The sequence below is a fragment of the Daucus carota genome, chromosome 8, assembly GCF_001625215.2.
Source record: "Daucus carota subsp. sativus chromosome 8, DH1 v3.0, whole genome shotgun sequence".
Taxonomy (NCBI): Eukaryota; Viridiplantae; Streptophyta; class Magnoliopsida; order Apiales; family Apiaceae; genus Daucus; species Daucus carota.
In genome coordinates, this window is record NC_030388.2 from 2340688 (window position 1) to 2412776 (window position 72089).

The 72089-nt window shown below is 33.4% G+C and overlaps 5 protein-coding genes across 9 annotated transcripts; 3 read left to right on the forward strand and 2 right to left on the reverse strand.

Annotated features, from left to right (window-relative positions):
* The first annotated feature begins 2487 nt into the window (after nt 1–2487).
* On the forward strand, nt 2488–6505 carry LOC108197826 (uncharacterized). Of its 3 annotated transcripts, XM_064082422.1 has the most exons (8): nt 2489–2678; nt 3674–3818; nt 3947–4002; nt 4236–4365; nt 4448–4554; nt 5972–6041; nt 6134–6228; nt 6351–6505. In XM_064082422.1, the coding sequence occupies exons 2-7, from the start codon at nt 3737–3739 to the stop codon at nt 6211–6213; spliced, it is 525 nt and encodes a 174-aa protein (XP_063938492.1). In that variant the 5' UTR covers nt 2489–2678; nt 3674–3736; the 3' UTR covers nt 6214–6228; nt 6351–6505. The 3 variants fall into 3 exon arrangements, with proteins under 3 accessions (XP_017221025.1, XP_063938492.1, XP_017221024.1); XM_017365536.2 differs by having other exon boundaries at nt 2488–2678; nt 3663–3818; nt 6134–6505; XM_017365535.2 differs by having other exon boundaries at nt 2491–2678; nt 6134–6505.
* A 5294-nt stretch (nt 6506–11799) lies between these two features.
* Nucleotides 11800–15436, forward strand: LOC108199673 (probable sulfate transporter 3.4). Its single transcript, XM_017367599.2, has 12 exons — nt 11800–12360; nt 12565–12613; nt 12785–12992; nt 13257–13428; nt 13554–13619; nt 13700–13813; nt 13886–14002; nt 14072–14198; nt 14276–14562; nt 14650–14840; nt 14954–15039; nt 15139–15436. The coding sequence occupies exons 1-12, from the start codon at nt 12010–12012 to the stop codon at nt 15351–15353; spliced, it is 1983 nt and encodes a 660-aa protein (XP_017223088.1). The 5' UTR covers nt 11800–12009; the 3' UTR covers nt 15354–15436.
* An 823-nt stretch (nt 15437–16259) lies between these two features.
* On the forward strand, nt 16260–19798 carry LOC108199674 (trihelix transcription factor ENAP1). Its single transcript, XM_017367600.2, has 3 exons — nt 16260–16423; nt 16539–17708; nt 19485–19798. The coding sequence occupies exon 2, from the start codon at nt 16559–16561 to the stop codon at nt 17702–17704; it is 1146 nt and encodes a 381-aa protein (XP_017223089.1). The 5' UTR covers nt 16260–16423; nt 16539–16558; the 3' UTR covers nt 17705–17708; nt 19485–19798.
* Nucleotides 19799–20301: 503 nt separating this feature from the next.
* LOC108199672 (ARF guanine-nucleotide exchange factor GNL2) lies at nt 20302–24454 on the reverse strand. Its single transcript, XM_017367598.2, has 2 exons — nt 23415–24454; nt 20302–23338 (listed from the first exon to the last, which is right to left on the reverse strand). The coding sequence occupies exons 1-2, from the start codon at nt 24452–24454 to the stop codon at nt 20302–20304; spliced, it is 4077 nt and encodes a 1358-aa protein (XP_017223087.2).
* Nucleotides 24455–31403: 6949 nt separating this feature from the next.
* On the reverse strand, nt 31404–39045 carry LOC108199416 (casein kinase 1-like protein HD16). 3 transcript variants are annotated; one of them, XM_017367220.2, is made up of 18 exons: nt 38656–39045; nt 37352–37812; nt 37002–37127; nt 36832–36905; nt 36642–36711; nt 36467–36522; nt 36312–36383; nt 36127–36221; nt 35905–35971; nt 34801–34930; nt 34365–34583; nt 34161–34291; nt 33844–34018; nt 33666–33756; nt 33353–33510; nt 33076–33264; nt 32359–32449; nt 31404–31939 (listed from the first exon to the last, which is right to left on the reverse strand). In XM_017367220.2, exons 2-17 carry the CDS (start codon nt 37736–37738, stop codon nt 32390–32392), a joined length of 2100 nt encoding a protein of 699 aa, XP_017222709.1. In that variant the 5' UTR covers nt 37739–37812; nt 38656–39045; the 3' UTR covers nt 31404–31939; nt 32359–32389. The 3 variants fall into 3 exon arrangements, with proteins under 3 accessions (XP_017222709.1, XP_017222708.1, XP_017222710.1); XM_017367219.2 differs by having other exon boundaries at nt 38839–39018; XM_017367221.2 differs by having other exon boundaries at nt 38702–39003.
* Nucleotides 39046–72089: the final 33044 nt, after the last annotated feature.

A 72089-nucleotide genomic window follows, 5' to 3' on the forward strand; every position in this document is an offset into this window, starting at 1 on the left:
TTTAATAATAGAATTCTACTTATCTTACACAAAACGCGTTGATCCGTGTATGCATCAGGTAGTATCTGTCAAAGTCCTTTTGCGACGATGCTTCGACAAGGGATGACGTTTCGAAGTCAAAAAGAGAATAACACCATTGGTCGTGAAATAGGTTTGCACTATTTCCAGCTTAATTTACAATATTTGCTCCATTGTGTATATTTGTTTATTCTATTATTGTTGAACGGGTTCTGAAGTTTGTTGTTTGAACGCTGCAGGTATCATAATCAGTATATGATTTTGTATTTAACGTGTTTGATAATTTGCTACAGAGAAAAGCTGAGAAATCCGTCCTCACGATTTCTATTGATTTCATGTTCAAGGAATTTGAGATTATTTTTGATTTCTAACGATTATTTTTGCATAATTTCCTTTCGTATTGATAGTGATTAGGTTGCACATATGTACTCTAATGCATTTATTGAGCCACTTTTTGTTATTGAGTTTTCCTTGCAGCTGCTGAATAGAGATGATTCGTCCATGCAACTATCGGATGCTCATCGTGTGAAGATTTATATTCACTTTTCCTCAACATCTGCTTATTGATCTAGACTTTTTGTTTACATCTTATCGTGTGTCATTGTTGTTTGACAAGAACCACCGAGAATGAATATGACGCAATTTCTATCCAGATACATGAATCTAACCTGCTATAACTCATATGTAAATACGGAAAAGTAGTCAAAATATTGATTTTCAATGATTTTGGCATTTATTTCTTTTGTATAATATGAAGATGTTTCCCTATTCACTATATTCAAGTTTCAAATCTAGACTTTTTGTTATAATTTCAAATTAATGGAGTCCTTTTTCACTCCACAATTTTAGCTCTTGATAAGGAAGTTTTTATATATTAGATTTTTAAATATTCGGATACATGGATCTCGACTGTTATAGCTCATATGCAAATAGGGAAGTCAGACTTTATTTGATTTCCACTGATTTTGACATTAATTACTAAAATATTTTTCTATTAAATTTTTGCAGTTTTCATGTTCATTATATTCAATTTTCAAATCAAGACTTTTTGTTATAATTTCAAATAAATATCTCACTCCATAATTTTAGCTCTTGATAAGGAAGGTTTTATATATTTTGACTTTTTAAATTTTTTGATACATGGGTCTAGCCTGCTATAACCCATATGTAAATAAGGAAAAACAGTCAAAATTTCTTTGATTTAACTGATTTTGGCTGTTATTATTACAATACTTTTTTGTATAATATATACTGGTTTCCATATTCAATACATTTAATTTCCAAATCAAGACTTTTTGTTATACTTCCTAATCAATGGAACACTTTTTAACACTACAATTTAGCTCTTGATAATGAAATATTTATATATTAATTTTTTTTTATATTTCCAGATACATGGATATAGACTGCTATAATTCATAGCAAAAAGGATTTAAAATTTAAATTTATTTAAAATATTTTCAAACGATAATTCAAAGCATTGATTCTAGCACAATCCCACAAATTATGCATTCGTTCTAGCTTTTGTTTTTAACTGTCTTAACTAATACGTAAGCATTGATTCGATAAGTGCTATAATTCAAAGCATTTGAAATTTAAATTTATTTAAAATATTTTCAAACGATAATCTATTAAAATGGTTGAAGAAACGAAGACCACATAAGGATACTAAACCACCTGGTTGTGAAATTGTTTCTTCAGGTACCTCCAGAGTCGGAGCTTACGGTCTAACTTGACTTGCTTAAAATAAGAATTGCAAGACTAATACAAATATGATGCATGAAGAAATGATGAGTGGTAATTCTGATGTTTTCGTATCATGGACGAAGTATTTTCATCCGGGCTATGTTGATTTAAAATGACATTTTATTTTATTAAATTTAATTTTTAATTTGGGATTATTTGATGGTTTGATTTTCTGTTCTTAATCATAAAAATTATTTCACAACGTCAAAAGAAAAACAACTACAATATCAGGACACCCGTGCGCGGGTAAGAAAATCTAGTAGAGGATAAATTTGCGAAGATATTTATAATGCACATAGTATCGTTTAATAGTGCGCATAGTATAGTTTGACGGAATTTTTGTGTTAGATTCAGTGGCCTGTAGACTTGTAGTTAAAAGTAAAAAGATTCCAATATTAGATTTTTTTCCTTTTCTTTTTTAAATAAAAATTAAAAACAAAATGCCTAACAAAATATAACCAAAATATTATATTACAAACTATCTTTGTTTTTGCTTGTTATAATACAGGTAGTATAATTGGTATAGACTATCAAATCAGTAAATCAATAAAATTCTTCGTTACCGGTCACCATAACAAACAACTGACAGAACTATTTTTGAGAAAGAGAAGCAAAGCAGGCCCTAAGCTGTGTGGGCTGAGGCCCGTCCATCTAAAACGAAATTTAATACACAAGCCGCAATAAAAATAAAATTGGGCCTCAAAGTCCAATATCCAATACGATGTATTTTATGCCAGGCCACCACAACGTAAGAGTCCAATTCGGATTCTATCGGGTTCAAGCCCAATATCTCTCCTCTCTCAACGGCGTAACCCTAGATCTCGCCGGATCGCCGATTCCGATCGTTTTTCGGGTTTTCAACGGCGACTCAGCTCGTTCTCGTGGTGGATCTTTTCGGATCGGCGATTCTCAAGGTTGTTTAAAAACCCTAGCCTTTTCAATTCAGTTCTTGTTCGTGTGAATTGTGATGAGTATATGCAGTTGTGTGTGTAATTTTTGTTGCAAATGGAGTTTTGTCTTTGATTTATGGGTAAAGTTTGGATCTTTAAGCTTTATATGTGAATCTTGATGGTGCATTATGAATTTGTGTTTGTTAATTGTTCTTGATTGTTTTGAATTTTCATTTATTTCTTGGAGTTAAAATTGATGAAAATTAATACATCTGGTCTTTGGGGCGTTGACTTTAAGCCCAATTTGTGTCTAAAGTCTGTTTTAACCTTTAGATACTGAGCCTACTGGGCTTTGTAATATTACATCATCTGTGTGTCAGTGCTCTGCTCAGTTGTGCAGCTTGTGCTATATTGGTGTTTCAGAACAAAGACTTAGGGCCGTTTGACTTAGTTTAAAAAAAGTGACTTATTAGTTAGAGTAAAGAAGAGGATTACAAGTGACAAATGAACTTGACTTATAAGTTATTAAAAGATTGGATAACTTTACTTATAAGTCAGTTGAGCATTTGGTAATTTAAATTCATAAACTTTTTAAAAAATTATTAAAATACAAGAAATTTTATTAATAAATAAAATTTATTACATATTACAAATTTAAAAACTTCATAATAAAATGCAAATCACTAAAAAAGGTCAAAAAAAGCTAGCAATTTTGACTTCCAGCTTTTGGCTTAAAAAACCCAAAAGAAGCAAATCTGCTTCTTTTGCCAAACAGTACGTAAAGAGTAGAACAACTTAAAGTGCTGAAAGAAGCTTAGAAGCACTTTAAAGAAGCTCCGCAAGACAGCCCCTTTTTAAGAGTATATAGGCATGAACCAAAGCCTGTAAATACTGTACTACAGATTATTCCTCTGTTTGCTTGTTATAGTATAGTATAGATAGTACAGATTACCAAATCTGTAAATCAATACTTGTAAAATTGGTTGTCACCACTCACCTCACCAGCAGTGTTTAAATAGGAAATAAATTGCTGCCGTTTGAAAAAATAACGGATATAGTACCAAAGCCAGAGAGAAAGAGAGATGCAGCAGAGGAAAACAGGGAATGGAAGGCCATCTGGCACCGACGGCTCTGATTTCTCTTACCGGATGGTCGTCGATTCTAGTATGCTTCTTTCAATATTCTCTTATTAATCTTTATTTTTTTTATTTCGCTCTTTATATATTGCATAATTAGGGTTCTTAATACATCAATGCTGTATTCTTATTCTATCATGCTTATTTTAATAATAGGATACACAAAGGTAGCGAAAGCAAAGTCTCGTCTCTCTTTCTTCATATTCTCTCAGGTAATCCTTTCCTAATTTGGTGAACTGTATTATAATTTCGATATTTTCGGGGTTCAATGTTATTGAGAAATTAGATAATTAACTATCTATTGATTAAAGAAACTGTTGTTGTTTGTAGAGTATAGTGTTCTGTCTCCTGTTTTAAGAATTTTTTTTTAGTACTATTTCTCGCTTGCATGCATTCGTGTTCTGTGCTTTCACTTGGCGTAATTACGTTTGTCATTGTATGTTAGGCTGTTGTTCAGTTGTTTGGAGCATTGCTAGTATTCTATTCATATTCGAAAGATGGGAGTACTGATCAGCTAGTTGTGTCAGTATCAGCCACTGCAATTTCTTTCTTTTCTTTGCTATTCGGGGAATTAGGTAATTCCTAAAGCTTAGATGACGTTTTCATGTTTGGTTAAAGTGTTTATGCTTAATGTTACTTTGGGTCTTTTTGGTCAAGGACGAAAGCGGAGTCGGGTAAACATGTTAAAGTTTTACATCGTGTCCTCGTCGCTGGGAATGTTGCTTTCAATTGGTAGTGTTCTCAAGAGCAATGTTTTACAAGAGGTATGATAATATATAGTCATGTTTACTGTTTGTTATTGACTTTTAGGGACTGGTGACTCCTATAGTCCTAATTAATTTTTGCCCATTGTTTCGTCATCTTTAGTCTTATGCATTGTAATATCCCTCTCAATCTTATTGAAAACGTCATATGAATGTACTAATTAGCATGATTAGTTATATTTCTAAGCGAGTGCAACCTATATGGTTTATTTACCACCAAACACATGCATGGACAGAGTGTTGGACAAGGTAATGGCCTTAAGTCATGGAGACATAATATCTTAAACTTAATTAGGTTCATCTTTTTCCATATTTATGAATTTGTATTACAGTATATAAACTTTGATACCATTTGGTTCAAAAATACGGTCAAAAGTTGCACATGAGGTCGCAATGCTGGTTCTTTTCAGGTTGCAACAGTTACATATATGGTTGCACCATATTTTTTTCTTAAAATTAATTTATAACTTGGTTATTTTGAAAAAAAGCCCTTATTATTTTCTTACACTTACTAGGCCAAAAAAAAAAAAAATCATTTCTATCACAAGTGTGCGATTATTCAATTGCCTCACTGCTCCTAATCGACTGTATCCCAAACAGAAGACCGCCTCACGATTCCTCCCTCCCAATTTATGGATTGATTATCAGGAGTATAATAGAAATGTTATGTATAGCCTCTAAAACATAATCGTAGCTGTCAAGGGACATCTTATGGATACAATGACCTTTATTGGAATACTGCTCCAACACTCCATATAAGAATCATTCTGGAGAATTAAGAAATGGAGGGCTCCCTTCCTATGATTTGAAGGTCTCATGAGGTGCAGAACAATGAAATGACTAATTAAGCCAGTCCACTTCTATAAATTCATTTTTATAATTAAGATAGTCATGGAGAAGCGCATTCGCTAATTAATCAGTAGTAATGTTCTTTGGCCTGGTATTCTGTGTGATTAAGTTCATTTCCAAGAAACAAGGGTATTGGATAAGTCCCATGATTCTTCTCCAGTTCTATTGTAGAAAACAGCATGTTCTCATTATATTTATTGACTTATGTGTGAAACTAAGATATCTTTTGTTGATTATATTTTGTTCCTCTGCAATCTTTGTTTATGCTACTATAAGCTGCAAGCCAATAAGTATTTGGGAACATTTGTAAAGGTTTTCTTTTGTATGCTATCTTGTATAGTAATTATGATTATACCATTTTGACCTAATCTACATGGAGATGGGAGTCCTACAAGTGCCCTTGGAACAATTTTAAGAAGCTCACTTGGGAGACAACACATCCGCCCCTGGCAAAAAAACCACCATATTATAAAACCATGATATTATTGATCAATGTCCTCCCTAAGATGCATGGCAAAAGAACATATATAAGATGTGATAGCTAATTTTTAGTCAATAATTTCAACAGATTGTCCAAGATTCCACTGTCTGGGAAGCAAAGAAATTTGAACTTATCAGTGTTGGTGATGTCTTAGTAGGTGAGTTCCAAATTTTCTTACAACAAATTACATTGTATAACAGAAGTCTTGAAAGTTTCTTGTCGATTAACGCCTTCACTCCAATTAATCAGGTTTGCTGGTACAGATATTGTCTATCAGCACAACGGCATCTTTAATCAGTAATATGTCTCCTCCTAAGAGAGCTTCTTAAGGATTGTCATAACCTTATTCACTTCAAATTTGTCACCAGGCTATACAAAACAGTTGCTTCTGTTCCGCTAATGTATAGCAAATGTATAAAGTAGGGGAGGGAGAAAGGAAAGTAGGTAAAGTGGTGTAATCGATTGATATTCAATGTATTACGGTGAGTATAGCAGAGAGAAAAGTAATGGATGTAGTTGATTTCTATATTATAAAATTTTATTATTTTTGATAAGTTTTGAAATGCAAATAATTGGAATGGTCGTTCAGAAAAAACAGTGTAAAGGAAATGGTTAGGACTCTGTTGGAGTTGTGTTTTGTGTCATATTCTTTATTATAATAGTTTAGGACATCGATGCTCTTAGTGGTAGGTGACCTCCACCAATAATTATTACAATGATTGGCTTCAAAATTATGTAAAAAAGAATAGTTTATACTTTTAATTGAGTTATTAAAATATTAAATAAAATAATTATATATGAAGAAATAATGATGCGATAATTATAATCGAAAAATGCGTTCAACTAAAATGATTTCCTTGAGAGAATTATGACCGGAATGTTATAATTTTTATACATTTTTTTTTAATTATATGCGAGTCCAGATAGTTTTTATCTCTGCCATCAAAGATACATCTTTCTTTCCACAAATTGCAAAACTTCAATATCGTTATCTATCGAGTATATAAAATAAAAGTAATAGCACATCAACAAAGTATTTAGCAGATACTGTAACCAATATGAAATTATTTATTCCATATCTTATCATTGAACACAGATGTATCATTGGAGGCCATTGCATGAGGCCTATAAAGTATTTAAACCTTTTCTAGATACAAAGTTTAGTTTCTTTTAATATAAATGTACAATTTTAGATTCTCTGTCATATTAGTATTACAGTACGCCGGCCCCGGCTAGAACCACACGAGTCCAGTTTTGTAAGAAAAATCGAAAATAATTTATAAGATAATTAATACTTCTTCCGTTCCGATTTATATTTGCATTTTTAAGAGTAAAATTTATTTCAGTTTAGTTGTTTACTCCAACTTTCAATATAAAATTATATTTTCAAAATTAATTTTACTACTTATATATGTTGTTTATACTCGAATCTCATAGATCATAGTTTCGCTTAGGAGAAAACCTCTATTAATAAGGACCGTTAAATTTTATTAATTTAACTTGTTTTCTAATTAATCAAAATTAAATATGTGTTCTTGTTATTTTTATTATGTTTTGATAAAAAATTATAATTTAAATATAAATCTCTTAAGAATGATTAGTTTATAGATTATTAATTTATCGAGATTTTTCTATATTTTAAACTCAAAGTTGGTCTTAACTTAAGAAAAATAAATTTATAAATTTTCATCTCATATTAATATTGATACACCAGAGTTGAAATATTTATATTAGTAATCAAATTTATTATTATCTTTATCTCCCTCTGACTTTCAAGATCCTTTGAATGATCAATAATAAGCACTCAATTAGTAGTGTTCATTCTTTTTGTAAATCAATTAAGGCCGAATAATTTTATAAATTCCATTCCCATTAACCATCTTTTAGGAAAGAAAAGTAACCAAGAGGGATTGGTGGAACATATATTTAACTTTTTTCTTGGCTAATTAACATATATTCAACCTCGATAATCTGCATCTAAATAATTAGAATGTCAGATGCATGAATTACATAAGTAATTAAAAAAGATTATAATCTAAACGCTGTACGGAACATGTGCGAGAAAACATGCATTTTCCATATCGTTTAGCGAGAAAGTTGTCAAGAAACCAGTTATTCTAAAACCTCAAGGTGTTAGAGAATGGCCCTTTCCAGGATCTTATATTCTAACATTCTCCCTCACTCGAGAGCCCATTTATGGGTCGAAGAGTGGATCACGAGCGCTCATCTTTGGAGCATTAATTTGCCCACGATAAATTGTGAGAATATTGGGGGTGGCAGGGATCGAACCCGAATCCTCTGCCGCCTGAGCTCTGATACCCATTCTCTAACAAAAGTCTTGATCACGGAATTTGTTTGATCTTCGAATTATAAACTTCATTCTCTCTGTAAGCAGTAAGTATCGAACACGGGGGCTCAGTAATGTGTCGGTGTTATAAAAAGCATCAACGAGATTTAATTAACAATTTTGTAAGATAAAATATAAGATAAAATATAAGATACTCTCACGTCTCTTTTAGTTGTTATATTTCTATTTTTATTGGTTTAATAAATTATTTTTAAAAAACTAAAAATTACATATTAAAGTAGATTAACATCAGTTGTTTTCGGCGACATATTTTTTTTTTCTAATTTTATCAATTAATAAAATTTTAATAAATTTCAGTTAAACTTTGTCAATTTGACTGGTTATACGTCGAATGTGACAACTAAACACAGAAAGAGGAAATAATAATTAATTGGTTGTTTTAGAAAATGTGGTTTCTTGTATATAACTTTAGGTGGTGAAAAATGAAATTTTAAATTAGCATTTATTTGATGGAAAGAAACGAGAAAAAAAATGCAGTAAGTTTTACTTTTTTCTATTCAGGCCTTTTCGTATTATATAAGAGATCGAAAAGATGTCTACAATTTTAGTCTTGACGTATATAATTTTTTTGTATTCGTCATTTAGCATTTATTTTGATGTAATGAAATAAGGAATGAATGAAGTAAATTTTTTTTGTATTTTTATTTTGTAACTTGAAACATATATAATTTTTCTTACGAGCATAGATTTTTTTTTATTTGCCATCTAGTATTTATCAAATTTACAAAATCATCTCGAATGATCCATATTTGTACGGATTTGTAATCTATAAATATAAAATCAGGTTAAAAAACAGACCCAAAAAGTCTTGTATCATATAAAATGTCCTCGTACTCTTTTTTACATAAAATAAAAACAGTTTTATTAACCAGAATATACAGTCTGGAACAAACTCCAACTGACGATACAATCAGGTTGGAAAACAAATAACATTTATATCCTGATCGTTTAACATATAGAATTTAAAAATTCTTAAAACTAAAAATGAAATCAAAGATATTTCACGATCTAAATCACACCAACATCACATAAAGCAGCAACATCACGATTAACCTTAACATATAGAATTTAAAAATTCTTAAAACTAAAAATGAAATCAAAGATATTTCACGATCTAATTCACACCAACATCACATAAAGCAGCAACATCACGATTAACCTTATCACATAAAAGTCGTTGTTATGTCTAGAAACTTTAATCTCATAAACTGAGATAGGAAGAGCGGCACCACATCAATCTACTTGCCGAATACCAGCTATAGACATACCGCAAGCGTAAATCCCTGACATATGAACAATCTTTGGTTGTGAAAGGTGAGCTCTTGCAATAATTACCATCGGTTGATATTTGACTCGAGCTTTTGAGATCCCAAAAATATCAATAAAATCATTCTCAATAGATCCAATATCGAATGAATCCAAACATAACTAAGAAAAAAACATAACAAAGCACTCCAAAAGGAGAGACAAAACAAACACACTCGAAAAGGGGAGACACACAAACACCCGAAAAATTGGGGTTTATTGAAAGAAAATAAGCGGAGATGAAAGAACAAAGGGGTTGAGCCTCTCCACCGGAGCAAAAATCAGCGAAAGCCCCTCAACTAGCTTGAAGAAGGACAAGACAAAGGATAAGAGGCGGCTTTACAAACCCTAATTTCAATTTTAAAATTTAAAATATATAGTGGGTGTTTGGCAACCCATTTTAAGCCGGACTTCTCGGCTTATAAGTTAGAAGCACTTATTCGTACCGTTTGTGTAAAAAGTCAAGAAGCACTTATAAAAAGCTAGGAATGCTAGCTTTTGTTTCAGGATTTCTACTTATTTCTCAAACACTTTAATCACTTATAAGTCTTATCTTGCTTCTAACTTCTACTCCACTTATTTATTTTAAGCAATAAGCACTTATTTTAAACTCATCCAAACGGCCCCATAGTAAAAAAATTTTAAAAAAAATTTAGATTTATTATTTAAAATACTAGAATTCACCAGTTTTCATTTAGTTATAGTAGCGTTGAAGAAAAGTGTATGGAACTTAACCAAAAAAATATTTGCTTTCTCGACACATATTTAGAGGTATCTATTTGATATTTTATACAACTTTAGTAATGAAAATGATATCTATAAAATATCAATAAAATAAGTGATATATGGTCTTCACTTCAGTTATCAATTTGATAGCTAACCATTTGTATAATGACCAGTGATATTGGCTCAGTTGACCAGAGCTGTTACATTTATATCATAAAAATGCTACTAACCGATATGTGCGTACGCGTGGGCGCGTGTTTACATATATAGGGTTCAGTTCTATGTAAATCACATTTTTATTAGGTTAAATCTCAAAATGCACATTGACTGAAGGTCTGGTATCAAATTACTCACTCTAGTTATGGGCATCACAAGTGTACCACTCTAGTAACGACTCTATCATTACTCATTACTACAGTGGTACACTTGAGATGTTGATAACAAGAATGAGTAATTTGATAGCGGATCTTTAGTTTAGTAAGCATTTTGAGATTTAACCCTCTTTTTATTAGAGACTTTGGAGACTATATATATATTACAAGTAAAACATTGCAAATTATATTATTATGTAAATTATCTTTAGCTTGTATGATCTTTGAGGTATCCAATAAATACTGTTCTCCATATAACTTTGACCTACACACATATCCTCCCTTGAATTTCATTCTCCCATATCATTATATGTACGTGCAACAACAAACTCATCTGCAAAATTAAAATTAAATTCTATGTAATAGTACATATACTTATCAAGAAAATAATTTCATTAACAAATTTATTTAGATATATCGGTGAATTCTACACCCATCACCCATAAATCATTTCCATAAATTTTCTTGCAAAAGTTTATCAAACAATCACGAGAAGTTCAAAATAATCAGTGGAGTGATATTATTAAAACACTCTGATGAATGAATAAAATGTTATGAACATGTGATCAACTTGATATCATGAGCTTGATATCATGAGAGTGAAATTTTGTAAACATGTGATCAACTTGATATCATTATCAATGAAAGATTTTAATGATAGTTTTATGATCGGCCTCTTCTTACATTTTGTTTAAGCACACAATCTTGAGTTCAATTTGCTCAAATCATTAAGAAAAACACATTCCAAATTATTTTCCTTTCCGTATTCATCTGCAACTTGGATTGACGTTCCTTCAATACATGAGATGACGGTATACAATGAATTGGTTATACCAAAATATAGGTTATTGGTGGAGAAAGTGGGGGCAAAATACTAATTAACTAATTGAAACAAGACATATCAGATGAGATTTTCATTTAGACCGAAAAAAGATTTGAACAATTTATTTGTTTGTTTTACTTATTCATTGTTAAATTTGTTTGCGACAATCAATAAAGACAAACGTATCATGTGAGATCTTCATTTGAACTAAAAACTTGGGTTTGAACATTTTATTTGTTTATCTGTTTGCAACAAAGTAATTGGATAGCCTAAATTGTAAGGTGCGAGCGCACTTAACCTGTGTTGTCTCGTGTTTTGAAAATTCGATTCTCACTCGGACCGAAATTATTATAAGAACATATATGCAGCCCCATCCATCTCCTTTTCACTGAAATTTTCTCTTTTAAGAGTTCCTTCCAAGTTCTAACAGCACTAAGCATCAGTAACTGATAAAAACCTCCATTTCTCTATGCATATTTCAACCTACAGATAAGTTTCTTCTCCACAAACACAAGAACTTCTGCAAAATAATATGGTAGCAGATTCAAAGACTGTCGAATCTTCACCCGCGATTTCAGACCTTACAAGTCCAGTTACAATATTGCCTAGTGATCATGCATTGTTACATCCAACTATTGAAATTCATAGAGTTGGCTTGCCTCTAAAAATAAGCAGCTTTCAGAAATTTAAGTACAAATTGTCTGAGATTTTTTTCTCAGATGATCCCTTCCACAGGTTTAAGAACCAGTCAGTTTTACGAAAATGGATTCTTGGTTTTCAGTATATGTTCCCTATTCTTCAGTGGCTGCCTTCTTATACTTTACAACACCTGAGATCTGATCTTATTGCTGGCCTCACTATCGCAAGCCTATCGATTCCACAGGTGATCAGTGTTTTTTAGTGCAATATTCTTTTTTTTTTCTTTTTTTTTTGCGAATAAAAAAGGGAAACGTGAGTTCACTAAGCTCAGCTATCTGCAACTTCTTTACGTGTTTTTGTGAAATATTTTACGGTTTATTATAATATTCATGAAATTAGCAAATTTCAGTTTATGGAGTCTGATCAGTCTAATTTACTTGTTTTGCAGGGAATTAGTTACGCGAAACTTGCATATCTGCCTCCAGTAATCGGATTGTGTAAGTGTAATATATTGTTCAGGTTCTGATTTCTATTATCTATCGAAAGTGTTCACAAGTCCTTAAAGTAATAATCACTTGTATACAACAAGGTTTTGGAGTTCATGAAATATCTGAGCATTTTTTTTCTTGTTTGAGTAGGCCTAATCTTAAAAAAACATACTTATGCAGATTCAAGTTTCGTGCCACCTCTGATATATACTGCACTGGGTAGTTCTCGGCATCTTGGAGTTGGTCCTGTGTCGATAGCATCATTAGTCATGGGATCAATGCTTAGTGAAACAGTTTCTCCGACAGATGAACCTCTTCTTTATCTCCGCCTTGCTCTCACTGCAACCTTCTTTTCTGGTTTGTTCCAGACTTGTTTAGGCCTTTTCAGGTGACTCCGTTTATCTTAACAGTTTCTATTAGATAAATGGTCCAATATGTCTAGATCATTTGTTGCAACGTACAAACTAGACGAGGATAGCTCTCATGTGAGAACAATTGTTCTGTACTTTTAATATGCGTTCATTCTGATACAAGACATGAAAATCCAAATGTTCTACCTGTACCCTTTTCGTTTTTTTTTTTACTTTAATATAAAGTAGATTATCATCAAAACAGTTTTAACTTATGTCATCTAGATCTGATCTTTCACCAGGTTAGGATTTATAATAGATTATCTATCAAAGGCCACACTGATTGGATTCATGGCTGGAGCGGCAGTCATTGTCTCCATGCAGCAGCTAAAAGGCTTACTTGGCATTGTTCATTTTGCTGGCAAAACACAGATCATTCCTGTCCTATCCTCTGTATTTCACGAGAGACGAGAAGTGAGCTGCAGAACAACAATCTCTTCATGTTTTGATCATATTTAAGTAACAATTAACAAGTACTTGTCGAAAATTAAACAAGTATGATATGATAAGTGTAGTGATTAATTTAAATGCATGTGCAGTGGAGTTGGCAGACCATTGTTATGGGCTTCAGTTTCTTACTTTTCTTACTAACAGCAAGGTTAACTGTAAGTTACTTGATGCTTTTATCTCTGAGTATATTTTTCACCGCGCCAATATTTCAAAATTTGAACCTATTTGTCATCAGGGCTTGAAGAAACCGAAGCTATTCTGGATTTCAGCAGCCGCGCCATTAACATCTGTCGTCCTTTCAACTCTTTCTGTGTTCATATTCAGAACAAGTGTTAGCGAAATATCACAAGTAAGAATTATAATTCATTATTAAACAGTTGTTTGTTTTACGCCCTGCTGATTAGTATGTACTTACCTGCAGATTGGTACTTTGCCACGGGGCCTTAATCCGTCTACAATAAATAAGCTATATTTCCATGGTCCTCATTTAGGCCTTGCCATCAAAACAGGCCTGATTACAGGAATTTTATCACTTACGGTTAGTATTCTGAATTCTCCGAATAGATTAACATGCATGCACTACTTAAAGAACCTTTTTGCTTCGTAGGAAGGAATTGCTGTTGGAAGAACATTTGCCACACTACAAAATTATCAGGTCGATGGCAACAAAGAAATGATAGCAATCGGGCTAATGAACATGGCTGGTTCCTGTTCTTCGTGTTATATCACCACCGGTACAAAAATGCAACCTAATAGGGTAATTTTACTTTGTTGAATGAATTAGCTTCATCTTGTGTATGAATAATGGCAGGATCATTCTCTCGGACTGCTGTAAATTACAATGCTGGAGCAAAAACAGCAATGTCAAATATAGTGATGTCCTCTGCAGTTCTTGTGGCTCTTCTCTACCTGATGCCACTGTTTTGTTACACTCCTAATGTCGTCTTAGCAGCCATTATCATAACAGCTGTTATAGGACTCATCGACTACAATGCTGCAATGCGGTTGTACAAAATTGACAAGCTTGATTTCTTGGCCTGTCTATGTTCCTTTTTCGGAGTTCTGTTTCTCTCAGTTCAGATGGGATTAACCATTGCAGTAATTACTTTTCCTATACACTATCGTTCTCTTCTACGATACCATTGCTGCAACAGATTAATTTGTTGATTCAACGGTTTATTACAGGTTGGTGTGTCAGTATTCAAAATTTTGCTACAAGTTACAAGGCCAAACACAAACATTATGGGGAATATCCCAGGAACTCAACTATACCAGTGCCTTTCTCATTACGAAAAGGCTCAGAGAGTTCCATCTTTCCTGATTTTAGGCATCGGATCTCCTATATACTTCGCTAATTCAACCTATCTACAAGAAAGGTACTTATTCTAATTACGCCTCTAATCATTTACATCTCTAATTTTCGTAGCATTCTCCGGTTGTACTAATCATGACTTGTATACATTCTGTTAATAATGCATCCGAATTGCAGAATACTAAGATGGGTAAGCGAGGAAGAAGAGAGGATTGAATCAAAGACCGCGACTACCTTGAGATGCATTATTTTGGACATGACAGGTTTTGATCAGATTATATAAATTAAATTAGCACTACATAAACTACTTATTATTCCTCTGATATAAAAATTGCATAACGATATTCTTGAATATATTTCAGCTGTCACAGCAATAGATACCAGTGGCATTGATGCTCTACGCGAACTAAAATATACGCTAAATAAAAGATCACTTCAGCTGGTTTTGGTCAATCCTGCCGGAGATGTGATTGAGAAGCTCGGCAAGTCGGAAGTTCTGGAGGAATTTAGCACCAGTGGACTGTATTTGACAGTAGGAGAAGCCATTGCTGATATATCCATAGCATGGAAACCTTGATATACTAATTTCGACATCTAGATTATTATACAGTGACTAATATTGTATTGGTGGCCGCCTAATCGCATATGTAATCAGAAGCTTTGCTATAAGATGGCTAAGCTTTCAATTTCCATGAATGATTGCTGATGAAAAAGAATAACTATTTTCTTAAATTTCTTGAGCCACTACAGAATATTTACAAATAAGGATGCATGAAAATCAAGATTAAGATCACAAGGATCTTAAAAGATCAGGGGCAAAAATGAACAATGATTGGAGCCTGTAGGCAACTAAATTACAGAATTTGCACACATTAAATGAAGTCTGGATTCACAGGACAATGCGATTATAAGGACCATGAACAACTCAATATTTCAACTCAGATCTTCTTGTAATGACTAATGAGGTTGCACTTGCACCGAAAGTTCAGGAAAGTGTGTTGATCTCTAGAACTTAAATTTAATACAAAGAATGATGTGAAACGGTTTATATTTTGGGGGAAATTATTAGCTACCATTTAATTTAATAATTTTTTATGTAACAAAGACATAAATATTATTAGTGTAATTTCTTCACCTTTTTTGTAAGAAACAAGTTTGTTTTTTTCATATCTTCAAAAATTAAAAAAAACTTATTTGTCTGTCAAGAAATTTCAACCTACCTGATTATCAATATATAGTAAATTTTATTATTTTCTTGAATTCGATATCATTATACATATTCCATAAAAAAATTTCTTGTCATTGATTGGATTTCTTTCTAAATCTTGATAAATCGTCATGAACAAAATATTTTGAATGATATAAATATACAAAACATATTCACACATTATTAAATTTATAAAAAACAATTTTTGAAAAAGATTTATACGTTTATATTATACACAAAATTACAGATAAAAGTTCTTAAATTTTGTTCAGCTTCATTTCCTTTCCCAGCAAAACCCAAGATGACACCTTTCACCGTAGCCCGTTTTGTTTAACCCTCTTTCTCTTTCCCCCTCAAAACCCTAATTTACCTTCAATTTCAAGCACCCCCTTTTCAATTCTTCATAGATTTCATCTTAATTCATGCAATTCACCTCAAAGGTACAATCTTTACACACATCTATTGCTCAATTTTACTTTTTATGGTTTAGTTTCTTGAATTATCTCCATTTTCTTGATTTTCTTGAATTTTACTGAATTCTTGATTTATATGTAGAGGGTTTGAATAGATTGAAGATGGGTGATTCAGATGATGATTACCCACAAAAGCACTACCCATCATCTTCATCTTATCCTAGCTCAATTAGATCGAGGCGCCCAATTCATAACCCTAATTTTCAGACTTATAGGGATGATGATGATGATGAGGACTTAGAGGATGATAGTAATATGTATCGAGATGAGGAAATTAGTCGTAAAGATCGAAACTTTATGAAACAAGAAGAGTATGATGAGGATGAAGATGATGAGGATGAGGATGGGGAAGATGGGGATGAGGATGATGATGATGAGGAGTATCGGGAAAATGGGTATGGTGGGAGGGGGTATGAGCAGAATGATGAATCAAAGAGACGGCAAAAGAAGAGGAAGTTGGAGAGTTTGGTTTCGAGGTATGAGTTCGCGCCGAGGACTAGTGGGAGTGTGCAAAAGATGAGGGAGGCGTCGGCGGAGTGGAGTGAAGATGAGAGTTTTGTGTTGTTGGAGGTCTGGGGTGAGAGGTTTATGCAGTTGGGGAGGAGGAGTTTGAGGTCTGAGGATTGGGTTGAGGTTGCAGAGAAAGTGTCGGAGTTGTGTAAGGTTGAGAGGAGTCATGTGCAATGTAGGAATAGGTTGGATACGTTGAAGAAGAAGTATAAGAAGGAGAGAGCGAAAATGGAGGAAATGGGTGGGTATTTTGGACAATGGGTTTTTTTCAAGAAGATGGATATGTTGCTTAGTGTATCGAGTAGGCAACAGTTGTCGGGTTTGGCTTGTGGGTTTGATTCGGGGGAATATGTTTTTATGAATCCGAAAGTTTATTTGAGCCAGTCGAATGCATTTGATGAGATGAGAGATAGTCCAGCGGAGTCAGATTCAGACGAGAATGAGTCGGATGAGGTGGAACCTCTGAGGAGAGGAGACGAGGATGGCACGTCATTTAAGTTGTTGGCGGATTCGATTCAGAAGTTTGGAGCAATCTATGAGAAGATTGAAGATAAAAAGAGACAGCAGATGATGGAATTAGAGAGAATGAGGATGGATTTTCAGCAAGACTTGGAGCTGAAGAAGAAGCAAATCGTTGAGCGTGCACAGGCGGAGATTGAAAAAATTAGAGAAGGGAATGATGACGATACTGACAGCAACACAGACACCGATGTATCTGCAGGGAATGTCAGCGGGTGACTAGGTAATCTCTAAATAATTAAGTGAAATTCTTTCTGTAACAAATAAATGAATTATGTTGTGTTAATGCTGTGAAATCATAACCCAGTGTGTTTTCTAGAGTAGCAGTAAGTGAGAAACTTTTAGCTTGTTTGTTTGATAAACTTAGACAAACCAACCTTTATGTCTTGCAAACGAAGTCTCGTATAATTTTATTTTTTTCGTTGGCTGAAAATTCTTGATATTCGAATTGACATAAATATTGTCTGGACTCCCGTAAAAATTATTAGTTTGTGTTCACTTGGATAGAATGGAACGGGGGGAGAATGAAATGAAATTTGTAGTCGAAAATTGGGGGTGATTGAAGAAAATGTTTATAATTTTCATTCATTTAGTCATTCCATTCCAGACTATTTGCACTAGAAGTCTAGCCCAGATTTTTTTAGAAAGAATGCTCATTCTACTTCGTCATCATGTTTTCCTACAATCTTCATTATAAAAATTTGGACTCGCACATATTTTGTCACTATTTTCTCGTACCTTCTTCTTTCTCCATAAAACTACTTTTTAATTTTTCTTTCCATTCCATCCAAGTGAACACAACCTTAGTTCTTCTGTGCAGTCACAAATCATATGTTGGGAGACCATTAGTATGATTCCACTATTATATAGCTACAGAATTATTGAGTTGTGCTGTAAATATATTAGGATGGGAGAGAATGCCCTTGATAACACAAAATAAAGCTTTGATTCATAAAACTGCATCCACACAAAAGCTGGCCCCTCCATGTAAAGCCGGCCAAACGGGCAGGTTTGGACCGCAAACCCGGAACCGGCACGGAGAAAAACCTGTCTTGAACCGCCCCGAAAACCGTCCGACCCGCTGCAAGAGCTGAGCCGAGCATGGGTTTGAGTTTGTAGAATTGGACCGGCACGGCCCGTCCAGGGTTGATGAACCTCCAGGCACGTGGCACAGCAAGGCCCGAAACACACAAATAAAACTAAGCATATCACACGTACAGCCAGTTCCCTGCTCTGTTTTTCCGGGTTTAACCCAGCATGGCCCGGTTTATTATGCGAGCTGTTTACGAGTTGACCTGAGACGTGCCCCCCGGACGAGCCCAGCACCCGGCACGCCTGTTTGGCACGAGAATAAATGTCGCGGCACGCGAGATTTGATTATCCTGTACATTCAGTGCGGATAACGTGGAAAACAATAACACAGCACGTGATGTCACTGGTTTACATGCTTCTTCTCTAAAATCAGCTGTGGGCCACTGAGATTTATTATATACTGGCAAGCAATGTGAGTGTGAGGGATAAACACATTTATATGATGTTTCTGATTTTAGATATTTGCTAAACACAAAATATACTACCGCTAGCATGGTATCATATTACCATGATGAGGTTGGGCACCTCTGTTTTGGCCCAACCTGTATTACCATGATGAGTTTGGGCACCTCTGTTTGGCCCCTGGCATCTTCAGCCTGTGACAGATACGAGACTAACAACTAAAATAATTTTTTTGTGAGAGAACATAGGCCGAGAGATTAGGACGTAGAATCAGCTTGACATCTATACCAAATTGCCATATCCCTTTGTGGAAGTAAGATGCAACTCACATCCAGTAATTCATTATGTCACTGCAATACCCGACTATCCTGTTACTTGTTTTGGAGGATGATACTTGGTGCAATTTTAGGTGCATGTTAAGATGTCAATAAAAATCATGCTTATGTTAATATACATGTGAAATTCAAGTTTCTACTTTATTTCTCATTTACATAATCTTTTGCAGGAGCTGTCTGAAGCTGATGTTGATATATATCATCCGGATAAATCAGGATTTGATGCTAGTAATGTATTTGAATCAGTTTGAAGACAACCAGCGTCATACTTCTGTTACAAGTACTGCATTATTATCCTTAATTTGGTGTTGTCACATGTACTATTGTTAAGATTTCTCTCTTGTTGACAAGTTCCAGTTTCTGTACTATTAAATAATCAACATAAGATTTTCACAAATAATTTTTTTTTCTTTTCAAGATAATCTTATTGTACTAGCAGAATGTATATGTGTCTGAGTTTAAATTATCCTTATTTCAATGTGCTTCTGATGTTCAGTCTTTTGCTTTCTGCTGATCCCGGAGTGGAATATAAGGCAGTATTCGACTTCTGCTGTACAGCTCTGAATCTACAATATCTACTATAATGTTACCAACCAAAATATAGCGCGACCAAGGTAACTAAATATTATGCCAGCGCAAAACTGGGAATGGAAGCGACAGCGAATCAAACCCTGTCCTGGCTTTGTGAATTGTGACCTAAACTATAATATATGTTGATATACATTAAGGGGTGTTTGGTTCATGGTTAATAAATCCGGTTGGTTTTGTGAATCGTGACCTAAACTATATATCTTGATATACATTAAGAGGGTGTTTGGTTCATGGTTATATATTCGGTTAAAGAGAATCGGATCCTAAAACCTGACATCCAATTGCCCCCAAATTACAAGTTTGTATATACTAGTTGGCTGGAAAAAATTTAAAGTTCCTGTCACTCCCAGTAACTATCTACTGCTACTATTCGGTCTCCTGGTACAACTTCATGCCTTAAACATCAGGGAACAATTCATCTTTTACAGATGGAGCAATCCATTGTATCTGAATATAAGTAATCTCCCACAGATCATCACCTTCTGTTGGCACTAATAAATTTTTCTCCTTCATTGCTACAATAATCTTTCTCAACAAATCGGGTACTATTTGCTGCAAATCTGGAACACCGTAGACTCCCAAGTCGGCTTTCATACAAGTGTCCATTCTTCTCAAGATTCCTAACCAGAAGGTCTTGAATCCAGGGCTCTCTGATATTGGCTTCAAGAACTGCAAGTAAACGTTTGTCAGGAGCTCCATCGAAAGCTTCAACGTGCCTTCCATGCTCCGTGTTTCCTTCTCTGCATTCTCCCTCCTTGAGTACTCCAGCATTTTTTCATGCAAGTCATCAACCATCGCGAAAAGCACAAGATTAAAGCAGTTTATGATGTTAGAGGGTGAGAAGTATAGTTCCTCGGCTAAGGTGAAGCTTCTCTGCAGAGAAGCAATTGCATGGTTTCGTATCCCTTCTCTTCGTGCTAAACTGGTCTTTCGAAGAGCCTCCCCAAGCCTCACAAACAAGTTGACAGTGAAGTTTGAAGAAGCCAAAGCTCTGGAGCTATCGTCTGCTGATGAAGTGCTGGTGCTACTTCCTGGATCTGAATATCCACTGGTGTACCATTGAACCAGATTCTTGACAGACTCTGCCATCGAGTCCATGATCTTCTTGTTGGTCTCAACTGGACTGTTTCTGAGGGCGACGAAACCAAAAGCACAATCAATGCAGTAAATGTAGTTAGTCCGGTAGATGTGAGTACCGTCTGACATCAGAAAGATGAGGGCCTCTACTGCCTGCTCATACGTTTCTTGGTGGCGCCCTGTGATTGATAACAGATGAAGCAATGATTTCCAGCCTAGTTGTGTTTGTATGTTCCCGGGGTGCTCAGTAAGAATTTTACTCATTTGTTTTGTTAGAGGCTCAAAACACGTGTCGAGTATTTCCTTTTCCAGTTTCCACATCAAGTTGATTGATGTAAAGACGAGCTCTTCGGATTGTTTCTCTGGTCTGTATGTTGCTAGGATTTTGCTACTAACCTTAATGAGTGCTATGATTCCCTTCTCTACGAATGGAATTGGAGAGAACATCGGAAACTGAGCTACTGTGAGAAGATAATCATGGTAATTAGGCCAGAATGTTGCAAACCTGTTAACATTAGCCAGTGTTGTAGTGAGGAGTAAATCCCAACAGAGTGCAACAGTTTCTTCTTCCTCCACAGGTGTACTAAACTTTTGGCCTTTGCCTGCAGCCGCGAATATGAGGGAACGCCCAAGATTCTGCATTGCATCGTTTGATAGACTTGAACTGTTATTGAAGATGTATCCAATTCGACATTGTTGGATGACTTTCTGATTCTGTTCGAATTCACTTAGGCCAAGGTGTAAGGATTCTTCAACGCTTTCCATTGAAAGGAAATGTGAGAATCTGCCTACCAGGCCTCGTTGCCCTGGTGATTCGGAATCTTCATCTGCTACAGAATCAGAAGACTCGATGACATTATCAGGATCAACGACATTTGGGGGAAGTAGTTTAAGCCTTTTAAGTTTTAAAAGACAGTCAACAATGTTCCTCCAGCCCCCTCTGATAGATTCCTTGAAACTGTTGGCTATCGCGAAAACTGCCAGGGTTGCCATTCTGGGTTTCATGTCATTGCTGAAGCCATATAAGGTTTCATCAGCAGATGCATATGGATTCAAAAGGGTGGTAAATTTGCATAAGGAAGCCAGGAGTTCATCAAGAGTATCTTCAAGGCCATGTTGAGAAATTCTGGCTATCGAAAACAGGCCTTCAGTACATTCATGCAACATTCCTTCATCTTCAGTATGTTCAAATATTGCTGAAAGAGTTGCAACTGAAGGGCCAGCTATAACAGCAAACATATCTCTTCCCAGATCGCGATCTGTATCACACACTTTGAAAGATTTCATCTTTTTTGACCGGTTTATAAGCTGGATCCAAATGTTTGGATTCATCTCAAGTGTCATGCCATTTTGTCCGAAAACTGTAATTTCTTTTGTTGCAATAGAGTGGAAAAGCTCAGATAAGTACTCTCTTGGAAGATCTTTTCCACCATTGATTGCTCTATTGTTCCTTATAAACTCATCTTCTGTCATCTTCTTTTTCACTTGAGGGTTATGTTGATCTGTGTTGAGCATAATGAGGGAGTAGGAAAGCACGAGAACAACCTCCCCATCCTGGAAAGTATCTGAAGTTTGATGATCATAGTACTGATTAGAAAAGGCCTCAATTATTCTGTGGATCTTTTGTGACTCTCCTGGCAATCGAAATGACTCTAAATAAGTCCTAAGAGCACTGTCAAGAGCCATACCAGTAAACTCGAAAGTCTCTGTAAAATCTTTTAGAACTTGAAGATGAAAGTCACTAGGGTCACCAAGATAATCTCCAATCATGGTTTTATCTAGCCCAGGAGTGAACCTAAAGAACATAGCAAATGCCTTAGCAACAGGAGGATCCGAAACCAAATGTGAAACTTTCAAATAATCCAAACCTTTCTTTTCATCGCGATTATAATGGTTACTTGCAATCGTTATCTTTCTCTTTTGTGCCTTTCTTTTTCTCACAAAGTCCACCCAACTCTCTGAGCCATTAGCAGGTCTCTCTTCCCAGAAAGGCCTATACTCGGAAACTTCAATAGGGTATTCTCCCAAAGGACTTGAACTGTCTTCCTTATCCACACTGTCAGCAATGTTCTGAAGAGTGATTATCAAGCCTTCAAAAGCCTGGACCTGTAAACTTGTGAGAGGACCGTTAGCTGGAAACGAGTGCATGCACAGCAACTTCCCCAAATCTTCAAAAATATTGCGAAACATTGGGTGAGTGTCATAATTTACATAGGCCTCAGTGATAAAAGTAGGCTGCCTACAAAAGTTTATGATTCCTTCAATGGCTACTTCTTGCACTTGGACTGGATTCCCCAGACTTGCTGCTCTCAACAACACGAATGAGAAGAACGCCTCTAGCTGAAGACGAACTGATCTGCATTGCACAAAGGAAGCTTTCAAGCACAACTGATATTACTTCTAATTCAGTAACCAATATACTCATCTCTTACCTGCGAAGGAAGTGATAGATATTGAGTACAATACTTGAAATCATGGACAGAATTAATGGAGTACATCGCGTTCCATAGTGAATCAAGTGATGGAAAAGATCATCCTGAACCATCCTCAAAAGTTTTGGATGATTCATAATACTGTCACCACTTAATTCAACAACTGAATTGATCAAAACAAGGGCGAAGAGCTGCACATCTTCGTCCAAAGACTGGCGAGGCATTGTACCTTGTCCTGTTTCATACTCCACATGATAAACTTGAACCACATTAAGCAATGAGCACAAGAAATGGAAGATATCAACTGCAGAGCGAATCCCATATCTGTTATCGTAGATTTCTTCATCATCTGATTCTGAATTCCCCCCATCTCTGACATCAAGATCAGGCAATCTTGCAAAAATGATCTGGACTAGTTCATGCATGGTGAACATTGCACTGCGTTGGAGCAAGTCCCCTCGATTTGCAGACTGCTGCACAACCTGAAAACACGTATTCACAATGGTACAAATCGCGTGATCAGTCAACAAAACTGAAGCAGGATGCCTAACAAGCTCTGTCAGAACATACAAAATTCTCATCATAACTGCATCTTCACAGGCACTGTCTGTTTTCTCCAGCCTGCAGCTGGTGATTGCTGTCACAGCCCCTGCCATCGCGTGTTTAGCCCCCGGGGTCTTCTCATCAAACACATTATTCCTGAAAATCTTGGTGATGGCAGCCAGAGCCACAGCTGTTGCAGGTGCTGGAACATCATCACTTTCGACGACATCAAGAAAGGGGGACAAATAAATAGAAGGGTCAATAGTCCCCCAAGCCTGCTGAGGACTAAAGATGAGTGTCCTCAAGGATTTCAATGATTGAAGAATAGAAGTATCATAGCAATCTTCCTGGGAGAAATAATGAGGATGTGATTCATTTTTTCGACGAATCGCAGCCAGAACAGCTCCTACTTCTGTGCTCAACATGCATGCACGTCCAATCTCTTTTCTTCTTGCACTACTCATTAGCTCATTCTTCTCATCCCCCTGCATCCCCATCACCTGCAGATCTCTGTATATTCTGATACAATCACTGGTTCCTGATTTTCGGGTTCTCGAAAAAGACTAATGTGTGTGCAGACTGTGACACAATCTCCACATTCTGATACAAACCTACTGGCATTGATCAGAAAATTTATGGAAAGTATACTGCTAAATTGTGCATGCAAGGAAAGAAGTGACAAAAAGGCCTAAATGTAAGGTGAACAAGATGATTAATATGAAAATTTTAATTAATTTGGATGGTTAAAAGTGAGTGTTTGATTTCTACCTCTCACCCCTCCTCATATCAGGGAGAGAAATAATACTACATCAGAAAATATTAAGAAATGCACACCTGCTTAAAGATTAAAGTGTTAATAAGAGTCACAAGCTGGGTAAAATTGCTGATGTCTCGGGGGAAAATTGAACCGGCACTAAATTTTAAGACTCCTACTAAATGCTATTAATAACCTTTAATGGCAATAGAAGTTTGAATTTCTTTTTCTAATTTTTACATAATAGTGATATAATATATATTTTTATTTTGAAGACTAGAGGGCCTTAATTTTGCCATTATATGCTTTGAAGTTTAATTTATATTAAATTCTATAATCAATTTTTCAAGGGGTTAATTATCTACTTGGTCATTGAAGTGGGCTTAATGTATCAAATTGGTCACTGAACTCAAAACGGTATCAAGTTGGTCACTGAAGTGGCCATAGATATCAAACAGGTACCTTGAAATATAAGTTCAAGCAGTAAAAATATTATATATAAAGTTTTACACATTATTTTTAAATGTTACCACAACCAACTAAAAGATTATGTGGGTGTTTGTTTGAGACTTATAAGTCCAGCTTCTGGATTATAAGTTATGAGCACTTATTCATACCGTTTGTGTAATAAGTCAAGAAGCACTTATAAAAAGCTAGGAATGCTAGCTTCTGTTTCAGGGCTTCTACTTATTTCCCAAACACTTTAATCACTTATAAGTCTTATCCTGCTTCTAACTTCTACTCCGCTTATTTATTTTAAGCAAGAAGCACTTATTTTAAGCTCACCCAAACGGCCCCTATGACTACTAGTATTTAAAATAATATATTTATATTTTATCAAGTTTATTTATTATTTATATTTTATTATATAGTTATTTTCTTTGTTTTAATTAAAAATAAATAATAAATAAACTTGATAAAATCTAAATATATTATCATAAATATTAGAACTCATAATCTTTTACTTGGTTTTGGTAACATTCAAAAATAATGTGTAAAACTTTATAAATAATATTTTTACTGTTTGAACTTATATTTCAAGGTACCTGTTTGACTTTTATGGCCACTTCAGTGACCAAGTTGATACCGTTTTGAGTTCAGTGACCAATTTGATACATTAAGCCCACTTCAGTGACCAACTAGATAATTAACCCTTAAGTTTCGATAAAGCATTCATATTATTTTAGAGCAAGTCTAGATATCTGATGATGAAAAACTTTTAGTTAAAAATGAGTTCGCACTTCGCATATCAAAAATAAAAAATATAGATAATATTTTAAAAAAACAACACTCCAGCCATACTTTTCTCTTTATTCAAAAGAAAAACCATACTTTTCTCTTATCCATAATTATAGTCAAGCTCATATGGATGATTATATTTGTCAAACCACTATAATTATGTAGCAAATACCATGTCATCCGATTATCATATTAAAACAATACATCCTATTCATAATAACTTAAAATAATAATAACATACTCCCTCCGTCCCTCCCATTTCTTATCGTTTGGGTTGGGCACGGAGGTTAAGAAATATGTATAAAGTAGGGGAAAAGAGAAAGAAAAGTGGGTGAAGTGGCGGGACCCATTGATTTTTAATGTATAAAAAGAAGATAGTGGAGTAAAAGTAGTGTGAAAAGGAAAGAAAAGTGAAGAAGTGGTGGGACCCATTGACTATTTTGGGTAAGTTTTGAAATGTAAAGAATTGGACGGGACATCCCAAAAAGGAAAGTGTAAAGAAATGGAAGGGACGGAGGGAGTACTATTTATAAAACACGGACAATCAATATAACCAATCTATACTATACTATTAAAGCCGAAACATTAAAAGTTTGGTCGGTCGGTACTTGGGCTAAAATACGGGCCTATCTATATAATTAATTATTCTTTTTAGTTTGGGCCAAATTACGGGCCTATCTATGTAACCAATTAATAATTCTTTTAAAACCGAAATAATAAAAGTTTAGTAGGTCAGAGCCAAAATACGGGCCTATTTATATAACCAATTATTATGGACCTATATATATATATATATATATATATATATATATATATATATATATATATATATATATACTATTAAAGCCGAAACATTAAAAGTTTGGTCGGTCGGTACTTGGGCCAAAATACAGGCCTATCTATATAATTAATTATTCTTTTTAATTTGGGCCAAATTACGGGCCTATCTATATAACCAATTAATAATTCTTTTAAAACCGAAACAATAAAAGTTTAGTAGGTCAGAGCCAAAATACGGGCCTATTTATATAACCAATTATTCTGGACCTATCTATATAACCAATTATTTTTTTTTAATTTGGGCTAAAGTACGAGCCTATCGATATAACCAACTAATCCTTTTAATTGAAATATATTACTTTTTTTTATATTTCTGACTAAAAAACTTAATCTTCTAAAATAACATTGAGAAACATGGTAATTACTTTTTTTAACTAAAATATATTATCTTTTCATAAATTTTCTAACTAAAAAATTAATCTTTTACAATTAATACGAACATGGGCGACATATTTATACGTAAAGATGTGGGCCAAAAGTCTAAACGTCAAATAATAAAAAATAGAGGGAGTATTATTATATTGGTCAGGCGGTCGGTACTTGCACCGAAGTACGGGCCTATCTATATATAAAACCAATTATTCTTTTTAAATAAAATAAATTATCTTTATATATTTATTAGCTAAAAGAACTCAATCTTCTAAAATAATATCGAGCAACATAGTAATTGTCTTTTTAATCAAAACGCGTTATCATTTTTAGATTTTCTAACTAAAAAACTGAGTTTTTACAATTAACACGGATGTCATATATATAAAAATATAATATCATTAATTATAATTATTAATAAATAACATGTGATATTATTAAACCAAAATACATTAATAACATTATTTTTAAATACTTTAATGATCTCACATTAAAAGAAATATTACAAATCTATCCTATACTATATATTATTACAATATTAATAAAGCCAAAATAAAAAGTTCACTTGGTCGGTCAGTTAGTAGAGTTGGTGAATGGGTTGGTATTCGACCCACGGAGCTCTCGAATTTATAACATGTTATAGTATATTTTTTATCATCTATTAAACCAAAACATTAAATTCAAATTAGTATGATGGGTTGGTATTTGGTTTCATGCGTCTCTTTAAACTACAATATGTTTTATACCATATTATTAATTATTAATAACGAAATATTAAGAAGGTTGATTGGTTAGTTTATATATGAGTTTATAGCCCTTCTTAAATTATAACATTTAAAAAAAAATATTTTAACATTCTCATTAAAATATATATGTTCGACCTAATTTTTAATTAGCCATTTGACGAACTTAACTATGAAGAATTTATCCAACTGCTAAATAAAATATTATTTAACCACATTATTCTATCATAATTTTATTTTTACAATAAAATTAGATAAATTTAAAATATATAAAATAAAATAACAAATATGTTAACCGCCCCGTGCATTGCACGGGTTATAAACTAGTATCATTAAAACAAAATATCTTATAAGTTAAACAAATTTCACATAATGTCTTAAGAACTCTAATTTAGACCACCGCTAGTCAATTAGATCGTGTCCTTAGGCATAATCATATCACATCTCAACTGGGCATCAACCGGGCATGTATATTTTTAGGCTTTCACTGTTTTTGGTTTGTATATTCATAAGAGTTAATTGCATATCGCATCCTCTAACTATCGTTCAAAAATGATATTGTACTTATACTATACTTTGAGAAACTCAACTCGCACCCCTTATTTTTACATTTCAAGAACGATACGCACCCCACTCCGTTAAATTCTGTTAACTCCCGTCTCAATTTACATGTCCTTTTTGCTGTTCGAGTAGTCAAATTGACTAATTTTTGACTAACTATTAGAAAATATTTATTTATTATTTTAGAAAATAGAAAGTTACATATTAAAATAGACTAAATTTACTTTTTGATGATATTTTTTTTTAAATTTTTGTTTAATTAAGCTATCCCCAAGTCAAAATGATTTTACATATCAAATTATGGATAGCTTAACAGAACAAAAATTTTAAAAAAAATATCATAAAAAAGTAAATCTAGTCTATTTTAATATGTAACTTTCTATTTCCCAAAATAATAAATAAATATTAAATATTTTCTAATAGTTGGTCAAAAATTAGTCAATTTGACTCCTTGAAAAGCAAAAGGGACATGTAAATTGAGACGGAGGGAGTATTTTAACGGAATTTAACGGAGGGGGTGCGTATCGTTCTTGAAATGTAAAGATAAGAAGTGCGAGTTGAATTTCTCAAAGTATAGGTACAATATCATTTTCGAACAATAGTTAGGGGGTGCGATATGCAATTACCTCTATTCATAATGATACCATGAGCGCTTTGGGACGTCCTTAAGATATGTTTGTCGGATACCGCTATACAATTACAAAATTTAAACTTATTACAAAATTAATATGATATAAATTTAAATTTATTACAAAATTAATATAATGTTATAAATTTATTTAAACCCAGTTCTACTAAGCCGTATTACATTAAATATTACAAATTTGATGGCCAATATGCGCACTTTTGGATATTGAATCTTGTTCTTTATGGGCAAGCAAAATTTCAATATCAGGGGTCATTTGTTAAATCTGAATCAAATTTCTGGATGAGTGAAAAATCTGAAAGAGTAAAATTTCTGGACGAATAATTTTCTTAATCATTTATTAAATCTGAATTAAATTTCTGGATGAGTAGTATATCTGAATGAAATTTCTGTATAAATAAATAATTATAACTAAAATATTTTGCAAATTTTCAAATAAAACAATAAACCATATTTACATAATATATTGTAAATAATAAAATTTAAAAATTTAGCAAAAAAAATAATAATAAAATTTAAAATACATAAAACCCAACATAAACATATAGCGAAAAGGAACTGCTAGAAAGTCAAGTATCATATCAGTGCTTTCCGAACCATCCGGATACGTTTTAAAGCCCACGTCGTCCAGCAAAAAACTAGTCTCGTCCAGATATTTACAGAACTTATACAAATGATATGAACCATAAGTGAGTCATGGTCAGCTATTTTAGTCTCATCCAGGGTTAACAGATGACCCCTTTATTTCTCCTGTCAAAAATTCGATCTTTGATTATAACATAGGTTTCTGCTAGTGAACCACCTCATTTATTTGAACTGTTTTAACCTTTTTTACACAAAATATCGCATATAAACATAATTACTTTTTATAATATAAAAATTAAGAATCTAAACTTTAATATAATATAAAAATTAAAATTTTATATTAAACTTAATTATTAATAAACAAATCAAAAAGTCAAACACTAAATATTCCTAGTTCAAATGAACAGGAGTATTATTTCAAATTACACTAATTGTAGCTGACAGTCGCCGATTTGCTGGTGAATGATCAACCCTACTTACGGGTGATCATCAAACCGCAAAACCCGCAAAAACAGCCCGCACCGCACCAAACCGCACCGCGATACGTGGTTTTTAATTTTTGTGGTGCGGTTGCGGTCTGAAATTTTGTCAAACCACAAGGTGCGGTGCGGGTTGCGGTGGTTTTAAGTTTACAAAATGTGATTAAAACCGCACCGCACCGCATTTAATATATTTTAATATATTATATAAAAAAATATTAAATATATATATATTATATTAGGTATCAATGTGGGCTTCAGATACTCTAGAATCTAAGGATGTTAAAGAATAATGTATGTTTTACCTATATGTGCTGTTAAAATCATTTTCTTAATATATTAAATTATATTTGCTTTATTTTAAAGCATTTAATGTGAATAATTAAGACATTTTATGCTGAACTTTATATTAAACATCTATACAAGTTTGCTTGCTTTCAATTCATTTCTTCAAGCCTTGGCTTTTAGACTAAGAGTTGTATAATTGAATAAGCTCCAGTAGTCTCTTGTTAATTTAAACACAACTCTCCTGTATTAAGTATAACATCCTCCATTCCAGTTCAGGATGGGTGCATCTGTTGTCTTGCTACAGTTTAAGTCTTTATCTCATTCACTTTTGAGTACATCTGTTCACTTTTATCATATCATATTTCCTACGAAAAATATTTGATGATTGACAAATGTTATAATTTAATTTTAACAAATTATTTGAATATATAAACCGCACCGCATTTTCATGGTGCGATTTATGTGGTTTTAACTCTTCGTGGTGCGGTTGTGGTTTGAGAAATTGGCAAAACCGCATACGCGGTTGGTTTGCGGTTTTAGCCAAAAACCGCACCGCCCGCACCACGATCACCCCTAACCCTAGTCACTAGTTTTTATAAAAATATATATTATAATCCCGGAAGTTAAAGGGTTGAACATTTGATCAATCAAAGTACTTATTTCGACACCAAACCAAGACAGAACCCAAGCCTGAGCTACAATCCGGCAGATTTTATATGCATTTCTACATATTTGAATCCTAAAAATAACAGTATCCTTAATTCTAAAATTAAAATATAAAATATCATAAAAGAGAAAGGGAAAGAAGAGGTAATATAAACGAATATAATAGTTAATCATCGGTTCATCTTCATCATCACAATCAACTTATTAAGTTGAACCTTTTATATTAAGCATATAAGAGTACTGTAAGGTAAGGCATTCAATATAAACACACAGAAAAGCAAAAGACAATAAAGGCATCATTACCGGAAACAACGGTTGTTATAATCCTCACACAATTCCACTCCACACCATAATCATGCTTATATACTTGTAAAATTGTAAGCAATTCTTCATGATATTGACAACAAATACAGATACTATATGCCAGTTACAACAACTGCATAGAGGTTAAATAAGTGACTCATTGGGGGCGAAACTAGTAGTCCAGTACATAACATTATTTAGGACAGACTCCTGGCACCAGTGGTAATAGTATGGTAATGACTCGGGAACACTTTCACTAAGGGGGTCAACAATTTGTATCACACGAAAAAACAGAAAAATAAGAGTGTCTCATCTTTCCTGTCCTTGCCAAAGCATATTTTTTTTATGATACCTCAGTGGTATAAGAATGCCGCTGAGATATCACTGAGCATGTAGCAAGCTCCTCTATTATGTTCTCTCCTGACAGAGACCAAGTGATGATGCAAAACTCCACCATCTACACTGTCATCGGAGCACAGCAGTGTTGAATTATTCAAAATAGTCATCACCTGCATAAAAAAATTTGAATGAATTCTGTTGTTTTCAAGGCAAAAAAGGGGAAAGAAATTATTTTAGTCATCCATACATGCCAGCACTTTAGCACTGCATCTCCAGATCCACAGAGATCAAGCAAGAGAAGTATGAAGGTATGCTAGGAATATACAGGTTAACATAAGGAGCGTGTTTGGCCAGCAAAAGGAATTCAATAGTGTCTGATTTCGAACAACAGGATAATAAAATATTCTGTATACATTAACATCAAATTATTGACAACCAATCCAAAACCATATGCACTTTGCCCTTTAATGATCCCTTAACCTCCATGCAACATATGACCTCTAAATATAAGCAATTAAGTAAAGATCTTCACTAGATGACAAATGATATCATATTAGCATTTCCTTGCAAAAACCTTAATGTGACATACCCCCAAGTTAAAGTTCCTTTGATCCGAGCCATCACGACACTGTTCGTCCATAACAAATGGTTGCAATATACAAATTTCTTGACCATTTATCCTGCCAAATAATCGAGGAACTGTTAGATTGTACTAAAATTTGTTGTTATATTAAATGAAGAGTATGGAAGCGTTCTTGTTAATGAACACATATAAACTAATAAACTAAATAATTATTATCTTAATTCAGTTCTGGACAAGAGTGCTTAAATAGTTATATGCCAAATTCAAACAACAAAAACTTATTAGCTTTTAGAAACTTATGTTTTCTGATTTTGTTATTAATATGCTTGCTTAAATATTTATATGACAATTTATAACGATAAGCAGCCAGTAACAACTTGACTTCTAACATTATAAAAAATTACAAATAGGTTGACTTCTTCCGGTAAGGTAAATACCTTCCTACAAAATGAACATCAATTAAATTAACAGGTCATGCAAGCAATCTCTCTAACTTCATAGAAGTTTAATATAGTTTTGTATAGTTAATTTAGTAAAACTAATTCTAAATGCAGAAAGAGAATAGTAAGTCACATATTTATAAAGTACCTTATTCTACCAGTAACAAGTGATGATTCAATATCAGCAGAAAATTTTGGTAAAAAAAACAAACCTCAACAGCAGACAAATTTGGCAATTATCATAGTTTTAAAAGGGTTCAAAAACAAAAAAAATGACAAGTACCTTAACATGGGTGCTGGGGAAAGCAGACGTTCGCAAAGTTTCTTGTGTTATATCTTGTAATTTTTTCTTTGATGAACTCAATATAAAGGCAGCTTGATCCGCAGTTGCAGCAGCTGAAGTTATTCGATATCCATTCTCCCATCTCCTATGAATTCCTTCACTTGGGTACAGAAAATCAAGTTCTACAACCTTCATTAGAGCAAACACAAACTATAAGCTCTTCAAATAGGCCACAACTACGAGGATGTGCCACTTAAAAACAAACAAAAATCAGTACCTGGTTAGAGAAACCTGCATCACGAGACATGACAATTCCCCATCTGCTACCTGCAGTGGTCATTGAGGTGACAGAAAAGCCTTCTTTCCACTTCTTGTTGATCCATTTAAAAGGAAATACATCACTGACTTTGTATGATTGTTGAGTATAGGATGTCCCTTCAGTGGCAATATTTAATTTCAGATAAGAAAAATTATATTGTCAACAAATGCATCTAAATTTATCAAATCCCACATACCATTACAGTGGCCTATATTTAAATATGAAAATATATCAACTACGAAGATGTAAAGCCACATTTAGTTTAACTTACCCTTCGACATTATTACTAAGGCACTTCCATTGGACGCACCAGCAAGTGAAGTGATGTAATAATTCTTGTCCCATTGTTCCATTATCCACTCCTGATTCAGAAGATAACCAGAGCTTTTAGGAAGCGAATCACTTGCATAGAAAAAAAAATCTTGCGGAAAACTAAAATTAGCTATTACCTTATGCAAGAAAACAGGTGAGATTTCATAAACCTGGGATGTGAACCCCGTCCCTGCATCCATAACAACCGCCCACAGATTCGAGGAAGAAGCTACAGAACTAATGTGCAATCCATCTTCCTTTGCTTTCTCTACATGCTGATATAGTCTTGAATCCGTCACGTTATAGTGGTATCTGCATTGTAGTACCTTAATCAGTTAACATGAGTATACATATATCATGTATGTATTAATCAGTTAACATGAGTATACATATATCTCGTTTGGGACACATAAGTTAAACTTCGTAACAAGGATTCATAATATTTTGTACTTGCCTCTGTTTCATTGGTGGCCTGGAACAATAGACTGAGATCCACTGAGTTGCTGGAGTACCTAGTCTGACTTTCTTTCTAGGATTTCCACTATCTTCCAACTCAAAAGGAGATCTTCCCCTCTTCTGACCGACCTATAAAAGAGCAGAAGCTATAACCATGGAAGGTAATAAATGCTAAAAAAGACCAAGAATATCAGGCACATACCTTCAAGGCACCATCTATTTTGATTGGTCTCAATGAGGCAGTGGAAACTATGCTGTTATCAAAAAGGGATATCAGCTTTGAGTAATTAGGTTCCTCGTCAAATTTCATATCAGTCACCATCTCAAGGAATTGCTGAAACGGGGGAGGGCATAGGCAACAGAGCATCTCTGGAGAAGTTCCCATCTTCTTCCTACATACAAGAAAACCTTTGTTTTCTCCCTGCAAATGAAATACACAATCAAATGAATGGTACACTTGTACTCCATGTTCAAATCATCAATTGCAAAGTTCTACAATTTGCTTTAACTTATGGTTGATGCATCCTTTCAGGGAAGGAGTCACAGAGGTATATTAATGATCATATAGAGAGAATCAAGTGATAGAACAAGTACAAAAACAAAACTTAACAAATGGAGGATTTCTTAGATGGACTCACCACAAAACCTTGCCATGGAAGCTTCCCTTTAAGGAGGAAAATCAAAGTATAAGCTAATGACTCGAGATCATCCCTTCTGCTTCCTGTCCGCCCCAAATGGGCATGTACACTTGCATAACGCACTGTTCCCCTGTCCGAAATAAGACCAGAAAAACAAATAAAACATACATAAACACCTATAATATAGCACCCAAACCAATACTGTGACCTAAATTGAGTAACTTTTTCCTACTTACGAGAGCAAGTCCCTTGGTGGTGCTAAAAACAAGAAACATACATAAACACCTATAATATAGCCCCCGAACAAGAATTCCACTCCAGACCGATGCTAAACATGTGGTATCAAAATGCTATACTTGGTACTTATACATAGAACCAAGTGTAGATGCAGCTACAATTGCCACATAAGCATGCAAGGGGAATAATGGATAGCATCTATATGAAAATTAAATTTAAGCAAGAGTGACAAATATAATTGAACATTTAAAAGTTAGATGGTTGAAATATAATCAAATTCAGATTCATTTGGTGTCGTCTTATAACTATGCAATGAACTACAATCTCTATTTGGCATCAAAAACCACTTTTTGATATCATAATATAGAAATACTATATGTATTTCTTTTTTCACACTGTTATTAACACGCTCTTACAAATACATCATGTAGAGCATAGCTTCATGTTTGTAAAATCTAAAGGAGTTATGCTTTTTGCAAAATAAAGAAAAAATATATCAATCTTGGTTTCTCCCTCCATAATGCTTCCTTTGCCCTTAAAATGGTCAACACGCAACGTACAAAAGTTTAAGGAAAACCTTTCTAGCATCATATTAATAACAAGATATCATACACTGGGTCAGTTCAACCACGAACTAACTACAGCCTCTGTAATCCTCACCACGTAAAATATTAAATTCAGTCACAATAATAATAATGTATGTCATCAACTTGTAAGTCATATAAAGGTGAAGAATATATAAATGTCAGAATCCAAATCCTAGAAAACTATGCTGTAGAAAGCTGAATATAAACAAAACATCTACATACTAATTTGATATTAAATAGCCTTCCATTACAGAAAATATCAATTAACAGCAAATATTACCTGAAAACATCAGGCTTTTGGTCATATTCAACATGACGACCAGAGGATGCATCCCTCCATTTTGAAGCTGAGATCAATCAATCATTGAATCAATTGCTCGTACAAGCAAAAAAATCTATCTTTAGTTTATTAAAACACAAGTTTAGCAAAGCATCCTTCACAAGGCAGACACAAATATTTGTATTTTATGAAATTCACCAATGAGAAGAAGATTAGAATTACCCAAACCAAGATCAACCAAGTACAATTTTTTCTCATTTGCTGTTCCAGGCTGACCAAGCAAGAAGTTTTCTGGCTTCACATCTCCGTGTACAAAGCTGTAAGGAAATTAAAAACTTATGTATGAGTAAACAGATGAGTTTAAATAAATCACCTATTACAAAGCAAGAACTCGTCGATAGTTATACCCTCTAGAATGAAGCTGTTCTAATATTGATATTGATTCCACCCCTATACAAGCAACCATCTCTTCCGACAGCCTGTAACAAAATCAAAGATTAAAAATGCAATGGGTTGCACAGTAACATGTAACATTTTGTAAAATGAAAGGTCATTTTCATACATCTGATTACTGGAGTTCCACACATCCCATAAACTTGGTCCTAGCATGTCCATGACCTGATTTAGTAGACCCGATATAGTTAGAAAAATGCAGTTGAACACTTAACATTTTACTATGAAAGAAATTATTGTTGCCATGGTGAAAGATACTTATATGGAAAATGATAAAAACTTACAAGTATATAATAATCTCCTTGACGACCTTTATAATGGACCAAGGGAAGTCCATAGCATCCATTTAAAGTGCTTTATAAAGAGGTGACCAGATCAGCAAAAGAGAATATAACAAATTGCAACCACCACATTAATAATTTGTGATGCAAAATAATAATTGAAAATTTGCCAAAAGAGCTAAACTTAACTTACTTGTAAACTTGCCATTCATAAGGAGGACCATAGCTACATCCCTTGCCATTTCGATGTTCAAGTTTCATAGCAACCTAAAACCACGCGGATGCAATATAGCATGTCAAAGAAGAAAGGGACAATATATGCACCACATTATGAAATATTGTAACTAACAGTGGTAACAGTACCTCAATTGCATCAGGACCAGTATTCCCAGAGCCACCAGTTACCCTTCTTCCAACAAAAACTTGTCCGAACCCACCCTTACCCAACTTCCGGTCTAGCTTGTACACTGGGGAATTTCCTAGCTGCACCTGTTAGTAACATAAATAAGAAACAAAATCAGTGACTTTCCGCCCTTTCTAAGAACTCACCATTAATGTCATCAGATAAATTAGTAACTTCTTCCCTGTCACGGATTCCCTCAAAGACAATTCATAATTTCATAGATTGTATGTTTTTCTGTTGTGATATAAATATATGAAGTTATGAACTTACTGGTACATACACAGAAAGAATTCTAAAAAAGAATTTATACCCTTTCAGGAAGTGGACTTGTACTTCCTTCTTCCTCAGCGGCAGCTAACTTATCTGCACTTTTTTCTGCCACTACATCGGGAATAGCAGCCAATTCCTTTGCTCTTGCATCTAAAACTGCACGACCCCGACCACCAACCCCAGTACCAAATATTTCAGCATTTTTCTCTTGGTTTGTCTGCCTACCCCTACCTCTACCAGCAGGTCTTGACATTGGACTGGGATTTGCTGGGTTCACAGGATTATTCAAAGGTGATTTTAAAACTGGAGCTTTCAAATTGTTGCCTCTTCTAGTGCCACGTCGAGGTGCGGGAGCTAAAACAGCAGGGTTCTCCTCAACATTTTTTCCCCTCTTTGATTGACGAACTCCACTTCTCAAATCTGGCATATTTTTTCCATGCAAGTGATTATCTTCTCCAAACTTTCTTCTCTGACCTCAAGGAGCCTCAAATACCTTAACCCCTGATGTTTCAATGAAAAAGCAGTCAATATCATCAAACATACAAAAAATGTACCTCAAGAAATACCAAAATGTCTGAATATTGCATAGTAATGACTACACATTGTTTTTTGAATATTCTGAAGTGGTCCCACTGGGCGACACTTCATTGGCACAATGATTAAAAAAATATTAATAGATCTCTTGTGCGTCACGAACACGCATTGCGCAAAAGAAGAATCTCTTAAAATCAACCAAAAATCAGTATCAAAAATTCGCTTCCAGAAACAACATATTACATCCAAAACAACTTATCCACACATTATACACAAACATCCCAAACACAAAAAAAAAAAAAAAAAAAAACACACCAAACATTTGAAACTCATTTGCAAGATCTCAAAACCAGCCCCCACAATCATCAATCGCAAAAACTACCCAAACATTTTCAACTACATTACAATAAAAAAAACAAGAAAACACAAAAACTTCACTACAAACACCAAATCAACGATACACAATCAATCAAAACACCCACCAATCCACAATCTCAGAAACCCGATCCTCGACACACCCAAATCATCCCAACCAATATTTTCCCCAAAAAGCTCATTCATTTCTCAACCTCACCATCAACACTACCACACAAATTCCACAATCATCACCTACACACACACAACTCTATCCATATTTACACCTGAATCTGTCAAACTACACACACAGTTTCGATAACCGAAACAATACGAAACAAAACAAACACCAATCGGATGATCAAACACCACAAAACATGCAATTAATACACCACAAAAACATGTATATAGTCACAGATTCAATTAAGAAACAACAAATATGTGCTCAATTCGTACATAGATAAAACCTCGAAAAGCGTGAAGAGAGAGATGCAAATCGAACCGTTATGCGTCGAAGCGTGAAGCCAGAGAGAGGGAGGAGGGGGAGATAGGGAGAGGGAGAGGGAGAGAGAGAGAGAGAGGGAGGGAGAGAGGGACAGGGAGAGGGATGGAGAGATGGGAGAGAGATGTGAATCGAACCTCTACGCGTCGAGAATCGGAGAGAGATGAGTCATCGGGAGAGAGGAGAGAATCGGAAATGTGTGTTTGTGTGTATGTATAGGTGTGTGTATAGGTTGGGGATTGTGGTGTTGTGTACGGGGAGACGGTGAGGGAGGATGAGAGAGTCTTTGATGAGAAAGAGATGAGTTTGTTGTGTGTCTTTGGGTTGGATTTATATCATCGTTTTGTGTAATGCTTGTGGCCTTTGCGTGGGTGTTGATGGAGTGTGGTCTTGTGTTTGGGCCTCATTCATGGGTTTTCTAAGAGAGGCCGAACATTAAGTGTTAGTTTTCAAGAAATTGTTTTGGTTCTAAAAATGGTCTCTCAATCATATGGATAATTCATTTACTATATATCCGGTATATGACAATCCATATTACTTCTTTTATCATTAACATATTATTCAAAAATACTGTTTAATTAAGATGGGCAATATCAATATGGTTCCAAAAACGTATCAATCATCTTTAGTGATCAGAATTTTAAACTCGGGTTTTATCGATTGATTTCAAATACAACGCACGATGATTTCAAATCCACAAAACTGATATTCAGGTATTGATAATCGTTCCCGTTTTCTTGATTGCCCTCATCATTATGCCTCTTTGTATATGTTTGATCTTGCCTCTATACGGTGAGATTTTGATGTTCAGTTGGATCATTATTCACAATTTTACCGCTTATCGTCAACACTGTTTCCATATACATGGATTTACTCTTGCAGTTACTTTCATGGAACCTCAAGAAGGGTTCTGAGGAAAAGATGCCAGCGAAACAAGTATGAATTCTGGGAGATTACTAACAATTTGATTTTGATATGTTTATTAATCATCTATGTTTAATCTCACATTGTACCCGACTTTCACCCATGTCTTACCCGGATATTTGACTACCAACATATATGCACATATGGTTAATTATCTTTGAACCCCTTTAATTGATAAGCAGAGTTATTGCGTTTTTTCATTATGAAAATCGCTATCATTCTGTGATCAAACTTAATGGAGCTGGTATGTTTTTTTTTTCAAATTTTTTTAATCGCATATTCATATCATACGCTTCACGATTTTGTATGAATAGTCATATGAAAATCGTACCAATATTCCGTCTATGATTAGAGTGTGTTGTGTTAATTTCTAATATACTGAAAATGTAGTATTATCTGATGTACAATTATTCTTTTAAATCCATTTACTATTACCTCTTTCTTATAGTTCCAAAATGTCGAGGTCTTGTTCTTAGGAATCAACAGTCAATGCATAGTATACAAATTATAAAGCAAACGGGTCCTGAAGAACGTGAGCATGGTATCTCTAATCTACTCTAATTAACATACAATTTAAAATCTGTTGCCCATTAATTTTTAGATGTTGGCTCTCTAAGTAAAAAGATTTGAGTGCATCACCCAATATGTAACTAATGAGAATAACCAAATTGCACAAGTTACTGATTATATATGTTTTAGGCAGTTTTATGTAGAACAGTGATATCATCATCATAATCATTATTAGGGTTACATTATGTTTCTTTAGACATCACCAAGATAGTCAGTGTATAGCATGAGAGTAAGCAGATCATCTAGAATTGTTCTCACTAAGATAAACAGCTAAAGTAATTACATAAGCTCAGCTATTAGTCACATCAAACATGTTTATACTTGTTTGTTAATGCAGAGTTTTACCTAAATACTTTAGCTAACAAAACATGTTGCGTATTTGTCAAGAGAGTCTTTTTTTTTCTTTACTAACTTTCGATGAAGCAAATGATAATTTTCATCTATTGCACTTCCAAATCATACTTTTGGTCCTAATAATGTTTTCTTTTCCATATTACAGGTAAGGCTCATACCAATCTCAATGTTAGAGCTTATACCCAAACCTCCAATAAAGGTGTATATATTAAATCTGTTCTTTTAATTACTTTGTTATAGAGGAATATTGGTATTCATTGTATTCGCTCATCCAGTACATAAGTTGATTTGTGCTACGTCTCACTTAAATAGTGTTGTGTTTTTAGTCATGTCATGTTCAAAATTTTGTGATAATTAAGCATTATCACCATTTCATTTGTCTTTTTATGTATTTAGGTTCCGAAACAGCAGGTTCAACACCACAAACTAACCCAACTTCATGTGTCTCTCTAATGGTGGCTTTTCGTTCATAAATCTTTTTCTTAATTCTTGTTTATTATTTATTGTCTCATGTTGTCATAATGTGATCTTATTGTGATTTTTAATTCATAGACTCGTTTACCTATCCAAAGGTATTGTTTACCTTTTAACAATCTACATATAATATCTATCATTGTTAATTAATTTGCAGTTCACACTCCTTCTTTGGTGAGTGTGAGTCTAAGTACTTGATGTTTATTTAAATTGAAGGCAACTTATCGAGTCAAATCTAAATACTTGATTTTCATTTGAATTAAAGGCAATTTATTGAGTCAAACATGATTTTTTCTCCAATTTAGTTTGCTCGAAATCATTTTTTTTTACAGATGCTCCAAATCATTATTGATTAAGCCTAAAATATAAGAAATATATAATAAACATAAATCAAGTATATTACCCTGTTTAACTCCTTAATATATGCATGTATTACTATATATATTGTGCCAATGTGTTCCATTCTAATAAAAGTGCAGAATATGTGGCACTAACAAAATTAAAAGTGTGCCTATATTATTAATGGATATACTTTGTACAAAATTAAATACTTGGATTGTAGTTCCAAAGTTATTTTGTTAAACGAAACAAGATAAATCACTTCTTAGCGAGATTATGGTAGTTTTAAAAAAATACTAACTCTGTAGTTAAGGGTACTTGCAGCGGATTTTAGCAAGTTTGAAGTGGGGAAAATGCTAACCTAAAACTCTCTTGTCTTGTAAGAGGATTTACGATATTAATTTGACAAGAAAAAATATGTTTTTTGACTTGATTGGGAATGGGTTTTCTAGGAAAGACCATATGTTAAGTTTTATTTTCCAGAAAATCTCTTGGTTTAATTTGGATCCGAGAGAGAATAATGTGTTATATTTTGTTTAATATGTTAGAAAAAGCCAAAACTCATCATTTTAAGAGTTTTATATTTTAGGTTATTTAAATTAGTATAATATTATAATTTTGTATATTTTTACAACAAAAGATAGATAAAATTATAATTGTCATAAAAAAAGTGAAAAAAAAAACAGAAGAGAATTTGAAAAAAGGATACTTGAAAGTAAGGCTAACAATTTCGGGTATTGGGTTCGGTTGACAGATTTAGATTAAAAATTTGACCGAACCCGCATTCGACCTAAAATTTTAATGGGTTGGAATACTCATCCCATACCTGACTCGCACTATCTGCGAATAACCCAGCCCGACCCTAATAATTTATTAATAAATAATACTATAATTTAATTTATATTAGATTAAAATGAAATATTTATCAAAATTTTTATATATAATATAACATTTTATATTATATATACATGATTTTGGGTAATTTCTGGGTGACCCAAATTCACCCGAAAAGGACTCGCTTTTTTGGGTTCCGAATTCAACCCCAACCTAAATTCGCACTTTACGATCTAAATTATTGTCGGATTTGCAGACCGGGTCTGGTTTGGCCTCTCCCACTTGAAAGCGTGTGATATTCGTAAGTTAGTTGAATTTATATTGGAAATGTGATATATTTGGCAGCTACTTAACTTTAAAACAAGACTTAAAATCAACCATCAGAGACATGATACTATTTTTTATGAAAATTCTGTTTGTGTTCCTTATATTATAACAACTACTTCATACATTTACGTACAATCATTGGACATACTCTTATAAGTTACTTATATTACCATGTCTTCACTTTAAATCACCAATGTCAAATGACAATGACTCTAGTATTGGGATCGTTCTGGAGGGATCACATGGGCACTATCATCAAGATGCACTCAAGTACCATTCGTAATCTTACAAAGAAAGCAAATGAACTTAGGGCATTGTTGATTGGGCTCAAAAGCCCTTTCATTGAGGAAGAAGACATGGAGGAGTTTGAGACTGACAACGCAGATCCCATCAAGGAATGAGAAAATTGGAAGTGATTTTTGGATCTCAACCATGAAAGCATGGCGCAACAGCTCGAGCAAAGTAAAAGTGATCCAAATCTATCATTTGTCGTCAAGCTTGTGTAAGCATCTCAGAATGACCTGGCTCGCAATTTGGCCCATGTTGGCTCTCAGCAAAGAATCAGACTAGTTGTAATCAGAAGGCTGTTTGGAGAGGTTAAGGAGTTATGGAGCCTTGAAATGGGGCTTGGAACACGTAAGGGAGATTTTGAAGTGATGTACGAAGATGAGTACGAGCAGGAGCTCTGAGAGGATGAGGAATAAGAAGATGATTAGCCTGAAGATGTGGTGACGACGACAGCGATGAAGAGAGCACGCTCTTGATCGGGATTGGTCAGTCAGGAATAGGGCAGCGTTAAACAAGTTTTTAGATGTTGTTTCGGTCTTATAGGATCCTCTAGTTAGGGGTCTTTCCAGTTCACACCTCCCGGTATGTCCTATATCTTGTTCGAGCGTGTAAACTTTGTTTTGCGGGTCTTTTGAGTCGTAAAAGATTCCGTCTTATTTTCCCAACTAATATCGCTATTCAAAAAAAATCCTAAAATAATGACACGTATACAGTGTTTGCTATATAGTATAAGGACAATGTGGACATTACAAGATTGCAGCTATATGTGTATCAGAAATCTCGACTGAGGCACTTTCCAAAAAAACAAATTCCGATTTGTCACTTTATTGTTTCAATATTATAAATTTTTAAAAACCTTTATGACCATAAACCTCATACAATAATTTTAAAATAATCTGAGCATTCAACTCATTCATGCATATAAACAATTTTATTTAATTTAATACATTTATTAAGAAACAATTCAATATATAAATTTAACTTATATACCTAATCAAATTTCGTCCCAAATCATTTTGTTACGGACGATTGATACATACACCAGGTTCCATTATAACATTAATTAATAAGTTAACTAAAAATTATCAGTTAAATTTAATAAATATTTTTATATTCTGTTGTTTCTAAATTTAAAAGGCGCGTAAATTGTACGATATCTCCGCATCTAGGAACCTAACCGAAACTAATAAGTATTTGATTATTGCCGAATATAATTGGCCAAAAACAATCAAAATACTGATAATCCCTTAATATATATAAATGTTGTAATTACAAAAATGTTATTTTTTTTTTCTTTGACAAATTACAAAAATGTTATATTTAATTTATCTCGAGTCAAATAAATAAAGAATTATACTCACTGTATATTGATGTAACAATAAAGAATGATTATCAATACATAGAGCAAAAGCAAAATTAATGGACAAGGTAAGTGACGGCAAGAGCTAGGAGAAGAAGCAAATAAGCCACGCCTTGATCAATCGCCGAGCCGTCGCTCACCGGCGCCGGCGCCGGAGAAAATTCTTGAGCTTGAACCACTTGTTGCTGCACGAGCATCATGAACATGAAGCCTAGTATAACAAGAGCCAATGATCTCATGGACTTCATATTTTTATTATTTATACGAACGAGCTCGTAAAATAATTCTGTTAACGGAGGAATCTGATGATAACAAAATTTCCGTAAAATTGAGAGAAGTGGTGGAGATTTGTAATGTGTAATTTGATGGAGGAATGTGAAATATGAGTGTGGTGTGAGCATATTTATATATGCATAAATGGAGCCGTGTGGCCGTGGAGATTGAATTTTCTAAGAAGGTGAAGAGTGAGAAGGTACGCGTTTGTGTATGACTTTTCTTGGAATTTAAGCTTTTGTTCTATTTTTGACTAGCTTTTCCAGAGTACAAGTAGCCGGCTTCATATAAACATGTGTATTATGATTATCAATTCTCAAATTTTTAATCATATTTGATACATAATATATATTTTTATCGATTGTATAAGTTTTTTTTTTTTTTGAAAAGTATCGATTGTATAAGTTATTTTAATTTTTACATAGATTCAAATTAAAATGTTTTCTTATTGTATTTTGGATATTAATATTAATTTTATGTTCAAAAATTTAAAATGATTAAATTTGTTTATAGGATTAAAAATATAAACAAGGTAAAGCATCTTACGTAATGGACCAAGTGAATATATTTTATTTTAATTGTGAGTTGCATGAGTGTATCCATCAAATTGGTGATGAATCATATGAATTGTCAAATAAATGAGAAAATCTAGAAGTCATCTCATGGTCTTTTGCTGGCAATTTTATTGACTTTTGACCATCTACATGTTTCTGCAATTATTTATCAGCTTTCCTAAATTAATCGTTATCAATTACATCACCAGATGATCTCCTGAAATTTTCAATTAAAGTAATTACTTGTAAAACAATACATAATATTCCTAACATGTTCCCTAAATATATGATAAAATATTCATTTTTTAAGGGATTACTACATTTTATTGAATGGGAATAGGGCTGTTTAACGAACCGAGCTGTTCGCGAACAAGCTCGAGCTCGGCTCGTTAAGAGCTCGTTCGGCTCGGCTCGTTAAGTTAACGAGCTCGAGCTCGAACACAAAAAATTGTTCGTTAAGTAAACGAGCTCGAGCCGAGCTTTTAGTATGTTCGGCTCGAGCTCGGCTCGAGCTCGGCTCGAGCTCGCTCGGCTCGAGCTCGGCTCGTTAAAGCTCGAAAAAATGTAATATTTTCGGGGTTTTTTTTATAATTTATATATGTTATTGAACTCAGAATTCAACATATAATATATATATATATATATATATATATATATATATATATATATTTTAGTGATGTAACCAAAATTTCGGAAAATAATATGGTTTGCTATTTTAACAGTCAAGTAGAAGGTTAACTAGTACCGCTAACTATTGTTTAATCCTAATTTAGTGTTTCAATATTTTAAAAAATATTTCTTACCGATCCAACCGTATGGATGTTAACATATATACATTTTAGTGATATAAACAAAGTTTTAAAAAAATTAAAATTATTTGGTCAGCTATTTTAAGAGTCAACTAGCGGTTTGTCCTTATTTTTTTTCTGGCTCGACTCGACTCGATTCGACTCGGCTCGGCTTGTATTTGTTCGCGAACAAGCTCGTGTTCGGCTTGTTAGTTAACGAGCCGAGCTTGAACACAATTTTTGTTCAATAAAAAAGCTCGGCCCGGCTCGGCTCGTCAGAAAAAAAATTAAAGCTCGGCTCGGTTCGGTCAAAACTCGGCTCGGCTCGGTTCGTGAACAGCCCTAAATGGGAACTCCAACAACATTCCCTATTTCTATTCCCTATTATTATTATTATTATATTATCTTCAACTTGTAGGTAGGAGAGAGAAAGGGGTGAAAGAGAGGAGAAAAAGAGGGAAATTTATTCTTCAAAATAGTATGAGGAATGGTTCCACAATCCTTAAAAATGAGGAATGAAGTGGGCATACTAACTTTTTAAGGAATGGCTAGGACTCTGCTGGAGTTGTGTTTTATGTCATATTCCTTATATTAATAATTTAGGACACCATATAAGAAAGTTGCTAGAGATGCTCTTAGACTTTGTACACATAATTTTATGTGTTTTGACCACCTACTTAAAATTATTTTTTCTAATTGTTTTAAAACAATATTTTAATTCAGAAATACTATATATATGATCTTTTTTCATATAAATCTATTAATTCTGAAATTAAGAAGTCCTCATATATTTTTTTTGGATCACCATCCGAATTAAAAAACAACCAAAAAATTGCTTTTAATTACAACAAGAAAAAACAAAATTTATCTGAAAACCTGGAGGAAATTTCTATCAATCATTATCTAGAAACGGGTAATGTATATGAATAAAAATCCGGATAGAAAATATTTTGATTGGACAAATTTAAATTTTTTTATAAGACAAAAAATAGAAAATTAATTTTAAGTAGATGGTTAAAACACACAGAATTTTTAGCAAAAAGTCTAAGTTACTTATAAAAAGGACCGGAAGGAGTATTTTATACGACTCTCTATCAGCCCGTCATTCCATATTTAATATTTTATATATCAATGATATAATTGAAATTATTATTTTATTTATTTAATAACAAATTAAAATCCAAATTAGAAAGATTTTTTTTATGAATAATAATTTATATAGTTAAGTTGTAAAAATGATATGTAAAACTTGGTAAATATATACTTGCCTGGTATTAGGGGTGATCAATAAACCGCCCAAACCGTATAAACCGTCCGCACCGCACCAAACCGCACCACAAAAAGTGATTTTTAATTTTCGTGATGCGGTTGCGGTTTGAATTTTTCACAAACCGCGCGGTGCTGTGCGGGTTGCAGTTTGACATATTCCTAATGCGGTTCAAACCGCATCGCACCTATATATATATATTAGTGATTGTCAAATAAAATTATATTATATTCATATATATTATTTATAATTATCTTATATATATTCATTAAATCTCTTCAAATAATAGTTAATAATTATTTCATCAATCTCTCATTACTCTTATACCAAATTTGTATAAAATGATAATATTATTATAATATGTCTCTTAATATTCATATTTATTATCATATTTACACTTTCGTTTGTATTATTTTAGTAGTTGTGTAGCTCTGAAATGACAAATATCATATAAATTCATTATAAGAAAAAATTTTAATTATTGTATATTTAAATTTTATTTCTAACTTCAACTAAAAATATTTATTCTTAAGTATACAAACCGCACCGCATTTTTATGGTGCGGTTTACGCGATTTTTATGCTAGAGTGGTGTGGTTGTGGTTTGAGTTTTTAACCAAAACACATGCGCGGTTTGATTCACGGTTTTAGTGAAAAACCGCACCGTGATTACCTAACTTGGTATTTTTTTGAGTACTTGTATAAATTATTATTTAATTTAATAAATTCCTACTCGAACGAAAATTAAATCCGTATAATCTTTTATCATTGTAATATCTCATTATCAGACTCACTCGACTGCTATTTCTTAGAACTAAACCTGACCACGTTGATCTACATGTTTCTTCGATTATCTATCAGATTTTTTGAAGCAATCGTTTTCATTACATCACAAGGTTATTTTATAAATTATACATTTTTTAGTTAAAATATTTACTTGTATATGTGGCTGGTTGGCTGCTACGAACCTCAACCCTAATCCATGTAGCCGTGCTGACTGATGGCTTGTAATTGTTTATAAATTAATAATAGATAGATTATTGCTCTCAAAAAAAAATAAAATAGATAGATTATTTAAATTAATATTTAAATCGGATGTGTGACAGTGATTGTTAAAATTTTCATCAACAATAAAAATTATGTTAAGATATGTGAGTATATTGCTCAGAAATTGTTCTCTGAATTCTTGTGATTTAGTTTCGCTACAGAGTTTTAGAAAGGGATGGGAATAATTTAAAAATAGTATTTCGATTTTCTCTCATATTTTTGTTTTGAAATTTTAAGTAATGATAAATGAAAGTGAATGGAAATTTATTATAATTCCATTTCAAAATGTTTCTTTCTAAATTTGGGATGAAATTACATAAATTTATATTTTACTTATTTTTTTCGTTTTTTAAAATTTGTGAGCAGGGCATTTCTTTTAATCTTAAATCACAAAAATCTGAAAGGAAAATACTGATTGAATTTATAAAAAAACCGATGAAGAAAACGACTTTTTATCATAAAAAGACGTGTTGTTTGAATGTCGAGACATACAAAAAGAAAAGAAATCACTAACTTGCTACTTATTTATATTTTCTGACAAGAAACCTTTTATTTATTTAACCATCTTGTGAGGCCATTTGCCAGCTATTGGCGTAGGACTAAGGAGCCCAATTTCTAAATACTAAGCCCAAAAGTTGGACGATTAACTAAGACAGTCTGGGCCCAGAATTGTAACCGCATTTCGCTTAACACGAATGATTTTCCGCAATCACCCCATTTAAGCATGTGAGTCCGGATCCTCTGTCTCCTTTTTGTGTCCCCTTCTATGTCCTCTCTTTTTTATTGGTCAGTTCCTTACTTTTCACGTGAATTTTAACTATCAGAAAAAAAATAAAGAGAAACTATAATTCACGTGCAAAGTAAGGAACTGACCAATAGAAAAGATGGGACATAGAAGGGGACACAAAAAGGAGACAGAGGATCCGGACTCTTTAAGCATGACGGTTACTCTGGTGTCTGGCTAGTTTTCAATTTCAGATAATAATAGCAAAAAATCTCCACATTTCGGTATCTTACATTGAGGGTTCCATGAAATAGGGCCATAGGCTATGGTCAAGAAATTGTATTCGAGATCCTCGTTGATATCTTGCATATAAATTACATATGACCGCATATGTAATCATCTACGCAAGAACTCGTTTCCAAATTGTGTAGTATCAGTCCATTCTGATCGATGATCTTAATCCACCATCCGGGTTTGAACACCGATTTACTTTGCCCTCAACTCCTGTAGTCGGTTTTCATCGCAAGGATTCCTTCTCTATGATTCGTCTGATATAGACACAAACATTGTATCTACATTAACTGGTGTGTCTTAATGGATCATCACGGATGTTGGTGCATCGAAGAATTTGGTAAGATTTAGTGCGTACTAATGGATCATCACGGATGTTGGTTCGTTGAAGGATTTGGTAAGATGGATCATCACGGATGTTGCTTCGTCGAAGGATTTGGTAAGATGGATCATCACGGATGTTGGTTCGTCGAAGGATTTGATAAGGTTTAGTGCGTACTAAGGGATTATCACGGATGTTGGTTCGTTGAAGGATTTGATAAGGTTTAGTGCGTACTAATGGATCATCACAGATGTTGTTTCGTCGAAGGATTTGATGAAGCAGAACCGACATAGATGGATTACACAAGAAGAAATCAAGTTAATTCAAAAAAAGTGTGCAAATAGTGGCAGTTCTTATCCAGTTTGATATCTCCGTTTCAGATCATTGTCACCCATCATCGATAAATGGGAACTGTTTAGGTAAGTCCCATGTGAAGAAGGCCATGGGATAAGGTATATTAATATTATATCACACACTATATTATTTATTGTGCACTAAGCCGAGGTCTTCAAGGAAACAACCTCTCTGCTTTAAGGGCAGGGGGCAAGGCTGCGTACATCTTACCCTCCTCAGACCTTGCTCTAAGCGGGATATACTGAGTATGTTTGGTTTGGTTTGGTTTAGTCTGGGCCCAGAATGATTAATCAAAAACCCAGCAGGCCATTGTGATCTGTAATATTAAAACGTAGTTGGAAAACCGATTGAATTGAACTTATCCTACAATTCAGGTGTCTTGAAACATTAAATTTCGACCCCGGTAATGTGGGAAGAACAAATAAAAAACCGGAAATAGAATTAAAAACTTGAATTAATGATTCAGGATTTATCAGATATTTATCAAAGATTTTTTGGAGATTTTTATTCAAATTTAAATATAATCGGTATAATATATTTCAAGAATTAACGGAGGTTAATAGGAGATATTTTAATAAGTCAAAATATTTTTTGACAAACAAGTAGTTTTATTAAAACAAAACACTTAACAAACAAGCATCATAACCCAGTCGAGATACACCTCCGAACCGTCAACTACAACCTAATTGTGAAACAAAGAACGATATAAACAAAGGGTGCTGATTTATGCACACCCTAAAGTTATTTATGCACACCCTCTTTCTTTTTTGGACGAAGTTGTCCTTAATCCTTTTAGCATTGTTTTGTTTTTTAATTTACTCAATTTATTATCTTTCTTAATATTCATAGTTGCAAGTCTTGAAATGTTCTCTTAGTATCTCCTTTCTTCTATTTGTCCTCCCGTTTCATCGTCAAGTTAAAATTCTAACATTCATGGAGAGTCTTTTAATCCCATGAGCTCAAAGAACTCGAGCACATTTTCGCGAGGTCCTTGATAATCTATTTTTCCATGTGGAAGTAGGATAATGTCATACGAACAATTCATAAGTTTCTGGTGCAGGTTGGAGGAGTGAGATAACAGCAGTCCCCTTGAGAATGTGGATGAATTGCCTGATTAAATTTACAATCTGATAGCTTGTTGAACATGAAGCAAAATGACTCTTAAATTCTGCAGCATGAGATGTCTTTCGATAAGTCTCCAATGACCAGCATTAACATTTTTTTGGTCAAGTGCATTAATAAAGGTTTTTTTTTGGTGCTGATTTATGCAACTATGAATATTAAAAAAAATAATAAATTGAGTAAATAAAAAAAACAAACACTGCTAAAAGGATTAAGGGCAACTTGGTCTAAAAAAAGGGGAGGGTGTGCATAAATAACTTTAGGGTGTGCATAAATCAGCACCCTAAACAAATAGTCGTTCTGTTTTCGGATCGCTAAACAAATTGAATATTGAAATTTTTTAATTTGAAGTATTATATGACATATCGTGCAATCCAACCTATAGTTCTAAAAGTAGTAGCGCAATTAACCTTCACATAAATATCATATATATCATATGTAATCCAATATTCAGAACTATCAATTATATTATTGGAGCAACAAATACACTCAAAATATGAACAATTTTTTAATGTGAAAAATGTGCTCTTACGATATTCATCATCATCCTAGAATCGATGCGAGTTTTATACATCTCCCAAAATATCATATAGATCATGGGAAGATATACAAAATTTCTGTAAATCTTATTTCCGTTCTAACTGTATACATTGAAATAAAATGCAGTTTGTAAAATATAGTGACAAGATAATTCAGATTTCACCGAAAATCGGAGACATGATTTAAATCAAACCTGGAAATTCATATTTAAATATAATCATAATTCATGAATGCAAAGGCTCCTCCTAATTACTCCTGAAAAGCATATGTTCAGCCTATTTGTAATTAAAGACGTATCAACTCAACTCTGATACGAAAACAAAGTAAATAACAAGTACTGTTAATAGGAATCCGTACGAAGAACGTCAAATGATTTATTGAAGATTTTATGTCAGAAGAATTTCAAGATGCTGCTGCAAACCACTGGAAGAAGTTCATTAATATGTTCAGACCTCAGTGTACAAATAATCTTTTGTAGCACGTCCAGAAGATCAGAAGGTATAAAGTTTAAATACTTTATTTATTCAGAAGATTTCATATTGTTTCTACTTATGAAGAAGAACTCCGAAGATAAAGAATCGACGAACAAGCCACAACTTAATTGTTAAATTGGCAAAGAATATTTGATTCAGCTAGTTACAGATGAGCCAGATAGTACATTTGTGTATCAGCTACTCAGATTAAATATTCTGCATCAAACAAAGGTGGTCGTTCAATCAAGTCGGAGATCTTAATTGTTTAAAGAAGACTGAAGACTCTACTGCTGAAGGAAAAGGTTTAAATGATTATTTAATTAATTATTTCACTCTTCAAAAAAATTATATTGGTTGTGTAATTTATTTATTAAATTGATTTTATCTTGAATTAATTTAATTTATGAATTTATGCAATTAATATAATTAAGTGAATATTAATTGATTAATTATTTAATAAGAAATATATTGTTTATTATTTCTACCCTCGGCAAGACAATCCAAACCCGAGCATGTCCCTCTTCCAACACACGATAAGACAATCTCAGTGATTTTCTTGCCTCACTGCATTGTCTTGCCTCCTCTGTTTTGGCAAGACAATGTTGGCTATTGTCTTACCGAGCAACAATAGTCTACATTGTCTTGACGAACGAAACTTGCAAGGCAATCTGTAGCATTGTTTTACAGAGCAAGACAATCCCTCAGATTGTCTTGCCGAATTAGACAAAGCCTTATTGTCTTGTCAAGCTTGTTTTGGCAAGACAATTGCTTAGATTGTCTTGCCTCTTTCATGCTTTGTTTTGCCTACCTTTGTATTTGTCTTGCCTTGTTCATGGATTTGCCTATAAATATGGTCATCCATCTTCATTTGTAAATGTTCAAGCATTTGTAAAGCTTTCAAGTTGTGCTAAACTTGCTATCGTTATATCCACAATTTTATGTGCTTTGATCACTCGGTTGTTTTAACCACTAAACTAGAATACATCTGGTCGAATTTATTCTACGAACTTTAGTGGACATTAAAACTGAACCTTATTAATTATATAACGACTTACACATTGTTATATTAATTAATTAAAATCAGATTATCAAGTTAAACACGAATCAGATTATTCCACCGCGATTATTTTGTAACGATTGTATTCAACCCCCCTTCTCTAATCGTTTCCGGACCTAACAACTCCAAATACCCTTACTCATTTTCATTTTATTTCATAAGGAGGGTTATCTAAGACAATTTTCATCTAACTTGGACTATCCAATGACCTATGGATCTGACCCATATTTTCACCCCTACAATTTACATTGCATCTGTTAAAACATAAAAGGAATACAGGTTTGCCCGTTTTTAATTTCAAAAACAAGGCAGCGGTTTCTCTCCATGATGATAGCAACTGAATGGTACAGTTATTAGCCCATGATTTGAAATTTGTCAATCATCCTCACATCTCTCTTCTTGAATTTTCCTTTGCTTTCCTTCATGGATGAAAAAGGTTTGAACTTACGACTTGCTCTCTTCACTTGCTATTCAGTATGGTGTTAGTCCCAATAAGACGTAGAAGGAGGGTTGAATACGTGTTATACCAATTCTTGATTTCAATTCGATTGTGGAATAGTTCAGTTATGTTCGTCTTTCAATCGTAAGCCTCCCTATTCTTTAGAGTAGGGGCATGGTCTGCGTACATTTTACCCTCCCCAGACCTGCTCTAAGCTGGATATACTGGGCCTGTTTGGTTTGGTTTGTAATATTTGAACGGATGTGTTTTTGTATTTTAGAAAACTACATGATTTATAGATTATTATTATGAATGATTTCAACACATTTTTTATAGGTGAAGTCTTTTTATTTTTTATATATAAAAGAAGCGGAACTCCAATCCGAAAATCCGTGATCCTATGGATTAGGATATTAATGATGTTCTAAAAAAATCCGGTTGAAATCCGATCCGAATCCGGTAAAATTAAACTGATCAGGATATGGACCATGTCTTATCCGATCTAGATCCGATCCATTGACAGCCCTAGGCGCTAGAATACTCCCATAGCAATCAAGTGGCACCTCATGTGTATACATAAGTGTACTGGCGCCACTTAAAACACTTAGACAATCTAGTTGACGCTAGTTGACCTCTATTTGACCTGGAGTGGCGTCTCAAGAATGTGAGTGGCGCCACTTAGGATTTCACTTAAGCAGATATGCAATACCGAGTCTTCAAGTGGCGCTTAGACCAAGTATGACCTCGAGTGGCGCCTAGAACCACTATATGTATCAGTGTGGCACCATTTAGATTTCTATCCAGTCAATTTTCACATATCTTCTTCAAGTGACGCTTGCTTAGTGTAAATTATATCATTGATAAAAATTATATTATTAAAAAAATATATTAAATTTACTTTAGAATATATGGGCCGTTTGGCTAGACTTAAAAGAAATGACTTATTGCTTAAAGTAAAGAAGTGGCTTAGAAGTCATAAGTTGGTTTGAACTTATAAACTCTTATAAGTGTTTGGATACCGTGATTTATAAGTTATTTAAGTGTTTGGATAACTTAACTTATAAGTTAGTATAGTTTGGTAATTTTGTAAATAATTTGTTTTATTTAAAAATAAATAATAATAATACAAGATCTTTTATTATTAATACATGAAATATTGTGTAAATTTAAAAGTTTTAAAAACTCTGCATTAGAGGAAAAAAATTAATAAAAATAGATAATACAAGTAAAAAGGTATGTCATTTATATAAAATTAATTATGAATAAATCAATTAAAATGCACGGAATATAATCATGAATAAAAAGGGTATGCAGCTTGTAGGTGAGTGTGATAATTATAAAACGTTGAAGTGTTGAACTACAACAACTTGACTTGATTTTGTGTCTCCAATAAGTTGGAGCACAAAAAAAACTAGCTTTGATAGCTTTTTTTTTTGGGCTTCTGAAGGTCCAATAAGCGCTTCCGAAAACTAGCCAAACGGAGAGCATAAAGCAGAAGTTGGCTTCCATGACTTTTAAGCCCAGTGGATCTGCCAAACACCCACATAATTATTAGTTTTTCTAAATTATAAACTAATAAATTATAATTATCAGTCAAAGTACGGTCATTTTGACCACAAAAAGTCAAACAAGACAATTGAATTGGGATAATGTTTAAATTCCAGAAAAAATTTATTTTATGTGTTGAGACTTTTTAATTCTACAATCCCATCATCCAAACAGGACAACTGAATTGGGATAATATTTGAATTCAAGAAAAAATTTATTTTATGTGTTGAGACTTTTTAATTCTATAATTTCATCATCCACTAATAATTAAATCTCATCGATCACCGTCAGCAGCCTCTCAAAATTGTATTATCACTAAATTTATTTAACATAAATTAAAATGATTATTAGTTTAATGAAAGAAATTTCAGAATTGATTGCTTTCCACGCGACCTGGTGACACATGGTAACGGTACTGTCATTATTAGCTATTATAGTGATAAAACTAAGATGCTCGATAATATTGATACATGGCTCTAACTCTAATAACTATTTTCTTTTGAGATTTAAACCGAATTTCAAACAGTGCAATATACATGATGTGGACCCCACATAATTAATTTCCCCAGGAAAGACATTTTCAGGTCTTGTACGAGCAAGGCTAATCACTCTTTCCGCATAAAAACGTACTTATAAAGACATAAATTATATACCATTTTAATCTAGACCCAACTCCAGCCTGCTTATTTTACTCCAATAGAGTATCCACCACGCCACAAATTCACTCACTCTCTCTCCCCCTCTCACATTCTTCAAATAACAATCACGCACACAGAAAAAACCTCTGAGAGTTCGACAATGGCGTCATCATCATCATCTTCGCCGGCTCCGGCGGAAGCCCTAACTTGAGGTTTTTCACTTCATCAAACCCTAACTTTTTTTACACATTTTAGTATCTAAACTCTCATTTTGAGCAATACTCTATGATGTTACTCTCATTTTACACATTTTTACTCTATGATGTTATCTGCAGTACTATTCTGAGCAATACCTGCAATATCGATCTTTTCGATGACTCAAAGAAACAACCTCAGGCTGTAGATGATTCTAATCAAGGACTTGTAAGTGTTTCAACAAATTTTTTAGATGATATTGTGCATATATTTTTAATGAATGCTTGATTTGAACGTTATGTTTTTTCTTAATTATTCATGTATTTTTTTTATATTTGTTAGTTTTCGTTTTTTATTTCATTTTCTGTGTTATCTTCGTTTTGAGGCTGAACAAGTATCCGTTTAATTGCTTGTATGATCTTAATTTTTGATTGTTAGATATAAATTATTATGAATATTTATAGTTGGTGTAAAAATGAGTCGGTGACTAGGAGAAGTTAGTTTCCGGTTCTTTTTTTTTTTTGAAAATGATTGTTATGAAAGTTGGTGAGATTTTATTTATTTTTCAAACTCGACTGATGTTATGGCTATAATATATCATGTGATTTGTTATTTTAGATTATGGAGAATCGCTACATTGTTCATGCTTTCTTTAAGGTACCCAGCACTGATATCGACTCAAATGACCAAAAACTTGAAAAGAATATCAAGTTGTTGACTAAATGGAAACCTGGTTCGTATAACAAGGAGTTTTTCTTTGGGAGGGTACACTAGTTTCTGGATTTAATAAAGGAGCACAATATGCGCACGTATCTTGGCAATTAGTGGTATGTTCCGTTTTTGTAATTTGTTGTTGGTATATATGCTCAGTTTGTATGCTATATTGATATATTTTTTTTATCTCGACATGTTTTATAGAATTATCATAACTCATTTCGGTTTCCCTTTGACAAAAGATATATGATATATGGTCAGGGATAAAATAATGGGATACTGACTACGATTGCAATGACAACGATTGCAGCTGATTACATAAAGGTTGATATTCTTCACTTCCCTGCAAACATGAAAAACATATGTACATTATCAAGAGGATTTTGCTCATTCAGCAATTGTTTCTTTATTAAAATCATGCAGAAAAATGTTTACCGCCACATCAAAGTTGAGGAAAATAACTGGTGGTATGATAGCTGCGGAGATTGTGAAACTAAGGTGCAGAATCTTTGAAGAAAGCTATACTGTGACAATTGCAAGAAGAACATTTCCGTTGATGACAAAAGGTAAGTTGAAATAGCTTCTACTCTAGGTCTTCAAATACTGCAACTGTTGAACTTCAATATTGCCTCGCAATCCATCAGGTACGGGATCGTAGGTCTTGGCGAAGATTCTATAGAGGCATACAATTTTGTTTTGCTTGATTGTGCTGTGAAGAGGATGACTAGTTTAACGCAACTACACTCATTTCTAATAAGTTTGAGGTGAAATTATTTGAATGCACACAATCATTAAATACAGGCAATGTATCATTATAGTTCCTAGGATTAACTCGCTATTACTATGGCCGTTTGCTACAAGATTATACAACAAATCAGTTCCCTCCGCACATTAGATCAGTTATTGGAAAAGAGCTTAAGCTCACACTAGTTATTAAGGAAGATAATATAGTCGCCAAGAGTAGACTATATTTTTCTGTTTATTGTTCGCACAAAATCACGCAAGTGTACGTGGTCACAAGTAATATCGAATATAATTCAAGTTCATTCCCACAGAGACTAGTGTATTCAGAAATATGCACTTATGCAACAATGTATGGTTATTATTCAATGCTCAGACAAATAACAATTTGGTTGATTTTATCTAAATTAACTAATTAAAATCGAATTATAAATTAAGGGATTTAAATCGAATAACTTATGGGAATTAAAACATGGGATCCTAACTTTATTATCTACTTCATTCAGAGTTATGCCTTTGTCGATATGTGATGATTGATAACTAATCAGATAACACGAAACTAATACACGCTCTCTTTCGATAAACGTATACCATACTATTCTAAATCCACAATTAAGATAGAAGTCGAACAGACACCAATTATGCTTAGACCCTATATGTTTATAAGATTTGAAAACATAATGGTTTACGAACAAGTTATCTATCAAGATTACATAGGGCGATGCAAGATGGTTAAAATCACATCACAATCATGTATATCGAATACATAAACCTATGTTCGCATGGCAAGTTTTAAATCAATATATCCACTTTCGCTTCAATAAAGATTAACACACAGCTTAAATGTTAGCTACTCATCCAAGTAGAATAAGCACAACCAATACGAAGAAATCAACATTCATCACACAAATAATCAAGGAAAATCAACTACTGAAATCCATAGATAAATCCGTTAGAATTCCATGACAACGATTAGTTCATAATCGAACAACTCGTCATCATGGGTTCGAATATAAACATGATAAGAATATGTCTAAAACAATATAAAAGAACGAGATCAAGGTTTAGAAAACAAATCCGAACAAGCATCCAAAAGTATCGCCTACTTCGAAGAATACAAAGAAAACTATGTAGACTATGTCTTCTCCTTGTAGCCGTCACGTGCTCTCCAACTTGTTGCTACTCTCAAAACCCTCGTAATCCTCTTATATATATATGAACGGGCTCTTTTAAGTGTATTAAAAGATGTAGAAAAGTGTTCTGAGCCCAATTAGAAAACCCACAAAATATCAAATCCCGTCAAACCTCAAGGCCTTGAGATTCCAGGTCAAGCCTTTGATTTCGCCCCTGAGCATCTTCTGTCCGAGTCAAGGCCTTGAGATTTTACATCAAGGCCTTAGAGATTTCACGCTGAGTCTTCTGTTTCAGTCAAGGCCTTGAGACTTCACATAAAGGCCTTGAGAGTCTTTTGTTTGAGTCAAGGTCTTGAGATTTCACATCAAGGCCTTGAGATCCTGCTCTGCTTCCTTTGCACATTTTCACACTCTATTTTCTGAACTTCAACCACCATATAAGCCTAGAAAAGTCCATCCTCCCTCCATCTAGGTGCTCTACACATATCAACACAAAAACACATCAAACATACCAAATTCTTGAGGCCAAATCATCAATTTAAGTCGAAACGAAGGCTTCCAAGTGGATATAAAATCCACTTATCATTTGTGCATGTTATGCAAGCGATTCTGACTCCACGATCTCCTCATCAACGGATACACAGTGTACAACCCTCTGCACTATCTTCTCATTGTCTCCAACCTATAGACTTGTTGATGCATGTGCAATATGCAATTACTTATGTTTCACGGAGCTCAGATGTTAATCTTTTCGAGAGTGGTGATACCCCGGGAACATCCAAATCAACAACTAAAAAGGTTAAATTGGTAAAATCTCGCAACAATTATAAGACCGTGTTACATTTAAGGGTTAATTATCAACTAGGTCATCTTTTACACTGCAAAATATCAAGTGAATCACTCGGAAATTTTTAGTATCATTTGAATCATTAAAATCATAAAAAAATATCAAACAGATACTTCTAATATCTTTTCGAGAAGTAAACTTTATTTTTCATTGAGTTCCACACATTTTTCTTGGTTGTTAGTATAATCAAATGAAAGGTTATAAATTCAAGTATTTATGATAATATATTCAGATTTAAAGAAATTTATTGATTATTTATTTGATATAAATTAAACAAAACAATTGTAAAATTAAAAATAGCTAGTTTGACTTTATTTATTGATCCACTTGATATTTTCCAGTGTAAAAAATGACCTAGTTGATAATTAACCATTACATTTAATAGCTTTGTTTGACTCTAACATCAACTTCCTATTGAAATAGGAGAAGTAATCGTTGCGGAAGCACAGGAGAATTGAACAATCTGTTTATGTTATGCATAACTGAAAATGTTCTTCTTCACTGTTTTACTTTATTTTTCATTTTATGCTCCTTTTTTTCCTTTTTTATCAGATTCCGCGTTCTTCTGCATATTTTAGTAGTGACGTGTTTTTGGTTCAGACACATGAAATCGTATTACTTTTCAAGGATATGCTTCTAATTTCAGTTTATAAGTTTGCCCTTCATTTACATTCTTATTCTTATTTGTTTTAAATTTGATAAATTAAATTTCATAAAATGATAATAAAATATACGGTGTCAGCACAAAATAACAAAAAAAACATAGTCAAACCGAAAATAAATGTGTTGAACTCAGCTTTGATATCAATAAAATTTGAATACCATTTTCGTGAAAAAATAAAAAACTATTAGAGTTTGCGAAATACGGGGAACACCGCTAGTAATTTTTAATATATAAGTTATTAAGATCATCTCTAATCGGGTTTGACTATATTGGTTAGCTATATTGGACATGTAAGATATTATGCAAAATTTGCTGAATTGTAACTCATTTTGTTTCGATGGTACTAGTTATATATAGGCTATATTTTAAATACAACATGTGGTTATTATTTCAAGTTGTTATACATGAAATTTATTGTTTTAATATGGTAATTGATGATGTGGTATTTGCTACAGATCTATAGTGCTCGGACAAATATAGTCATTCATCAAAACTGGGCTAAAATCAATATACTTATATAAAGGAGAAGCGAGGGGCGTGTAGGTGGCGCCTCTCAGATAGCTCCGTACTACTTTTCTAATATCCGGAATTTTCTGTTGAAAAATATCAAAAATAAAAACTACCTTTTTTAGTTTTGGATATATTGGAAACAAGTTTCAGAACTGCCTTTTTCAAGATCTGGAATTTTCAGATGAAAAATATCAAAAATAGAAACAACTTTTTTTTAGTTTCGAATATATTAGAAGCAAGTTTAAGAACTACCTTTTTTTTAAAATATCAAAAACAAAATCTACTTAACTTTTTTAGTATCAAAATTATTGGAAGAAAGTCTCAAATTATGTTTTAATTTTAAAAATATCATAAATAAAAATTAAGTTTTGTAGTTTTAGATATATCGGAAGAAAGTTTCAAACTACTTTTTTCGATATATCAAAAATAAAAACAACCTACCTTAATAAACATCAAATTAGAATTTGAAACTTCTTTCAATTATTTTGATACCGGAAAAGGGCTTATTTTTCTTTTAAGACTATGACCAAATTTTTGGAATAGGTTTATATTAAAAACAGAAAATATTTTGACGAGCTGGCCTTTATTCTAAATCAACACCTGTAAATTGAGGTCAGACATCATAAAATTTAACATAAACAATTTTTTGTGCCTATTTATCTTCTCCATCTAATACAATAATGAGTCACACTATGATGGATGCTTTGAATGACGAAAGAGATGATTGGCCGATAAGAGTAAGAGTTTGTTGAATGTCCAAAACGGGAGAAGAATATAATCCTAACATGATATTGATGGATGGAAAGGTCAATAAAAGTTAACTTTTAGTGATATATGTTTGTTGGTTATTCTTTTATAATATTTATTTTGTTCATCGGACATGTTTGTTGTTGTTAATTTTTAGATCGTTTACTTTGTATATAGAAAAATATTATTCATGCAACAATTCGACAATATCTGTTTGCTCGGTTCAAGCACCTTTTAAGTGAAGCTAGCTAGCTGGGAATTCCTTATATCTAAAATATTTTATCAATCCCAAACTTTCACAACAAAGCAGTATAAAGCATTTGAAACAATTCTGAAAGTGCGAAAAGTAATCTTACCTTAGCAAAACAATCACTTATAACTCGCAGCACTGAACCCTACACAAATTTTTAATCATAAAAATAAAGGATTATCAGTTTACTAGACAATAAAATCTCTTTAACCCTATGATTTCTAACAGTACACCAGTAAGGTTTAGGACTAGCATATATTTTAACCCTGCCCAACTGGCCAACACTGATACTGATATTTATATAATCTGACACTGCCCAACTGACCAAACCAGATATCCAAGGAACAGGAGCAAACTATTACTTTTAAATAAATTAAGAACTAATAAAAATCTCTATTCTTTTGTTTCCAGAAAACATCTTATATAAAAATATTTTAATGTACACAAAATCAATTAAATGAATAAAAGTAGTTAAATAATTTAATTGTTAGGTATTAAAAAATAAATGTTGTTGCAAGCAAATGTAGTTATAAACCATTATCTCATGGAATTAAATTAATGTTTCCGCGCATAACCAATCCTAAGAAATTGGAGGAAGGAGTCACTAATATACCCCTCGATGGATTTGAGTTCATATGTCCCGACGTGATTAATGTCCGAATTAGAGACAAAAATATACTCTCAGGTATTTTTTTTTCATACAAAATGTTATTAATGTATATGTGTGTGTACTTATAAGTACTTAAAATGCATGTTTTATATATAATATTATTTTTTATCTCTATTTATATAGATGTTGTTGGTTGCTTGACATATGTAGGTGGCATCAAAACTGTCAGTGGCAGGTGGAAAAATAGAGATCTAAGAATCGTGATAGATTAATAAGTTACTGAAAAGTTGCTTTAAATCGTTAATTACATGTATAAATTTATTTTCATTTTTTCACTCACGAATTATAGTCCAATTTTGCAATTTTATATATTAATATTGGTATTACATTGAGATGTTTATAATATAAAATCTATTTATTCTACAAAATATTAATTTTGAATCATTAATAAAAAATTTATAGGCTGCTACAAATTTATTTTATTTTACACATATTAATTTTAAATTATTAATATAATTTTTGTAGACCGCCGCAATGCGTGGCTTCTTAACTAGTCATTGATAAGAAGAGACTTTGATTGGAATGTTATATTTTCAAGTGATTGTCAATTTTTTTTTGCCAACTCATCTTTTAATTAGGAACTAGTTGAGATGTCGCGCGTTGCGGCGGCCTATAAAAATTATATTAATGATTCAAAATTAGTATTTGTAAGATAAAATAAATGTGTGGCAATCTATAAAAATTATATTAATGATTTAAAATTAATATTTGTTTAATAAAATAAATTTTATATTATAAACATCTCGATGCAATACCAATATTTATATATAAAATTACAAAATTGGACTATAATTCATGAGTGAAAAAATCTTAAACATATACACCATGCCCTACTATGTAAAAATAATATGGCTCTTTAACAGATCTAATTGATGACATCTAGCCATATACATTGATTGACCAATAATACAGACAGTAAATTGCCAAGAACATAAGTGCGTAAAAGTCAAAAAGATATTCAGATGCAACTCCGAAACCATCCTCAGTTTTAATAGGGATAAACATTATGTTCTAGTTATACGAACATTAATCATGTCGGGACGTTTGAATTCCAATCCATGCATGTGTATATTAGTGACTCCTTCCTCCAATTTCTTTCGATTGGTTGCCCGCAAAACATCAATGTAAATTCACGAGATAACAGTGTACTCCCACATCCGACAAACTCTTACTCTTGTCAATCAATTATCTCTATCGTCATTCAAACATCTATAATAGTATAACACATTATTGTATTAGATGGAGAAGATAAATAGGCAAAGAAAAATTGTTTATAAAGCATATTCGCCCCCTCACCGAACGATAGCTTCCCAGGATTAAACGGGTTACGATGTCGTTGCATAAGAACGGCACCACGAGCGAGAAGGTTGTGTTTACATGATCCAAAACCCTACAAAATATATGAGTATTTATAGCCGCATAAAGACTTGTGTTCTACTCTTTTCCATAATTAAATAATCTGAAATGGAATCAGATTAAAAAACTTGCAAGTTACTATATTCCATAAATAATCTGAAACAAATTAATTTATGCCAAGATATACTTATTATTTTGATATTTTTCATCCAAAAATTCTAGAAAATTAAAAAAATAGGACAGAGCTATCTGAGAGGCGCCACCTACACCCCTTCGCTTCTCCTTTATATAAGTATATTGATGATTGATTGATGATCGATGATTTTTTATGGTTGGAATTAAGTTGATAAAATAAACGGAATGTCTAACCTGTGCCCTCAGGGCACAGGATAAGTCATATCCCGAAGGGAGCAGAATTTGTGATTATGCCTCCTGGATCAGAGTCTGTCGCGCGTAGGTGCGGTTTACCTTGGTTCACGTAGTTTGCAGGCTATTGCGTGAGCTCGTGGGTTTACCCAGTGCGCACCCGAAGGGTAGCGGCTGCGGGTTCCCACGTTAAAAAAAAACACTTTGACCTGCATAAGTATCATCAGTGTATACATTATAACTATTCAAACTCTCACTAAATACTAATTATATATTTATTTTTAATTTATCTTTCAAAATTTTATCTTTATAATAAAATATTGTTTTATTTCGAAACATGTGGGAGAACATAAAATAATCTTTTTATCAAATTTTAATCGAATATGAAACAATTGATAAAAAAAAATCGAATATAAAACAACTTTTAATTGATTTTATCCCACGAATAATAACAAGCCTCCTTGCATACACACTAATTTTATAATTTAAATCAGCCTCCTAGCTAAAATCACCTAATGTTATATTTAATATTAAATTTATGATTTTTATTATTATTTTAATATTATTAAAAAATATAAATAATAATAAAAATATAATACAATACTAAAATAAATAAAATATCAAAATTTCTTGATAGATGTGAATATTTGAATTTTCTAATAAGTAACTAATGCATTATTTATGATATTAGTGCACTGTGTATGAAAACTAGATACATTAAATGTTGTAAACCTGTGCCGCCAGGCATAGGTTAGACAAACCCTAAAATAAATTAAACGACCTCGATATCCCAGCTAATGTCACTCATAGCTGGTTCTAGGGGTGAGCAAGAAACCGAATTGAAACTGAAACCGAAATCGGTGAAAATTGATAAAAACCGAACCGCCTAAAATCGAACCGATCCGAAACCGAAAATTTAAAAACTGAACCGATTATAACGGTCGCGGTTCCGGTTTTAGGCCAAAACCGAACCGCAAAAACCCGAACCGAACCGATTATTAAAATATATATATTAATTATATTTATATATATATGTATAATACACATAATTTATATAAATATTTATATATAATATGTAAATGTAATGAACAAAGTAAAATGGAGAAATGGGAGGTTACTAGGAAGTGGGGTTGAGATTATTTTGTTAAAATTGTTTTACCCGGACAAGTTCTTCCACCGAGCACTTTCTTTTAGTATCACTACAATTGAGTCGCTAGTCTACTTCCATCATGATCCCCACATAATATAGGAGTAAGTTTCATTTGTAATCTAATCTTGTTTAAATCTGATAATATAATAATGTGGTTCATTATTAAATTTGAAGTATATATCGAATCAACATAAGTTATCTATTATTTTAATTTGGAAGTATGTTTCTTATTTTTATTTATTGCGGTTTTAAAACCGAAACCGAACCGATGTTTTTTGAAACCGGAACCGATCCGACGGTTCGGTTGCGGTTGCGTTTTTCAATTTTAAAAACCGAACACTTACGGTTTCGCTTTTAGATTCATAGATATCCATATACTCTTACTTGCGGTTTTACCCTAAAACCGCACCGATCCGCACAGTGCTCTCCCCTAGCTGGTTCCATTACTTTAGGAAAGCACAGTAGACATAGGCCAAGTTGCAGCCCCCGTATCCAAGTAGTTAGGGCTGTTCACGAACCGAACCGAACCGAGTTTTGACCGATCCGAGCCTAGCTTTAATTTTTTTTTAATCAAACCGAGCCGAGCCGAACTTTTTTATCGAACAAAAAATTGTGTTTGAGCTCGAGCTCGTTAAGTAATGAGCCGAACACGAGTTTGTTCACGAACAAATACGAGCCGAATCGAGTCGAGCCGAGTCAAGTCAAGGAAAAATAAAGTCAAACCGCTACTTGACTCTTCAAAATAGCAAGCCAAATAAAATTTTTAGTGTGTTTTGATGATAACGTATTATAGTTAACATTATCCTAATCAATTTGATATATTATATGTTGAATTCGGCGTTCAATAACATGTATATATTACGAAATTATCCTGAAAATATTGCATTTTTTCGAGGTTTAACGAGCCGAGCACGATCCGAACAGGTTCGAGCCGAGCTCGAGCCGAACACACTAAAAACTCAGCTCGAGCTCGTTTTCTTAACGAACACATTTATGTGTTCGAGCTCAAGCTCGAGTTCTTAACGAACCGAGCCGAACCGAGCTTTAAATCAAGCCGAGCTCGAGCTTGTTCGCGAACAGCTCGGTTCGTGAACAACCCTAAAGTAGTCGTTCCCAAAGCTAGCTTACAAAAAGGTCCTATAATTTGATAAACATCCGAGTAAGCAGGCGAGAAAAATAGGCAAGTATCCGAGTAAGCAGCGCATCATTCTCGTGGTGTCCAAACCACTTTACACCCCTTGTTGGAATACATCCTAACGTCCTTAACACCATCCTCGTCCTCGTCCACTCTTTTGTTGTAATAAGCCTAACAGCCTTCACTTCATCCATAGGCTACACATGGGAAAAACATCCCCCCACTACGCCAAATGCGTATGCTTCCGAATGAGGACACGCAATGTTATCGCTCTGATACGAAAATATTTGTTTATCGGGTGTGAGTTCGTTACGGGGACTTTATTCGTTTTGGACGATAAATCATTCCTTCATATATTGTCGTGTAGTGAATATTTTTTTTGGTTTTGGTAAAATTATTTCGAATTTTGATGGGGTAAAATTATTTCGAACCTCGATGGTTTGAGACTCGAAAGATGTACGCGTGACGGCGTGAGAGTATGGTAAAAGTAGGGATGAACACAGAAACTAATAAAACCGAACAAGATTGATAAGAATTGAACCGTGAGAAAATTGAAATATTGAAAATTCAAAATGTTTTATATATTTTGGTTCGGTTATAAGTTTCAACCGGCAGAAACTGAATCCTGATGCAATATTGCCGTTCTTATATTTTGAAACCGAACAGATCATGTTTCCAGTTTTATCCGGTTCTTAAATTTTGAAACCGACCAGATCATGTTTTCAGTTTTATCCGGTTCTTAAATTTTGAAACTGAACTGATCACATTTCCAGTTTTATCCGGTTCTCAAATTTTGAAACCGAACGGATCATGTTTCCAGTTTTATTTGAAAACGGAGTCGAGAAGAACTCTCATTAGGTGGGTGCCAAAACTGCAAAAGTCTACTGGCCTCAAACAAGATTATTGCCGATAGCTTGTATGTTATATGCAACTCATTTCTAATCACATGTTCATGACCCATTCGCTTTTGCTATAGACCTAAACTGCAAACGACAACAATCATGAAATTTAAAACAGAGTTTACATGACAATATGTCATGTGTAACCGCAATCACACACTCAGATAAGATAATCGCATGCATCAGCTAAACTCGAACTCTAAATACCTGCAGAAAAAAAAAAAACTATTACTCGATCAATTTTAACTTATAGGTCGTTCGACTATTTACATCAAACTTTAGATGGTTTGACCATGTAACAAAAATTAATATTTTTGTAAATTTTTTTTTCTAAATAAAATTAATATAGAATTATTTTCATTCAAAAAAAATTATATTAATTTTAAATAAATAGTCAAACCTCCTAAAAATATGTGTATATAACCGTATATGTTCATATTTAATTTTTATCTATTTTTGACCAAAAATCTTATCTTTTTCCCTTACTTATAAAATTTAACCGAAATCCAAAATTTTTCTTAATTTTTGAAAGTCAATCGGGACCGAAGTTCAACAGGTCCCTTGTTCCGCTACTTGCAGTTACAGGGACACACTTGCTTATTCGACAACGTGGAAAAGCATCTTATTTCTTTTTCCCAAAGCTAAACCTTTTGTCAATTCTGATCCAGAGCTCTTTATACCCGCCTTTACTTGGCCACCTTTCTTTCCTTTTCTCCAAACTATTAAACGCCTTGACACATATTCTTTTGTTTTCCACACAAACTTCTTTGTTCCAACACACAAGGGGAGGTCAAGAATGTGTCTCGCGCCTTCTTATTTGCTTCCCGAAGGGACCTTGGCGACGCGATGGCATAGGCACGTTTTACGGGCCCCTGCCATCGTGGAAACTAGGAGGCAGGGCTTACCAGGACCCGTGGTTCCAGCGACAGACAGCAAGCTGCAGCAGTGTATATGTTCTCCTACGACGCATCCAGGGTCATTTCGCTGCAGGTACCATCATGCTGAGTATGTATGGGGATGTCGCAACTCGCAAGCTGTGAAGTTATCCTGAAATTAAATTGAATAAAAAGGTCAGATGTTAATAATTTTAATAAAGCCTGCTCTCTGTTTCTGTGTTTCGGTGAGTGTCGATGTATATTTCCCGGAACCGCGGATTAATCAGAGATATATGAAAAGCAGATTCTGAATGAATGAAAAGTATGTGTTTATTCATTTATTTTTCAGGTGCTTTCTGAAGTGTGTGGAAAATAAAAATCAATATCCGACAATTGCAGGTAGAGCGGTATCATAGCCATGATAATCTTTACCTGCAATGATGCACAAGTGCCAATTTATATATTTATGATGTAAAAAACTGATGTCTCATAAACGTGAAATTATTAGATACTTCAAACATGCTCTGGAAATGAATTCTATGCCAGAAGCAAGCCAAATTTAAAAACTTCAGATATATTTAGTATCCATGAGACTGGCCTAATATGTATACTTTTGTAAGGACTGCAGATAAAACTGCATGACTAGAGTGAGAGTAATTGTAATAGTCGAAGTGAAATGCCAGATAGTAATTGGTAAAGGAAATCAAGAAAGCATATTCCACGGTGGCTGAAACCCGGAATTAATTTCAGGTGCTATCCAATTATTAGTAGACAATTTGCTGGAGATGTAAAGTAGTTCCGCATAGATGCTACCGAGTGTGAATTCAAATACAAAGAATCCAGCTTTGCAGTGTTTTTCAAGGCTGTTGGAGGACCTGTTATGTGTACAGATGTCAGTAACTACTAGTAGATTTCATTGAAATGAACAATCAATTATCAGCTACAGAGCGAGGAAGGATTGAAACCACCGCTGAACAAAACTTCCTTGGCAACCGAGAACTAGTTAACAACTAAGTTTAAGCTGAACCCAATAATTGTGTATTTTCTCCGTTCAGATTACCATCAGAAAAAGCTACTCAAATCATAACGTGATGATCGTATATTACTTCAAGAGGTGCTACTCTGATCGAAAGCTAAAATTATAAGCAAAACCCTCATCTTTGCAACTTTACCAACATTTAACAGACTGAGTATGCCTTTCAATCACAATAATAAAACTGAGAGTTGCAGCCAACCGACAGCTAAAGAGCTGATGCCACACAAGGACTGTGCAATACCTAATTAACTCCCCATTTTGGCTGAGAGCACGCAAAGAGTTGTTCTTGGACTCCTACAAAAAATTATTTATTACTCCCTCCGTTTCAAATTAGATGTCCACTTTAAAAAATTCACACAGTTTAAGAAAAGTGGTTATTCACATATTAATTGCATTAAATGATCAAAATATGTGGGGTGAGATTGATCTCGGAAATAGGAATAAGAGATATGTGGAGTAGAATTGACTTTGGAAATATGATTTTGCATTGAAAGTTGAAGTGAACAAGTAATTTGAAACAAAAAAATTTCTTCAAAGTGGACATGTAAATTGAAACGGAGGGAGTACAATTTTTCTTTTTTATCTTTGCAACATGACCTGCTTAAGCAGAGTTAAGCAAATCATTAATCACAAACTAATGCTCATATTACCATTGTCAAACAACCATCGTCAAACACAGCTATCAAAAATATTCTTTAAATGTTAGCTTTATGACTCACTTAATGGCCCAAACATTACATCAAAACAATTGGTCCAGACCTCAACATTTTTATGTACTTTGAAAGCATTTCCATATTATTAGTTTATTCCTGTGGTGATGAATCAATTGTTGTTACCTGTTACCACATAAACTCATTCTTTTTTCTTCTTCTCTTGAATAAAGAAACTAAAATTTTAATGTGTTGATTTTTTCCTGCCATACATTGTGGAAATTTAAAAATTGTAACAAATAATAAAGTCAAATGATACTACTATTCTGTAGGATGATGATATATAAGTTCCCATCATCTTGGACCATTCAAATCTAATTAAAATGAATTTGTTTGGAGGATGGAATATAAAATTTGAAATATATAAATATTCAATGGACCATAAACATATAAACATATATAGGTGTGACTATAAAATGAAGGGTGGGATTTGTTATATAGACTACCATCTAGAAGGTTAAAAATAAAACTACTAGAAATGAACCTTATAATATGATTGATAATACAACCTTCTAGATAATTTTAGTTACATAAAGATCAATATTAATATTTTCTTAATAATACAGTATTAATTTTTCTTTTGTTTATATTTTATATTTAAGAATATTTTCTTATCCTGGATGAACATGGCACAGTGACCAATGTAAACAGTGTCCAGAAAACCTGCTTATCTTGTTCATGCATACAATCATGTGTATGATTCACTTTCAATAATGAAGAAATCAAGCCTATGATATGGCCATGCCGGTGGATGGTGTACTGGTTGTGTTTCGAGATTAGTCGAGATGCACGTAAACTGATCCTGACAATCGGCATAACAAATTGTAAAAATTTAAAGAGCGTATGATCGCATATTTTAATACACAACATTAAAAAGTCACCAGTATCATACAGAGATCACACAAGAGATTACAGTTTACATATGTTTTCTTTTTTTTGACAATACCAAATGCAAAAGACAACAATATTTCACGAACCCGAAGAACAACATAATACCGGTCTATAAAAATCAGTTAACTCGGCCGAGTACTCGGACTCCGGAACCACATACACATAACAACTAAGTGGAGGACTCCACAGGCTTAGGAGAAAGAGTAGCATCATTTCTCGGAGTTGGTGGCATGGAGTTGGATCTCTTGAACCATCCAACTCCGCTATTAGATCGATGGTACTTGCACCTAAACGAGCCTTGATGCGTTGTTGGCGAGCACAGACACTGCCCCGGACCTCGTGGTGATCCGGACGCTGAACCTCCCCCTCTAGGAGACGAAGAATTAGTCGTCGTCGTTGTCATCGTCGTCGTCGTTACATTGATTTTCTCTTGAGATGCCATGTACGATATTTTTAGAGAAATATAATTTATTTTTTTTGAACCAAATATTTTTGTATAAATGGATAGAAGGGGGAGGAAATGATTTGTGTTTATATAGTGGGAAGGGCAGGGCTAGAGGAGTGGAGGAGGAGAATAAATTGAGTATGGTTTTGTGTATTATAATGAAGAGATAATATAAATTGTAAGTGGATGTACACCCATCATATTTATCTAAAAAAAGGGAGAGATGAGAAAGAAGCAAATGGTGAGCTCTGATTTGCTGTTGTTTTTGGCTGGTGTGCAACTAACTCAATACTAGGATGTTAGTTAGCAGGAGTGGGTGGTAATTGACTTCTTGCTGCAGCTGCTGTAATAGTAAAATCCCCGTTGTTCCCGGTGTATTTTATTCTGGTTAATGAAAGTGTTTTTTTTTAGGAAAAAAAAATTCTGCATGAATGAAATTTAGAATGTTCGAAATATATAATAAACATGGATTCGAAAAGTATACTAAAATTGTTAATTTTTTAAAAATGAATGGCTTGAAAACTCATCTTTGTGGTCGAGAATTGGATTCCGAGACTTTTGTCAACTCATTTTTGAGTCAAACATCATAAATTGGAATTCGAGATTTTTGTCTAACACTAAATTCTTGGATCATTAAAAATTCATATTTAAATCATATATTGGTGGAAGTTGAATTTTAGATTTTTGCCTACTCATAGGTGACGGAAATTGAACTCAACTTTAAATTTTTGTCCACTCATTTTTGTATCGGGTGTCAGAAAATCGAACTCGAGATTTTTCCATTTAATATCATATTAACTGAACTTTTTTGTGAAATAATCCTGAAATTGAACTTAACATTTTTATCAAACACTGTTTGATAAAAATGTTAAGTTACTGTTTGATAAAAATGTTAAGTTCGATTTTTAGGGAATGGGAATGCGGGTTTGGGAATGGTACTTCAAAAAGTGTTAAAGAAATCATTTAACCATTGAATGGAAATATGATTCTCATTTCCTACCATAACATACTAATCCAAACACAATCTAGAAATTTCGATTCCCACTAACTGAAATCATACGTTATGAACCAAACACCCTCATTATATTCTACCGAATTTCCCTCAACAAGTCTATGTTGGCAAGCGTCCATGGTTTCACAAGTGGAGA

Bases quoted from the DNA above. Each gene is read 5' to 3' on its own strand.
- LOC108197826 (XM_017365536.2), top strand. From the start codon at position 3,737: ATGCAGCAGAGGAAAACAGGGAATGGAAGGCCATCTGGCACCGACGGC. The intron at 4,366-4,447 runs GTAATTCCTAAA...TTTTTGGTCAAG, and splicing joins TTTGCTATTCGGGGAATTAG to GACGAAAGCGGAGTCGGGTA. The intron at 6,042-6,133 runs GTGAGTTCCAAA...CCAATTAATCAG, and splicing joins TGTTGGTGATGTCTTAGTAG to GTTTGCTGGTACAGATATTG.
- LOC108199673 (XM_017367599.2), top strand. From the start codon at position 12,010: ATGGTAGCAGATTCAAAGACTGTCGAATCTTCACCCGCGATTTCAGAC. The intron at 14,003-14,071 runs GTTAGTATTCTG...TTTGCTTCGTAG, and splicing joins CAGGAATTTTATCACTTACG to GAAGGAATTGCTGTTGGAAG. The intron at 14,199-14,275 runs GTACAAAAATGC...GAATAATGGCAG, and splicing joins TTCGTGTTATATCACCACCG to GATCATTCTCTCGGACTGCT.
- LOC108199674 (XM_017367600.2), top strand. From the start codon at position 16,559: ATGGGTGATTCAGATGATGATTACCCACAAAAGCACTACCCATCATCT.
- LOC108199672 (XM_017367598.2), bottom strand. From the start codon at position 24,454: ATGGGGATGCAGGGGGATGAGAAGAATGAGCTAATGAGTAGTGCAAGA. The intron at 23,339-23,414 runs GTAAGAGATGAG...TGTGCAATGCAG, and splicing joins ATCTATCACTTCCTTCGCAG to ATCAGTTCGTCTTCAGCTAG.
- LOC108199416 (XM_017367220.2), bottom strand. From the start codon at position 37,738: ATGCCAGATTTGAGAAGTGGAGTTCGTCAATCAAAGAGGGGAAAAAAT. The intron at 34,931-35,904 runs GTAATATTTGCT...TATTTCGGACAG, and splicing joins CAAAAGCCTGATGTTTTCAG to GGGAACAGTGCGTTATGCAA. The intron at 33,757-33,843 runs GTAATAGCTAAT...CTTCTGAATCAG, and splicing joins CACCTGTTTTCTTGCATAAG to GAGTGGATAATGGAACAATG.